Source organism: Coenobita brevimanus, chromosome 1 (genome assembly GCF_032717465.1).
Source record: "Coenobita brevimanus isolate Jiangsu-jjx chromosome 1, ASM3271746v2, whole genome shotgun sequence".
Lineage (NCBI taxonomy): Eukaryota > Metazoa > Arthropoda > Malacostraca > Decapoda > Coenobitidae > Coenobita > Coenobita brevimanus.
The window spans coordinates 62,674,146-62,746,234 of NC_136954.1; the positions used below are offsets into that span (position 1 = coordinate 62,674,146).

At 41.3% G+C, this 72,089-nt stretch overlaps 1 protein-coding gene across 1 annotated transcript; it reads left to right on the forward strand.

Moving 5' to 3' along the window:
- Nucleotides 1–13,237: 13,237 nt before the first annotated feature.
- LOC145406550 (RUS family member 1) lies at nucleotides 13,238–57,228 on the forward strand. The gene is made up of 13 exons (XM_080277665.1): nucleotides 13,238–13,308; nucleotides 13,766–13,805; nucleotides 16,954–17,082; nucleotides 17,569–17,692; nucleotides 19,217–19,377; nucleotides 21,568–21,760; nucleotides 25,630–25,748; nucleotides 33,149–33,351; nucleotides 36,806–36,942; nucleotides 37,661–37,786; nucleotides 43,266–43,398; nucleotides 44,575–44,671; nucleotides 57,113–57,228. The coding sequence occupies exons 3-12, from the start codon at nucleotides 16,961–16,963 to the stop codon at nucleotides 44,625–44,627; spliced, it is 1,371 nt and encodes a 456-aa protein (XP_080133791.1). The 5' UTR covers nucleotides 13,238–13,308; nucleotides 13,766–13,805; nucleotides 16,954–16,960; the 3' UTR covers nucleotides 44,628–44,671; nucleotides 57,113–57,228.
- Nucleotides 57,229–72,089: the final 14,861 nt, after the last annotated feature.

Sequence of the window (72,089 nt, forward strand, 5' to 3'; positions counted from 1 at the left end):
AAGTACCTGATGAAAAGCACAGACGTAGTGGATTTTCAAAACAATAATTACATGTACGACAGCCATTCTTGCTACAGCCAGACGATTTTATTCAGCTTGGGGCAGAGTTCTTGAGATGGAAGGGTTAACTGATCGTCATCGTCGTCGTCATCATCATCACCCTATTTCCCACTAAGATCCAGAAACAGGGGGAAAAATAGAACTATCACCAATGTGGCCAAAGGAAACAGGCCACACCTCCGTACCCTCATCATTCAAGCTGCAGAAGACTAAAAAGAAGCACCGGTATTAGCGCCTTTGTCTCAGTAAGCCAGTGGTTCTTAAACATTTTCGGCCATGATACCTCCAGCCTCAAATCTCTCTCTCTCTCTCTCTCTCTCTCTCTCTCTCTCTCTCTCTCTCGGAACACCTGAAATAAGCTACATGTTATTTTTATTCCCTACACCTCAAGGATGTCTCTCTGTTTTGTTCTGGCTGCCGTTGGACGATTTACTGAACTCAGGAAAGCTCTCTGGTACTGAAGGGGTTAGGGAAGACTACCCCAAACCTCCGCTATTCGAAAGGCCTCTACTAAACTGACTAACACGGCCTGAGGAGGGCAAAATAAAAATACACACAATCGTAACGAAGTGGCTGACCCCTTCACTCCCATGACGTAAACCATAATTACTGCCACCACCGCCACACCGATCTTTATGCATGTTAAGAAGGAGTTAATTAGAGCCCTCATTAAAACACACACACACACACGCGCACACACACACACACACACACACACACACACACACACACACACACACGAATAAAATAAGAAATACGTAATCGCGGTGAAGAGGCTAAAATTTGCACTACTATTGGACCCATTTTATTTCCTTCTGGCCGACAACCAGCCACTGTATTTAGGTCAAGGAAATCCCAAGCAGTCACTGGGGAAGGCATGTAACTGTGTGTGTGTGTGTGTGTGTGTGTGTGTGTGTGTGTGAGAGAGAGAGAGAGAGAGAGAGAGAGAGAGAGAGAGAGAGATTATGTGCTTGTGTAAATGTGTGTGCTAATGGTATGAAAATCTTGCAGTTTCACCATTACAGATCACACACACACACACACACACACACACACACACACACACACACACACACACACACACACATTCTCTCTCTCTCTCTCTCTCTCCTAAACACACACAGTAACCCCCCTAGCAACCACGATGACCCAATCACACCCACACAGTCATCCAGCTAACACCCCACCTATATCTCCTCTCAGAATCTCCATTACCCAAGAGATATACAGTCAGATTTTCCATGAATTGTCACGAAAGAATGTTGGAAGAAAGAGAAGAAGGAAGGTATGTTGCTATGAAGATGAGAATGGAAGAAGACAGAGCGATGAGGGTGGTATGTTGTCAGGAAATATATCGTAAGGAGGATGGTATGTTACTAAGACGATGAGAATGGAAGAAGAAAGAGAAAAAGGAAGAGGGGTTGTTGTTAAGCCTCTCATGGTCAAGCCAATTCTAGTATTCTAATCCAGCTAACGTCAGAGGACTATTCAGCTACGTGAGTCAGAGGAACATCTGTGTTAATAATGCCATCATGAACGAACTCATGGTCAGGATAAATATAGTATGGCAGGCTATTCAAGTTACCACCAGACGATTTTATTCAGCTGCTGAGTGAGTCACAGGAGCCAGAGTGTTTATGGAGAACGTTTCTAACCTCCTCATTAAGCTCTTCCTCCTCAATGTCAAGTGTAATCGTCTAGTGGTTAACAGAGTTAACGAAAGGGTCAAGAGACAATTACTAAGCTCCTTGGTGCTAGAGAGGGACGCCTTCACGTGGTGGAACCGTATAGCCAGGTGGCTGCTGGCAGGTTATACAACCATTATCTCCCTCCCTATCATCTGGAAGAAGGACGGTGGACTGTATTGAGGTGCTGAAGGGCAATATCAGTCTGCAGTCCACTGGGTTGACATAGATTAACCTGGGGCAACAAAGACAACCTCTCCATTTCGGAATGTCTAAGTTGAAAAATATTCGAGTGGGGATGGCAAGGGAAATATATACCGTACATATAAAAACAAATATGTCACAGTACTAACAAGATTAACCTCTTCAAACTGAGACTTTTTTTTTTCTTTCTATATGGAGACGATTTTTATTCAGAGTGGGGAGCCTTTTCGAATTACAGTGGTTGGGGAGTTCTCACCATCCCCGTAAATATCAGGTGGCTCTCCAAAGATTAGTAAAACCAACATTACGCTGCAAGAACAAGCTCGACATACACTCATAGTACTGAGGGTGTTAAGCAAGAGATACGACGCAACATTCCAAGAACCGTCACGAGAGAATGAGACGCCCAGAATGTTGTGAAAAGTTCTGACAGAGGATGGTGGGATGCTTCAGGTGTGTGTGTGTGTGTGTGTGTGTGTGTGTGTGTGTGTGTGTGTGTGTGTGTGTGTGTGTGTGTGTGTGTGTGTGTGGTGACAGGTGAGGGGAATGGGGTTGTGTGTGTTGGTAGGGTTCAGATTTACCATCATCTGATAAACGAAGGCTGCCGGAAGTTAGGTGCGTTGAGACGGTTCCAGGGAGTCAGAGGGATGTCCCCTTTGTTTTATTACGTTTTTATTGGAAAGCTGCTGCTACTGTGATAGAATTCGCTAAATAGTCAACCACAGTATAGCAGCCCATACAGAGATCCACAGATTTCCCTGTGTGTGTGTGTGTGTGTGTGTGTGTGTGTGTGTGTGTGTGTGTGTGTGTGTGTGTGGGTGTGGGTGTGTGTAGTGAGAAATTATTCTAATAGGTTTTACATCATCCGCTCTAAACATTTCATACTTCAAAGACTACAAGGGGTGTGCGGGGAAAAGAGGAGTGGCACTCCCTCCTGCGCAGAAAAGAACAAAAGACACGATGAGGAAATGGTTTTAAAATTTCATAACCGACCCTGATTTACCGACAGGCGTCCCAAACGCGCCCTGTGAAAGATGAACTGGAACGCACCTTCTTAGGTTGCCACATTTCGCTAGATTCGGTTACCTCATGAATTGCACTCACTAAACCCCACCTTTTGACTCTCCCATTGCCTTCCTATTATAAGGCAATATAATGCGATAGGTTAGACATCTGCTCCATCTTTTAAAATCCGGATACACCGAACTCACTGGCAATTACAAGAGGTGATGCAATGTTAGAGCCTACCATAGTTGATATCTCTGTTGTTAAATCTCTCCTCCCAACAATTAAAAGACGAAAGTCCCAATAAAAGGTTCCTGGCTAACTCTATTCTGGCCCTAAATATTCCAAACCTATTAGATATTCCACATGAAAAAAGGTTCAATAAGGCTGCATCTCTCAACCGGTAAAATCCCGCTTTTCAAAAATTCAAAAACATCGCCAGAAACAAGACAAGCGAGGCCAAAATTATGAGGGTGGGTTGTCCGGTTAGTCTGGCCACCACACCCGGCTATTACATCATCCGTATTTACAGTGATGAAGGCGTGTGGGGTAATGATATACAAGGAAGAGGACGCGATGAGGAAAGCGAGTTGACAGCGGGGGAAGGGGCGCCTGCTTTGAGCCCATACGAAGAATTAAAACGATCAATAATATTCTGTAAATACTACTAATATAAACTGCTCATGTAGTTGTGAATTAATCCGACTGCTCAACTTAGTGACATAATAAATAAATTTTAACTCTTTCCCAGCCGGAATAATAATTATGAAAAATAAAAATAATCTGGTCTTTTGTTTCTCAAAAGCGCCAGTTCTTCCTAGGGAATTCACTAGAGCTCTACACTAATTTCATTTTACGATTACAAGAACTGTGACATCACTTAAAAAAAAAAAAAAAAAATTAAATCCCATAACTGTCCGTCACACCTCCTCTCAAATCGTACTGTAACTTCTTGAAGAGTAAGGCTTTGGGCTGCCCCTTAAAAGATTCGACAGACATCAATTGTGTCATGAATAATGTCACTTTATTACATAACCTAGGGGATGTACAGGAGAAAGACTGACCTGAGAATGACTGATGAACAGCTGACAGTTCATCAAAACTCAACCACTATACTCCGTTTTTTAAGTTTCTGGGCACCGTCTGATTTTGTACATTAAAAACGGGCGGGTTCTTTGAAACTGGTCTCTTTTGTTAGCTCTTTTATGCACTCAAAATATTAGACAAAGTATGGGGTACCAATACATCATTTGAAAGCTTAGAAGCTGCTCTTTGCATAGAAGGAATACTGATCATGGGCAGACATAAAAAAATAAAAAAGTGCTACTGCTGGCCAAAAACGTCAAGAAAATACAACTTGTGTAATATGTGTACAGACATGAAACTTATTGGTGCTCGAAGTCATACAGGTGTGTAGATATTACTAGAAGACATACTGATTATTCCCTGAGCCTCTTGTGGTAGCTGGGGTAGCATTCTGGGTAAAATCCCTTGTTACACTTGGGGTACCGTACATGTGGCACGTCCATGCTCATTTATTTCCGTCAACAATGGTCCAATACAGCACTGTCATGTAATGTCATATGTCACAACTTGTGCCTGAAATACTCATTTACCGGTGGACATATATATACTGTACATTAGCTATTTCACTTATAAATTTGCTAAGATTTATAATATATAGCATGTACCCGATTTCTACTCACAGGCAAATGTGGCGGACATACTACTCTCTAATTGACTATAATAAAAGCTGGGACATGATTGGATAGCTGTAAAGAGAGTGGGAAACAATGGGCCACTCATAAGCCTCGATGTGTGACGTCTAGCCTCAACCAAGACACACTTCCCATTCTCACAACAGTGGGAGATTTGAAGGCTGCCACGATCGTGGCATGATGGAGTCTGCTGTATACGCCATGATCGTGCCTGATGGAGCATAGTGGTCAAGGAATCGTCTTTATTTCTTCATATTACACCTGGGCATGCCAACTGAAGTTTTAACAATTCAGCATGACATTTTGGTCTGCCAAACTTTGAAACAGCAGACTTTATACTCTTCGTCCACAATATTATTTTGCTATTTTCAGTTATCTAATTTTTTCAGAAGTAGATTTCTCTGAGAGTAATGAAACTGCCTGACATTAGCTGGAACACACTACAAACTTCGAACAGTACTTTGGAACCAGGGTTACCCATTTTACATTACAAATCATTATTTTACTTATACATTAGAAAAATTATTTAATTCATTCATGCATTCATAATAATAAGACAAAGATGAAGAAAAAGAAACAAAAGAAGGCCCAGCTTACAGTTGCACACACACAAAAAGGTTTAATTTCTTATCCTGAAAGAAGCCATAAATTCCAACCTTAATCCTCCAATGACAAAACTCAACATGAAAGTACCACATCAACCAAAAAGTTACAATACAATATCTTTCACCACCATCCTCACCTTTTTTCCCACCACAGAATGGGGTGAGGGAGGGTATATTGGCGGGCAAAGAGAAAGTCTGGTATGAAAGTGGAAGCAACTACCAACAGCGAACAATATAAGTAAAAGCTAATACAAGACGAAGCCAATCAAATTTCAATGCTCTTCTTGATGGACTACAGAGCACCGATACATTCCAAAAGGAACTCAAGAAAATGACTACGGTACTAATTTACTGAGTGTTTTAGCACTGCATTCTAGTATTACCTAAGTATAAATTTCAGTCACCCTGAGTAGCTACCACAAAATACTTTACCCAGTTAGAAACAAACCAAGACATAGTTTAAAATGTCTGTTATGAAAGACTCGGCATCTGTTTACGCAGTTTATATATATCGGAGAGAAAGAGAGATGGATGGATAGATATACTGTAGACAGATAGATAGATATCCGCAATGTATGGTGGTACCCCCATCTATGAGCGTAGAAAAGAATTCGGAATGATCATGTATGCACGCATGGCAAACTCGCACTTGTCCGCCATTGGAAGGCAGCCCTATTACACACACTTAAAATGCAAATGTGCGCAAACACAACATTTGCATGACTAACTTAAAAACAAGAACTTGACATAACTGACCTTGACCTCAGATTCTGACCCTATACCCTCTCGCCACCACAACCATCATCATCATTTAATCATCAGCCTAATCCAACTGCTTACTAGTATAGGTGATAACGATAATAATCATCTCTATTGCCCATCCTAGTTTCCTATCTCGACAAAAGGTGTGGTCATCATCATAATAACATAATTATCTATATATACTAGCTACTTCTCTTTTATCTCAATTCGGGACATGAATCAGAGAAGCTACACAGTCATCTGGTACGTCTTAACCCTTTGAGTACGATGAGTTTGTCAGTTGAAAAAAAAAAAAAAATCGTTCTACTTCGGCAGGAAAAAAAAATAAAAACGAAGGTCCTTATTCCTGGCCAAATACTACTCATGGTAATTTCATAACATTTGGGGTAAAAAATAATCATCTGTCGCTAGCCGAAAAAAAAAAAGTAAAGTCCTTATCAGCTACATGGTTAATTAGCTTCACCATTTCGATTAGGTCCTATCTTTATTTCATTCTTCCGACTCCAAGCGACTTCTCTTGTACTGGGCAAACCTCTCGCGGGGAAAGAGGGAAGTTGGAACAAATCAGCATTAAACTTCACTATGAATGTCCTCCCCAAAGTTAAGTAAGACCGTCAGGTGGCAACAACACACACACACTTTCTCTCTCCCCATATTCCTAGCCCCCATTATCTGCCCCCATTATCTTCACTTTTTTTTTTCTTTCTTTCTTTTTTTTTTTTGCAGAATAAGACAATACTATGGCTCTACATCCCTTCCACAGCACTTCTTCGTAACTAGCATCATATCCTAGTGTCAATCTTTTCTTATATATTAGTGCTTAAGTACTTTAAATGTCGTTCGCTTAGAATGGATGTAAAGAGAAGGCTGTATGAGGGTGTTGTGGTACCGACTGCGTTATATGGGGCTGAAACATGGAATATGGGTGTAGCAGAGAGGAAAAGTTTGAATGTAATGGAGATGAGATGTCTGAGGAGTATGTGTGGAGTGACGCGTATGGATCGAGTGCGAAATGATGAAGTGCGAAGGAGAACTGGAGTTGTTCGGGAGATGGCTGGTAGAGTTGAGCAGAGGGTGTTGCAATGGTTTGGGCATATGGAGAGAATGGATAATGAGCGATTGGTGAAAAAGATAACTAGATCTGATGTGAGAGGTGTAAGACTGAGAGGAAGACCACGAATAGGATGGATGGACAGTGTGAAGAGAGCGCTGGATGCGAGAGGGATGTCTGTTGAGCAAGGAAGAGTGACTGTGCGTGACAGAAATAAATGGAGAGAAATTGTGAATGAATAAGTGATGACGCAGCCCTGAGGGGATATTCTCCCGCATTTGGTCTGATCAGCTAGTCAGGTCAGGTGCGGGTAAGGGGATGGGTCTGTTATGATGTGGCAGGGGTAAACCAGTTCTGCTGTCGGGCCCTGCTGTGGATGTCACTGCTTGCATTGCGCAGTTGACCCTTGTGCGGTGTGATGCGGTGAGGATCTGTCCGTTCTCCCCTTTGGGGCTAAGATGCGAATGAATGTGTTTGAATGGATGAGTAAATGGAGAGTGAGTCGTCCTGTCTCGGCTACCTCCCTTTCCTTGGGGGAAGCAGCTTAGGTATATAGATAGATAGATAGACTTAAGATGGAGGGTGCAATTTTAGGCCAAGTTAGCGTAAAAAGGGTATAGCTTAGTATAGTCCTGCTCCTTCCAGGCGATTTTACGGAACTTGGGGAAAGGTCTCTTGTACGGAACGGGTTAATGGAGTGTATCAAATCCCTCCAGTGCAAAAGTTTCCCCATTGCTGAAGAAAATCGCCTGTGCAAAATAGGAATAAAGACGTAATCTGACGAGAGAGAGAGAGAGAGAGAGAGAGAGAGAGAGAGAGGGACGATTCCCCCAAAACTGACGAGGTTTCTCTTTACGTAATTAGCAGTTCTCAGGCAAGTAATTATAGCTTCCGGTAATCTCTCTCTCTCTCTCTCTCTCTCTCGTACTATTATCGCGCCTAACCTTCCTTACTCTCTCCCCTTCTCCCTCCATCTTTCCCCCTTTATCTCTTTCTCCCTTTCCTTCTCTCCTCCCTCCCTCTCCCTCCCCTCTTCCTCTTTCATCCCCCTCCCCTTTCTCCATCCCTCCCTCCCTCCCCTTCCCCTCCTCTCTCCAAACACTTCTGAAAGCCTGCCAACTTCCCCCCTCCATTCCTCCCTTCTTCCCTCTCCCCCTACCCCTACCCCTCCATCTCCTCCTTCTCCCCTGCCCCCTCCCCGTCAGATCCACTCCACCCCTGATCCTCTTACTCCCCTCCCCTCCTCTACTTTTCCTTCTCATCCCTCCTCCTCCTCCCCTCCTCTCTCTCTCTCTCTCTCTCTCTCTCTCTCTCCTCCCGCCATGTCTTTCTTCTCTGCCTTCTCCCTTTCCTACCTCTTCACCTTCTCACCCCAGTTAGCACCCCTCCCCTCTCTTCTCTTCCCTTCCAAACTCCCCTTCCTTTTCTCCACCCACCATCACTCTTCACCTCTCTCCTCACCCCTCTCCATTCCCTCTCCTTTTCTCCCTCTCTCCCCATTTGAACTCCCCTATCATTCTCTACAACAATAAGCCCCTCCCTTTCCTTTCTCCCCTCCCTCCCTACCCTTCACCTACCTCCTCTCTTTCCCTTTCTACCCATCTCATTCCTCTCTTCCTCCCCCCTCATTTCCCCCTTTCTCCCCACCACCTCCCTTAACCTCTCCACTCCTCCCCTTTTCTACTTATCTTCTTCCTTCCCCTCCTCACCAATTATTACCTATCTCTTCCATTTCCTCCCCACTCACTCCCCTCCTCTCCTCTGCCATCCCCTTCCCCCCTTTTCTCCCCATCTACTCACCTGCTACCCCTCACCGCTACCTCTCCCCCTCCCCCCTCCCCACCTCGTCAATCCACTTCTCCCCCTCTTCCCTCCCCAGCACTCTCGTAACAAGTCTCCCCTCGCACAGGCCTTCCTCTCCCTCCCCTCTCCCTATCCTATCCCTCTCACCCCTTCCCCTCCCCTCTCACTCTTCTCACAACTTCCCTCCCCCTCCCCCTCCGCCTCCCTATCATACCCCTCTCATCCCCTCCCCTTGCTCACAGCTTTTCCTCCCCCTCCCCTCCCTCTAATCTTCACTCATCCCCCTCCCTTCCCCCCTTCTCACAGTTCTTCCTCGTCCTCCTCCCGCTCCCTCTATCTCCCTACCTAATCCTCACTCCTTACCTCCCCCTCCTCCCCATCTTAAACTCCTCCTACCCTCACCATCCCTCCCTCTCCCCCTACCCTTCTCCTCTCATCCCTTCCCCTCCCCTCCCTCTCCCTATCCTACTCATCTCATCACTCCCCATCCCCTCCCTCTCCCATCCCTTCCTCCTCCACCGATTCTATTCTACACCTTCCTCCTCTTCCCCTCCCTTCCCACTCCTTCCACTTCTCCCCTAACCTTCCATTCCCTCCCCTCCTCACATCCCCCTCCTTAGTTCCCCACTCCCTTACTCTCCCTCCCTTCCCCTCCCCTTACCTGTCTTCCACTCTCCATCTCCCTCTCTTTACTCCCCCTCCCTCCACCCTCTCCTACACCACCATGCCCCTGTCCTGTATACCTCCACCCATACACCCTCTCCTCCCCTCCACTATCCCTCCTCCCATCTCCTCCCTCCCTCCACCCGCCTCCTCCCTCCTCCTCCGCCTCCACACGTCGGCGCCGAAGATAGTAATGACGTAACTCTTTAAGCTGCCACAGATTGCAAACCCCACTGTTCTAAACCACGATAGTACACCACTATCACGCCCTCTATCGCCCCATTATCTCCCAAATCTGTGGGGAGTGTGATTGTGGAGAGACAGGCAGGCAGAGTTTTGAGTCGTAACGGCCATTTTGAAAGACGTCACTGGGTTTAAAAATAGGCATGATGTCACCAGTCGGGCCCGCCACCACCACACCACGCGCCAGCTCTCTCTCTCTCTCTCTTACACACACTCAAGGTGCACATGAAACCACACGCACACGCCGTCATGGTGGCTACGCTATGTTATTCACCTGCACGCGCACACACACACACACACACACACACACACACACACACACACACATGATTCCTTTGTATACATGTAAGCAATCATCCGCACATACATACATGAAGAGCTATCGCCACCACACACACACACACACACACACACACACACGTTCATCGGCGCTAACACACGCACATACAAACATGATCACCAGTACTGTGAACACCGGTTACTAACACATACACAGACATGATCGCCTATACACGTACTGTACACACACAGTCAGGGCTGCTCTCTCTCTCTCTCTCTCTGCACTGTTTATGAAGTGTATTATCTCCACCCAGCCTCACATCTAACAAGGGGTTCATTACGGGCTACATTCCAAGGCTGTTCGGGATCCACTACGCATGCGCACTTAACCCCAAACACACTTGACACCCGCGAAGGAACACTATCCCTTGACACAAATGCTATTTTTGTTGGTGTAAATCCCAGGCGAGGATTTTCATGCTTTCTTTCTACCACTCACTTGTGAATATTTACTGTTCAATTTGCGAGGCGCTCTGTTGTCACACACACACACACACACACACACACACACACACACTTTAAAGAATGCAGAAAATAGGCACAATATTAAAAATAGTTTTAAATTTTGTGCCTTGTATTAAGCGAGTGCCCGGCCTAAACTTTAAAAAACTTGACTTCATGCCAGTGAATACATTTGGATATCAGCCTAAAAAACAAAGACTTTAAAACAGATAATACTCAAAACTGCTCTAAATTTATTCATGCCACCATTAAGAACACTACGGTACCAATCAGACACCACTTAACCAGTTTTTTTGTGGTCAATGTTCACCACAGCCTGATCACATTATACATGTGCATCATTCATTCAACAGGCCTCACATTAACTAGTCCGTACGATGACGTCTTATCCTGTTGCCGTCAGACGAGTTTATGCAGCCAGAGAGGCGACTGAAGGGGGGTAAAATATGCTAGAAAATCTGGGACAGTGAGACTCACATTGGAGATCAGGATGACAATGGTAGGATGAGGCAATTGTAGGGATGAAGGTCTTAATATGCTGCAAGACCACACACACACCACATACTGGCACCATCACGCACATACCACTACCACACCCACCCTATTGGCACTACATACCATACACTCACACCCACTCCACCGCCTGCCAGCATCCACATACAGGCAACACTGACAACTTTCACATGCACAACATGCTAACACCACCATACACACTGCATATTATTATCTATATTCTCATACAGAAGCACAAAGCACTCAGTTATCAAATACACATCATATTACTGCACCACACACACACACACACACACACACACACACACACACAACATAGACTAACTACACACATCTACTGTATATACCTCGCATATCTATCTATCTATACCTATCTATCTATCTATATATATATGTTATTTGTTAATATAATCAAACAAATCATTTTTACAATGCAAAGAAGAAGGAACCAAAGGCCAGGGGCCTGCAAACTGCTCTCTCCAAGAAAAATAGTAAAAAAACAACAACAACAACAACAAGCTAACAGGGCCAAATTCAAGATGCATTCCTTTCGAGATGTCTGGACACACTGCGTTTGAAAGACTGGATATCGTAGGCAGTTGGAAAAACGGACAGAGGGAGACAGTTCCACAGCTGATCTGTTGCATACGTGAGCGACTGGGAGTAGCGGTTAACTCTTGCATTGGAGAGCTGGACAAAAAGGGATGAGAGTTTGTTGCTGGACGGATGCTACATGCCCGCCTTAGTGGTGGAGGATACAAGCAGACATCTCAGAAGAGCAGTGACCACTGAAGTAGCGATAGAAAAGAGATAAAGATGCAATAGTGCGGCAAAGAGACAGAGGTTGAAGGCAGCCAGTAACAGGAGACTCCACCTTTGAGAAAAGCTGTATGTGGAGAGCCTCCCCACACATGACTGTACACTACACAGGGGTGAATAAAACCCCTATATAAAGTCAACAACTACGCTGAGGTAAAGAAGACACGGAGTCGGTTTCGCACACCTAATCTCTTGGAAGCAGATTTTACGAGGTATTACGAACTTTCTAAGATAAGTCCCGAGAATGAAACTATACCGTGCCGGTATGTACAGTATATATGAATATCCACTCCCTCTTCGTAACTCAGTTTACACACACTATACCCTATCAAAACAACATGTCCAGTATGAAGATAATAATATTCACCTTAGCTACTTATCATGAGAAGCAAATATGCTAACACTTCAAGATATCTATACCTTTAATTCTGATTACTTACGATACATTCCCGTTGCAACTGAAGCTAATACCTGTGTTTTCTTGTAAACGATCGATATCGGTACTCCATTGCCAGGTGATAATTAAAAGCTCTTACCACACAACCAACCGACAAATATAACATATAACTTGGGTTCATCATTAAGGAAATAATTAATCTACATCAACGGAGTTTGTTCTGAGTTCCGAAACTCATTAAAACAGAGAACGACCAGATATAATCTACGTAAACACGCTGCCATTTTCGGACACAGTATATCTTGGATCTCGATCAAGAGCGAAATTTAACTATGACAGGCGGAAAGGGTCCTTGCTAACTATAGTGACAAATGGGCTGTATCCAGTGAAGAGTGTGTGACAATAAGGAAGTGATGAGCACTTACGAATTCGGTGATTGTAATACGTTTAACTTGATCCGCAGGCCCGTCCACCTCATTCACGTTCGTAAAGGCAAACTAAATTCCTGAGACGCTACGCCGACACCATTTTAATAACTTTCATTTGTTGATATGAAGAATCTCATAAACATATTTAAGAAAAAAAAATTGTGTTGAATGTTGTGAGTTGATATACTGATTGCTGACTCAAGTTTTATATCAATAGAGATTTTAAATTATGAACGGCGATGTTAGGTAACTTTAGAAGCTCCTAGGTAAACAAACAATCCAAGGCATTGCGTAGTACTATCTTATATTTTGGCTAGATAAGTACATTTCTTAAATTTGCAACTTGGAAAAATTTTCAAGCTCAGCAAATGTAGTAGCAATAATGATTTTGAAATAAGTCAAATTATTTGACTGCTTTCTCTAAAGAATGTACATAAATCGTACCATATTCTCGAGAGATCAGCAGTAGTGGCATCGATGTGTCAGAGTACGTGGGCAGGTTTGATACGGCCGCATATTTCGAAGGATTACTACTTAAAGCAAGGACTATGGTACTAGAAGATACGTTCAAGTCAGAAAGTTTAAGAATTTTAAAATGGAAAAAATGTCATGCTAGTTTTGTTTAAATTGAAATATACATCACCGTCCTACCTTGTGATCGATTATTCTCAAGACCTTTAATCACCCAAGAAAGTTTAAGAAAAGTTCCTTGGTTGTACGGGCAGTAATGGGTCGTGGTACGTGTACTGTTACAATACGTCCACTTGTGAAGGATTACTACATAAAATAAGAACCACTTAAAAAATATTTGAAATGATATGTATGGTCAAATTCTGTTTTTCGGTAGTCATATTATGTGTAATTTAGGTTATCTTGAGGAGATATATCTCCTTCTGGGGAGTGGGGGAGGGAGAATACTTCCCCAGTATCCCTGCTTGTCATAAGAGGTGGCCAGAAGGAGCCTTTTTGTCCCGTCATTCTCCTTATTGTTCTTCTCTGCTTTTGTAGCACAGCAGCCCAGGAAGCTGAAGAAAGGGGAAGTGATAAGGTGTGTTATCATTGTTTGCCACAGAATCCTGCAGTAATGTGTTTAGACACAAGCTCGCCAACAGGTCACATAGGTGCATCCAAACCTAACCTATCATAACCTAACTGGAGACTGCATAATTTTAATCACCTAGGATTGCTACTAAGCATAACCTTGAAAATCTTTAGTATATATATCAGCCTGTGAAGGACTGCCACCCAGCATCATGCCTATATTGCCAAGAATTATTTTTGGTACAATAAAAACCACCATGCAAAGTGAAACTATTTCTGAAATGATCATTAGTCATCAGCAGTTAAGAAGAGGGGGGGGGGGAAAGATGAAATTGTCACCATGGAACAGAAACTATCAAATTTTTCCATGACAGGTCATACCGGTAACAGTAAACATCCATTAGATGATATTTGAAATAAGAGCAAGAACAGAAGCATACCGATAGTAATTGCGATGAATTATAACCAAAGAATGTGATGATGTGGAATGTCTGGCTTTCTGGACTAGGAAAGTAGTAGCAAGCCAAGATTTACCTTGTGATATAGACAGTAAAAGCTTGAGATAATGTATTTTTTTTGCACTGGGTTCCCATCCAGATGAGTCTGGTATTGAAACAACTATAACCAGTTTCTTTTTGTATGCATTCTCTCTGAAACTTTGATAATAACCTGCCTGGCTACCTACTAATCAGACTAATCAAATCTCCCAAATAGTTTTTCCAAATTTCAGTAGGAACTTTGAACATTCAATGTTATTAATAATTTACATTTCCTTAGGCAGATTACAAATCAGCTAGGGGATCTGGGCTGAGCACCACCTGTTACAGTCAGTTAGGTTGCACAACGTGGTGGCACCAATATGACTAAGTGGTGGGGTTGTCCAATTATGCAAACATCCCTCAGTCCCCTTGTATCCCCTAAAAGGAGGAGGAACAACTGTAAAAGAAAGGCATCTTCAGCCTGCAGTCCAGTGGGTTCACATTCAGATGAGCTTGAAGCTCCATATAATGCCAGCTTGGGGTTACATATGATGCCAACCTTGAATGTTTGTGATGCCAGACTGGGGTTCCATATGATGCCAGCCTGGATTACCTATGATGCCAGACTGAGGTTCCATATGATGCTAGTACAGTTCTGTAATTACGCTCAGAACCTAAAGTCCTCCTTGTCAGAGACTACCTGGATATGAGGGGCACACATTTCACTGCAGCAGCCTTTTTCAATACACAACACCCCTGTCATTACATGTCAGACACAAAATACCTAGGCACATAAAACATGCAACACAGAAACATTATCAAACATTCCACAAAAATATCCCACCTCCAGATATTTCAAATTAGCAATAAAAAAACACCTACATACTTACTTCATGCACAGAGCAGTACACCACCTCGATCACAACACCATACTACAAATCTCCCCCCTCCCATTCCTGACATCCAGTCATCGAAAGTGTCCTTAAATAAAGATAATTGAGTTCACATAGCTAGGCTAGGCTTAGAGCAGGATGTCATCCAGCCCTCCTCTATTATCAGCTTAGATCTGGATTGGGTAGAACCACAGACGACACATGCCCAGCATGTACATTAGACCCACAGAATATAACACACATAATAGAGCACTGTACAGCACATGCCACACTAAGACCAGACATAATATCAGCGATGTAGGGAACCTATGGGACAACCTCATAGGGGCAGTTGCTTACCTGCCGTTGGCAGGTCTGCTTGATTGGATGGACCAGGGTTGAGCAGCAACAACCACTGTAATTATTAGGATGCTAAAAGTAAACATGAAAACTGAAAAGCATAACAGAAGATGTTCTTCATGTTGTGAAAGCAGTCAGCTGTAAATAGTACAGTAGGTCCAGATACCTGTAGTATTATGCCACCATGGTTGACAGAGTGGGGATGGATAATAATGTCAACAGTGATTTATAAAATGGTGGTTAGTTTTGTAAATCTTTCATTATTTCACTGCACAGATAAGTTAAATGTTTTAACCTCAGGACACAGTTTGGTATATACTTCAAATAATTTGATGGAAATTAGAATAGGTTTTCCAGTTTTATTGAGAGTGGGATGTTTTTCATTTTATTGAGATTAGACTAGGTTTTTTAAACTGGAAGGGTCAGATACAGCCTTCACTACAAGGGAGGGTGGTAGGGTGGTACATGGGGGTACCCATCATCCTTTCACATGATTTAGTTCTCTCTACTTCTTCCATCATGTCTTCTTTTATTGAGAGTGGGATTTTTTTCATTTTATTGAGATTACAATACAGTAGTTCTTTTTTTTTTTTTTTTTACTGGAATGATTAGATACAGCCTTCACTCCAAGGGAGGGTGGTAGGGTGGTACATGGGGACACCCATCATCATTCACTTGATGTAGTACTGCCTGTGTCTTCCCTTATGTCTTGTTCTATTTCTGTGTCTGTCCTCCTTTCTTCCTATTTCTCCCTTCCTTTCTGTCACTATTTATTACTTCTCTTTCCACTTCAGGTGGCTTTGTGCCAAGTGGCAAGCCAAATGGTTTCCTGTAGCTCTGGAAGCCATTTAGAGCAGTGGGTGGTAACCATATAACCAAATAACAGAGTGACATGGAGCCTACTGTGGTGCGTCTGTTAACTGGATGGAGAGACACACATACAGCACCCATCCAGAAACCAAACCACACTACTACCCATGCCTCACTATGGCACTGCTGCTTGAACACATTGGTTCTTTACATACGATATCCTTGCCAGGATGATTACTTGCCTGCAGTTGATGGGTAAGCGTGATCAAACAGATTGGGATTACACAAGAACAACAACAACTAGGGGGTTCTCAGCTGAATAAAATCATGATAGGAAGAATAATGTAGCTTATACAAGACTTCCTTTGATTCAGGAAGTTAAATTTATTCAGTCCCCATTATAAGATTCCATTTTCAGCATATTTTTTCCTGTTTAGAACTACTGTATAATACAAAAAAAATTCCTATTAAGGCTCCATCACTATTAGTAAAGCTGATTTGAAAGATTTCCCCAATTTATGTCACTGGTAGTGTTGAAGAAGCTGTGATATTTTAGAACTGTTCTTGACTGTGTCTGTACTATGACTACTGGTACTTTATTATTTCACCACACTGATGAATGAAATATTTGCAGCTTGTGCATGATGGCTGGTGATATGGCCTTGATGTACCGGGAAAGGAAGGGTTATGTGGCCCAACCTGTGACTTACACCTACCATGAGACCTCCAAAGCTTTCATTGAGGTTGCCACTCAGAAGGAAAGGTTAGTGGTTCAAAGTGTTTGTTTCATCATCATTCTCATCATCCAGGTCCTTTCTCCAAGTAAGGAAAGAGAAAGGATGAAAGCAAGAGAACCATCAACAACATGCCTAATGCAGCAGGCCCCAAAATCATGCACATACCATACAGACTTTGATATTCTCCCTCTGCCTCACGAGCCTAACCACATATTTTTGGGTATTTTTTCTTCATAGGTGTGTATCATGTACACCTGCCAGATGGAGTCAGTTCATTGATTGTCATATTAAATAGGGAGTGTCAAACACGTCTCTGCTCCTTCTTACGTAATACATGCAGCCCGTGAATTCCCTTGCCTCATCATCTTCCATACAATACTCTTTCTTATACAGTACAGATTTTTTGTGTGTGTGTCTGGTAAAATTGCTCAAATTTTACATTGAGTGTTCTGTATCGTTACCATACTCTAGTTCAGTACATTTATTTGACTCTGTGTATTGCCTGACCCCAGACAAACAGTGTCTTGGCTGCAGACCCGTGCCAACAGATGGCTGAGGGACGTCTTCCTTCCTCTGGGCTACCCAGAGTCTGTATCATCAGATTATCTTCATTACCAGTTCTGGGACTGTATTCAGGTTGGTGCACCTGAACGCTGATTTTATGACTCTACAGTACTCAGGATATATAGTATTACTGGGTATCATCTGTATTGTAAAAAATATGCTTCATCACATATACTCGTACTGTATATAGCTTAAATGCATTCATCACATATAACTTAGCCACATCTCTTGTTTGCGGCTTGAATGTCATTAGTAACGCCTCCCAAAATTTGATAGTGAAAATGGCAAGACTTGAAGCAGTACTGTATTCTGTAGTTATCCGATTCCCTGTAAACATTGCTGTTCTCTTGGCCGAAGTTCTGATCAGTGAAAGGTTTGCTTCTGTCCATCAATTTATAGCCAGATGCTTTGATGCTGGAAAGGGTAGCCACAAATGAATTGGCTCCATGTCACCTTGTCCTCTGCTCTCTCTCTCTCTCTCTCTCTCTCTCTCTCTCTCTCTCTCTCTCTCTCTCATACAGTTCTCTACCTCATCCCTTCACTTCAGCCTTAGTCTCCTCCTTCCCCTCCATCTCTCCACCTCACTCACATACACTTGACTATAGTTGTGGTATGCGACTCTGAGGTTGTTATTATAGTGCCCTGACTACCTACCCCTCAACAGTGCGTCTGATTTCGTGTATAATATGAGACGCATGTAATTCGTATGTAATATGTCCATGTATAATAATAATCTATTTCTCCCATCTTTCCTGTCACTACTTATTGCTTTTCTTTCCATTACAGGTGGCTTTACATTGAGTGACAAGCCAAATGGTTTCCTGTAAGCCAAGAAACCATTTACAACACTGGGTGGTAGCCATATAACCAAACCATATGTGCTCCCTACATGTCAAGTGGGTTGGTGGAGGGTTGGTGCCCCTCCCTGTAAAACAAATAACTCAGAGTCAAATGGCCACCCCGTACTCGATTATGGTGTCTGGCAATAGATAGATAGATAGATAATAATAATCGTGTATAGTATATTCGTGCATAATAATATGATTTGTCAGTCTCTCATTCACCATTCTCTCCACATGGTCAGCATGATACTTCATCAGTTCATGCTGTTTTGTGAACAGGTATTCATTTTTTTTAGTTTCTTTGTAAGACCAAGTAAGGTTTTCAGTATTGCTGAGATCTGGTACAATATACAGTACAGTATAGTGAAAATCAGATCCAGTTCAGTTCCAGTTGCTACAGTTACCCAATACAGTATCTTGTTTTTGTGTGTGTGTGTGTTTTTTTTTATCATTCCTTATATTCAAAGCATACAGTTCTGTAGTCAGTCATCATAAAAATTCAGGGATGTTTTCCAAAACATCTTAAATTTTTCCATAAAACTGGTACTGTAATTTGCAAGAAATTGGCAAATTAGCTCAACAGACAGCAATGGAACTCAGATTTCAAATCTTCATGTAAATTACTGTGCACTGAATAGCAAAAAAGAACATTGATATATATTGAGTAGTAAGTGCATACTCTACCGGACTGCAGTGCCAGCACTGCCTACCATGCTACACTCAACTGAAATAATTTTTTCTGTCACCCGACCAGGCATACTGCAGCAATATTGCCGGAGCATTGAGTCTAAAGGCCACTCTGACAGGCCTGGGAGTTGGGGAGGGTACAGCCACCCCACTCGCAGCCACGCTCACATGGCTGCTCAAGGACGGGTCTGGAATGGTTGCCTCTATTGCCTTTGCCTACTGGAGGGGGTAAGTAGTATATTGTCCAGGTCGAGTTCATTAACTGTTTTACCCTACATTAACCCCTCATGGTTAGGACTTCTTTTTTTCTTTCTTTCTTTTTCTTTGTTAATGAGTCAGAGACGAGAGTTTTTTCTGTTAATGAGTCATAAACCAGACTTTTTTTTTTTTTTTTTTTAGCTGATATTGAGTCCTAGAAGCTAAGAGTGTTAATACTTTCACCATTAACCCTTCCATTGTCAGGACTTCTTAAATGTTTTATTCCAGGTAATGCCAGATTAATATAATTACTGTACTCAAATAATTATAGAACAATGAAAGTGCAAATAGTGATGCCATTAATTCTGTCATGGGCAGGACATCTCGGGTCATTGGTTCCAGGTAAAGGTAGATAATTTTATTCTGTTGATACTGAGTCATAAGAGCCTGTGTAGTAATTTACTTTTTTCAATGACACCCATTGCGTTCATTCAGAGTTTGTTGATAGACTGATAAGCTGTAAAACAGGCAGAATATTTGAAGCATGTCAGTAGATAGAAGAAAAAATTACTGGTAGTTAAAAACAATTAATTTTCCTTAATTCACTAGATCTTTAATCCCTTTCATTCTGAGGATTTCATATATTCAGTATTGTACAGTATTTCACACTGGCCACCATCAGATGAGCAATTATGTTCAACTTAGGAGAGACTTTTTAGGCTGAAGAGATCAGTCGCAAATACAATTATAGTCTACCCCTGCTATTTGGGGGGGTTACGTACTGGACCCCCTCGCGAATGGGTGAAATCCGCAAATAATCGGTACCTTTTGCAAAAATCTCTGGTTTCACTGAATTAACTACAGTAGTCCCATTATCCACAGACCCAGTATGGGACCTGTAAATGCATTTTGTGGCACATTAGTACATCCGAAAAAGACATTACAGGATGAATTGCCCTCTTATTTTTCTTGATGTACCTGTGCTCTTGTTCACACCAAAATGTCGTCCAACTGCTGCGAACAACTGTCCCTCATGCGTCTGTTCAGCAGTTTCACTTCATCTTCCAGCGACATTACATTCTTCTGCCGCTTAGGCTTCCTAGCAGCAGCAGATGCACCCTGAACAACATGCTTAGGACCCATTTTTCACAGGGATAAAGAATGGGGTTGATTAACAAAGCCATAACAACACGCAGAACACACGCAGATGCACAGCCCATAAGATGTACTGAGAGTGAAAGAATGTGCTGGCATATGATTGGGTCCTCTCTTTGAATGGCCAATAGAATAGGGAGAAAGAAGACAAGTAGGCAGATTATAAGGGATGCTACCCTTGGAGTCAATCACAAGCAAGTTTTCATTGTGCGAAAAGAGTGGGAGATTTGTGTTGTGGAATACTGAGTACTGTAGAGAGCTGATGCCCTATGCTAAACAGCACATACCTAAACTGTATAGGGCCGTATTTCTCAAGAAAACATGCAAAAAAAATCACTTATGAACCAATAGGAACAGCTGATGGTGTGGGAAAAGCAGGAAATATCTTCCTGTGAATTTTTGAAATACAGTAATTTCCCAGAAAAATCCACAAATATGCGAACCCACGAATAGCTGGGATTGACTGTAATTCCGTCAGGATCTCTCTCTCCCTTCAATGCATTCTTATTTTCTTTCTTTTTTCTGTGCAGTGCAGTTTTACTTAGCATAGGAAAGATTCCTCAGACTGAAAATTTTGTTTCTCAAAAATATATAGGCTATAATCTGTGTGTTTGGTATTATATTGTGTAGAAAATGTTGCAGGGCATTTCCATGGAGTTTCTTGCATCTCTGCATATGGAGAGTGTGGGGTTGCACATCTGTAGTCCTATGTCCTTTACGTCATTGATGCTGCAAACAGACAATTTAATTCAGCAAAAATTGGTGGTGGTGGTGGTGGAGGTGGTGGTAGCTATCCAGAGACAGCTTTCATTTGGGCAAGTGCTGTTCAGAAATGGCTTTCATCTGGACAAGTGCTAAGTGGCCCAGTAGGGCTGAAAGATCCATCCATCCATCCATTGCCAGACGCCATGTATCCCAAACAGGGTGGTCAAGGGCTTAGAGTTAATTGTTTTACAGGGAGGACTGAAAGATGCTTGTATTAATATTACTGCATATACGTAGTAGCTAATGGGTATTTATTTTATAGCAGTAGTTTCTAAATCTGTGCTTTTGATATTTCAACAGAAGCCAGCTAGACTGCAACAGTAAACAGTGGCGACTATTTGCTGATGTTGCCAATGACCTGCATCACTTTATACGTCTTCTGGGTCCAATCCTGCCAATACCGTTCATGACCATCATGTGTCTATCAGCTGTCATGTTGGCCTTGGTTGGGGTAGCAGGAGGTGCTACCAGGGCAGCATTTGCTCAGCATCAGGTATCATAAACACACAGCTTATTTCTTTATCTCTGTCATCATCATCATCATTGTCATCGTCTTCATGATCAGTGCCCTGATGACCTTCCCCCCCTCCCTCCCTAAGGATTGGGTGAGATACAATTTAAAAAACAAGGCATGAGAAAGTATTAATGTGGGACACGGCAGCTCAGTGGGAGAGTACCTGACCAGAGACCGAAGAGTTGTGAGTTCGCGCTGTGCCCAGGTAAGCTGCCTTGCTGGGAGAGGTAGCGCTCTCCTGTCACCGACCTGGTTGTAGCAGCCGTGGCTCAGTGGGTTAGAGCATTCTGATCAAAGAGTCCGAGGTTCAAGTTCACCCAAGGGTCGTTGGTAGACATCAGGAAGGGCATCCAGTCATAAAGTGCTACATGCTCCGAAACCAAAGTCCTGTACCCTGGGGCAACGCCTTAGTCCTTATTGAAAAGGGGGACACGACGTACAACCAAAAAAAATAATAATAATAATAATGCTTCTTACAGACATCTTGAGCAAGGACTGGAAAAACCTGGGGGGGGGGTCCATGGAAAAAAAAAAAAATGGCAAGGGCTGGTAACTGCACATGCATCCTCCTATGATGAGAGCTCCTTGAGGACTAAGTACTCTTGGTAGGCAGAGTATGAGGGTGAGTCTAGGAGTGTCACCAAGTACAGTCACACATCAGCTGGTGAATTTGAGTGGTAGGAAAATGAAAAACAGAGGTAATGGACCTTAAAGGTGGAGATGACACCTTGGTCCATGGGCTGGAGTAACGATGTGTTGGGGTGCAGGTACGCCATCTTAATATTGTCCACCCAGTTTTTCATGCCATCAGGATGGCTCGGGGCATTGTCCACCAAGAGGAGGAAGCAGTTTGCCAGATTGCTTAGGTTGGCATAGTCACACAGGCAGGGGGACAGATAACCTGCCATGTATGATCGGCAGTGTGGAGGTCGTCCGAGCCCTGGAGCTACTCTTCCAAATAACCCCAACGTTCGCATTCATGTACCCTGCCAGTGCCTGAGGTTTCCTCTCTGTGATAATGAGCAGAGGTTTCAGCTGTAGGTCCCCCTCTTCATACGCACCAAGGAGAAGGGTGAACCAGCCCTTGGCTGCCTTAAAGCCTGGTGCATGTACTTCTTCCTTGCTTATGTAAGTCTTATGGGAGATGTTTCTAAAACAGGACCATCTCATCAGAGTCCAGGACCTGTATCTGAGAGTATCCCCCTTCCTCTATGAGTACGTTCAGTTTCAGGGAAGAACTCAGTTCCCCCGTGGTCAACACTAACAGCCCTCCTGTGCATGATCACATGTCTAAGGTCAGCACAGGCCATAAACCATGCAGACTAACCCATGGTGACCTTGAACTTCTACTTGGTCTCCATTCTTTTCTTTTCAGTGAGATTCTTCCACAGATTGAGAACCTTTGAGCAGATAAAGCTACATTGCAGGGCTGCTTTATTCTGTAAGTTCATTAACCCCAAACGGTAGGAGATGCACCATCTCCACCATGATAAGTTTTGTCATTTTTGTTAGGTGCTTAGCAGTCGGGGTAGACATGTTCTGTGACATCGCTAAACAGTATCAGATTTTTAAATTACAGTAGAGACTGTGGACTGGGGCAGCTTTAGGGCCTTGGCAGTCTAATGGTGCTAAACCCAATAGGTGCTACGTGCTTTGTAAGATGGAAAATGTGTAGCTCCTGCATACATCATATGAGCACTTTTTTTTTTTTCTTTCTTTCTTTCTTTCTTTAATGGGTGCATTTCCAATGCTGTTTGGCATCGTAACTGAGCTATTTCCATCACCATCCATGAATTCTGCCACCACCCATTCTTCCTCAGTACTGTATTTCCCAATTATGAGTATGGAGATGCACAACTTCATTACTTTGCCACAGCTGAACTAAAATAAATAATGAACTCATATATGTTTTCCCTATATTTTCCCCTGCACTCTTTCATTTCATCTGAGTATTGAGGAAAAAAAAAAATCCTGTTTTCTTTGCACTTGGGGGGATAGACCAGGAAACCTAATACAGCAGTAATTGGGTTAATTATGTCCAATTTCACATCAAGAGAAAGACTAATCCTTACCCTTTTAAGTTTGTCCTCACTGACACCAGCAGTATGCTGCTTTCCATTATTTCCAAGTTTCAAGTTCCAGTATTTCACACACAAAAAATTACCTCTCCACTTATTACCACACACTGCATTATTCTTTGCTCACTTGCACCATTATTTGGCAAAAGCAGTAGTGTTTTGATGGCCTTGCATGCACAAGACAGTTATGTAACTCAAGGAACACAAGGGGGACAATCACAGCTGCGTGACATGTGAGTGAGTAGAAAAGCAAGATGGAGTCTTCAAAGGGATGGCGCAAAGGAGGCCACGTACACAAATGCCCAGGCTGGGATTTCTGCACATATAAACACTGAACAGCCATCTTGTGTCAAACATCTGACTGTTGGCTTGCATGCGTGGCCACATCCACACAGGTTTGTCACATACAGCCATCGCAATTATTGCATAAGCGAATTTTGCCATCGTTGTCATGATCTATCTCTCTCTCTATAGCCAGAAACCGTAATCCCATAAACTTGGTATAATTCTTAGTTCGCTGTTCTTTCAATATCTCACATACCAAACTGACATACTGTACATCAAGACCTGACTGTAAATATATGCAGTATATATATAAACAAATGGCCAAGGAAATGGAGCAGACAGTCATTCACACATTATTCAAGCCCTTGGAATCGTGGCTCCTGCCCATAGACCTAACCATGTGCGTTGATTGTAAGTACTGTATCAGGATGATCAGCACTGGATTCAGTATGGAACCTTGATACACCCCTACACTGACCAAATATTGCTTGCTTAACTCACCGCTTTCACAGACGTTGTTGATTGCAACAGGGACAACCACAGGTTCCTGTCTTGACCTATTGCAATACATTACACACTGCTAAATTGTTTTCTTACCTAAATAGCATCATAGAACTTTGTGGCTCATTAGTTGCTGCCAGTGCATGTAGCAGTATTATACAGTAATACATTGCATCCAATTTATCTGACCATGACCCTTCCAGAATCTTTTATTTTATGTGTTATAAGGAGATACCATATATTTATGTGTAATATCATACAACTTGCCATCCATCCATCCATCATCCAATCTTACATTGCCCTATGAGGAGCGTAGGAGTCTGGGGCTAGGCAAGTTGGTCCTGACATTTAAGATGAGAGTGACCAGCCTCACTCGTCCCTGAGTGGCATTACGTGAGCAATGAACCCCAACCATCCCTTGGAGCAAAACCTTCACCAGCTTAGTTCGATTGGAGCACCATAATTACCCACTAAACCATGAGGCGCCATTATTTAATTATATGGTTGCCACCCAGCAGAGTAAATGGTTTCCTGGTGTACAGGAAACCATTTGGCTTGTCACTCAGTGCAGTCACCCATAGGCAAAAGGAAGAGGAAAGAAGGAAAGACAGAAGAGGGAGTGTAAATTCACCCATAGGCTGAAAGATGAGGAAAAAATGAAGTAAAGAAAGACAGAAGAGGAAGGAAGGAGAAGATGAAAGGGCAGACACCCGAGAGCAACACTACTTGTACATCGAGTGAGTGGATTGTGAGTGCCCCCATCTACCACCTATACAACTTGCAATGAAAATTACTGAAGCTCAAAGAAAAGTACAGTAAAAAAAAGACATTTGTTATTGGATGTGGTAAACAGTATCTCATAACAGTCATTCAGTATTTAAATGTTTGAATTATCATCCCAGTCAGGAGGGAAATGAATGAGCCACATTGAATTGTACAGAACAATACTGTTATCAAGATGGTAATGTCAGACATCTCCTACAGGCCCGTGGTGAGAACATGGCAGATGTGTCGGCCAAGGATGGTAGCCAGGAGACCATGGTGAATCTGGCAGCACTCATCACATCTCTCACCCTGCTGCCTACTATCACAGCCAACCTCATGTGTGTACGCTGCAAATTTAGTTAAGCTTTTTCATGCTGCATATGGAGCTTGTCCTTTTGGGTGCTGACAAGTTAAAGCATGTATGTAGAGTCAGAGAGTACGTTTTACGTGTTTTGTTTGTTGTGTCATATTGAAAGACACTTTAAACTGAGTATATAATGCAGTATCTTTTGCAGAATTTAAACTCATGATTCAGAGTCTCATTACTCCAATATTTCATAGCATGTTTAGGTTAGCAGTAAACTTCCTTCATGGGTTCATGTGCTTTGACTAGTCTGTCGTATGCCAGGTGGAAAAATGTAACCTGGAATGCCATGTGGGGTCTTGAAAGACCCCAACTTAATTTTTGGATTTCTGCCATATGCACAAAGTTACAAATGTTAAATTTTGTACATATGTTGTCCAGGACACAGCACATGTAGCCAATCCACCATGTGTGCCGTTTGTTCTTTATTTTTGTGTTTTTTAATGAAAGTAAAATTTTTATGATTTTCTTCAAAAGTTTTGTAAGTTTGCACATGTAATGAATAATGTGACATATATTTTCAGGTTACAGCATTCTTATTCATTCAGCATACTCATAACATAATAAAATAAATGTATTATGAGTTGTAATACCATAGAAAAGAAAACTATCATGAAAATAAAGTGACACAAAAAATTTTGCTTGAATATATGTTCAGGACATAAACAAGACTGGCATTTATATTCAGAAAACTGGCATTTATATTCAGAAAACCCTTAATGATTCACAAATCAAGTAAAAATAAACATAAAAACATCAGATAAATCATGGCAGGTGTCATTATCAGCATCAGAAATGGGAGGATCATCTATGCTGATTAGAACATCTCAGCATTCATTTACATCGGACAATAATATATAGATTTTAGTGGGGGGGGGAGGTAACATGAAATGCTAGATGGGTTACCAGACAACCCCAAATGAAGTTTGTGCTCTCCTAACTCTTGGGCTATAAGAGTCTTTCCACCCAGATGTTGTGTGCTTATACACTGGCCAAAATTAAACAAAGTCATGCTTCGCCAGATTCCCAAAACATTAAGTGGCTGAATGGCATCATTTTAAAAGTGTGCTGGGGTCAATCTGACCCCACATGGCGTACGAAGAGCTAGTTTTCATGGTGGAATGTGAACTCCCCCATTGTAGTGCCTGATTGTAACATAACTTCAGCCCTGACTTACAGTCATTTTCACAGCTCTGGCAGTGATATTGGTGAGAGCTGAAACCATGATCATATTGTAATGTTTACATGGTTATCTTTAATGAAAACCCATATCTCATCAGTGAAGCTTACCATGTTGGGGATTCTTTTTGATGAGATGCAAACAAATAAACCATGAAAGTGATCCATAGACTTCCTCACAGCCAGGATGGGCACTGAGGCTTTTGATCATTGGTGTACAGTACAGTTGTTGAATTTGTTGTTGATCCTGATGTTATTGCTTTTGTTACTTTGATGTAAGCCTACAGGACTGCATGAATGTAACTACTTTAGATGAGTGTTCCCAGAGATCTTTTGTAGATGTTCTTGTTGATCGAATGTTCCTTTTGAGAAGGTGAGGTGCATGAGCTGGATAATGGTGTTTTATTTAGTCATTGTACCATAGGTCCGTGTTTTAAGCTACATTTTTTTGATATTTCGTTTTGCCAGTTAGTCCCTAATATATTACAGAAGTTGGCTTATGAAAGTTCAGTTGACATCTGTAAAGCTGATTTGCCAGTTTCACCGTCTGTACAGTACCAGTTGTGTAGCAGAAACTGTGAAAATTATATGAGGACTCTTTGCTGTTATTGTGGATGCAGTATAGAATGTGTGCTGTGTTTGTGTTGGTATTGCTGTAGATAAGGGCAATAGCCACTTTGTAGTCTTTCATGCTGTTCTCTTGTCTTCCTGAAATATGAAGTCTCTATGGAATGTGTTTCTAGAAGTTATTTACAAAAATAGATGGGTAGACATCTAAGATGGAGACAGGATTCTGGGGTCTTGAATGATGATTATGTAGTCCATTTTTGTGGGCATAATATTGATAGTTGTCCCACTCTTGCACACTCATTCTTTTTCTAGGTCTACCTTTGCCCAGTATTTACTGTATCTCAGCGACAGAAGGATAAGAGTAAAAGTAGATGATGTATATTCCAATTTCCACTCAATTGAATTCTGGCATGCCACAAGGGTCAGTTCTGGCTCCAACCATATTCCTATCTATCTGTCTATTGCCAGACTCCATAATCCCGTAAGGGGTGGCCATTTGACTTTGAGTAATTTGTTTTGCGGGGAGGGGCACTAACCTTCCATCAACCCACTTGTTGACACGTAGGGAGCACGTATGGTTTGGTTATATGGTTACCACCCAACATTGTAAATGGTTTCTTGGCTTACAGGAAACCATTTGGCTTGTCACTCAATGTAAAGCCACCTGTAAAGGAAAGAAAAGCAATAAGAAGTGACAGGAAAGATGGGAGAAATAGAAAGAGAGGAGGGCAGGCATAGAAAAAGAATGATAAAGGCAAAGGAAGAAGTAGGCAGCACTACATCAAGTGAGTGGATGATGGTCACCACCACCTACCAATACCCTGTTCCTAATTCATATTAATGATCTCTTGTCTGTCACCCATAATCCCATCCATTTACGTGCAGATGACTCAACATTTTACAGTTCATTCACACTTAAACACCCATTCACAAAGTTTAATACAATATCTCTAACTCACAGCTCAGTACAGCCATCTCCATAAATCAAGACTTATCTAGGATCACTGAATGGGGAGAAAATGACCTTGTCTCATTTAATGCTGGTAAAACCAAATTATTTACTAATAGACAGATATTGCCAGATTCCCGTATCACCTTCAGTACTACGAATATTTCTATCTCCAGTAGTACTGCAGTTCTTGGTTTCACTTAACAGTGCCCTCTGCTGGACCTCTCATGTCAGGTCACTTGCTAAAACTGCCTCAAAGAAACTTGGATCATTGTACAGAGTTTGTAGGTTCTTCACTGACGAGCAATTAGCTATAGCGTATAAGAGTCATGTGCACTCTCAGCTGGAATATTGCTCACCCACATGGAATGGATGTGGAGAGGTTGCACTAAAACAACTAGACAAAATTCAGACCAAAACTGTTAGAATTATTAATAACCCTGCTATTACAAATAAATTACTCCCCTACAAGTAGGAAGGAATGTTGCCTTCCTTGCATTATTTTACAGATACTTTTATGGCAAATGCTCATACGAAGTTGGATCCATTGTGCTACCTCTCCATTCCTTCCCCTGTGCTGCACAGACATCTGGTAGCACTCATGACTGGAATGTCACACTGCCATAATGCAGAACTTCCACCTATCAGAAATCTTTTATTCCATGAACTGCATCACTTTGGAACTCACTTCCCCAGAGTTGTTCCCCCCCAAACTTCAAACAGCAGCTGTTCAAGTCCAACTGTTACTGATTTTTTATTAATGGAGGACACCAGTCATCTGGTGTATGAATTACAGTAGAAGTCCTATTTTTCGGCATCTATGGGACCAGGCAAGTGCCGAAATATCAAAATTGCCGAATTATCAAAAACGATACCTACTCAGTACCTTATATGTTTCAGTGAACATTGTCATCACTACTCATATCATGTTTGGAGAGAGTACTGTATACTGTTTGATACTGTACAGTACTGTAATGAATACAGTACTATACATGAATATGAAAAATAAAGAAATTAATGAACATACTGTATATAAATGTAATGATACAGTAGGCCTACAAGTTCACATGCACTTACCTAAACTTATAGTAGGTTCGTTATTTACATATGTACAATAGAAGGGGTTGATTGGACTCTGCTACTGCTGGAAGAAGTCCCCAGCAGTAGAGGGGACGAAAAAAATCGGAAAATCTGCCGAACAATCAGAGATTTTCGTAAATGGGACTATTTCTCAAAACTGCCGAAATGTCAGATTTGCCGGGGAATTGGATGCCGAAGAATTGGACTTTTACTGTATTAATTTATTCATCTGTTTTTCCTTCCTCTGTTCTGTTATTTTAAAAAATAAGTAAAATAATAAGAAAAAGGTGGGTAAATAGGTCAGGATGAGGATGGTCATGACTAAAATGACATATCAGCATACCCAGCTGATAACACTGGTGTTAAGCAAAGCAACTTTACTACCAACAAAACTTAGTTCCTTGATGAACTGCTTAGAGAATTGTGCCAATGTGATGCTAACCATACCTTGAACAACACATGACTCCATCCTTCATCATCTCCAAGCATCCTTAATGTGTCTTTCTCAAGCTACATCTTGGCAACATCACAGTACATCTTTTGCAAAAATCAGCTGCTCAGTGGTTGGGTATGCTAAACCAGTTGCTGACTCTGTATAGCAGCCTTATTTGGTGGTGTATGAAGTACTGTACAGCTCTCATGTGTGGGGAGGGCTCATCAAATGCAGAATTTCTTAGTATTGGAGTCAAGGATGTTTTGCCTTTCATTCCCTCAAGTCTTTTCAGCAGCTGTTTTAAGAGTCACTGACCTTCTGAACTCTGCTTGAATCTTTCACCAATTCAGGCAGGCATGCAGTATCCATCCTGCAGCATTCTTTTCTTTCTTTTTTTTTCTGTCCAAGTCGAATGCAAGAGTTAATCAAAATTCTCAGCCCTTCTTGTGTACAGTGAGCAACAGTAGTCGTGTCGCGGTTTTGTCCGAAGATTAAATGTAACTCGTGAAACATTATGAACCGCCCGTATGACAGACGGCGGAATGTACCAGACGCTTAGCCCGTTAGCTCATGTTTTCACCAAATTTCACGACACGATTATTGTTGCTTACTGTACAGCTGATCAACTCTAGAACTATTCTCCTCCAGCCATCATTTGCTCTGCCTATGATTTCCGGTCTTTTAAATTCAGTGTTTCCAGGGATCTCAAAATGAGTCAGTCTTGATTTTGACTTTCCTTTTAAACTTTCTTCAGATAGTGCTGCTTTGCAGGCTCCTAGCCTAAAGTTCTTTTTCTTCATTAAACATGCTGATAATGCATGTTATGCTACCATTTGTATGCCATGAGTATATTAAGTAGTCACAAGATAAGGAATTGTTTGTATTTAATACCTTCTCCCAGATGAAGTATTTTCTTTTATATTCAGGCTACCTTTAGATTATTTAATTTACCATAGAAAAGATTTTTTTGAACTGGCGATGCTACAGTAGATATACCCTTTCTTTATCCCCATCACCACTATAGGTATTCCTTTAGTTGAATAAAATTGTCTGGGGATGGCATGATTGAAGTGAAAAATACAGCTTATTCTGAAGGATTAAAGTGCCATTCTCATGCAAGGGATAATACGGTACTGTCCATTAACAACTTAAACTTACTTTTTTTTCCAAGATCCATTCCATCCATGTAACATTTTGTTGCATCACCTAAACAAAACAAAAAAAGAAGAAGAAGAAGACTTCCTCACCAACATCCCTCCACCAACTGCCACTGCTATTCATAAACACAGTCACTACAGCCATCCAAAACTTCCCACTAAACAGCATCCTTCATGAACCACTAGTAAACATCTACTTCTCAGAAACTACATTACCCAGGGAGACATAGGTACACCTAGCCAGACTGCAATGTGGCTGTCACCATTCCTTGCTGCAGTACCAACACCAAACACAATTCACAAACAATCAACCATATCTACACTGCAGTACAACCCCCCACACACAGCACACTCACCTCATGCCCTACATTATTGCCATCCATCCATCCATCATCTAATCCTACATTGCCCCATGAGAAGCGTAGTAGCCCAGGGCTAGGAAAGTTGGTCCTGGCATTTAAGATGAGAGTGACCAGCCTCACGCATCCCTGATTGGCATTACGTGAGCAATAAACCCAACCATCCCTTGGATATAAACCTTCACCGGCTCAATCCGACTGGATCACCTTTATTACCCACTAAACCACCAGGAGCCAAAATTTGGTTATATGGTTACCACCCAGCATAGTAGATGGTTTCCTGGTGTACAGGAAACCATTTGGCTTGTCACTCAATGTAGAGTCACCCACAGGCAGAAGGATGAGGAAAGAATGAAGGACAATACAGGTAATTCTTAAACCTAACCTCAACAAAAGATATCTAGGAGTGACTGGTATTAGTGATTGGTTTACTGTGGTCCACTGGATTCATGCCAAGATGAGCCAGCAGTTGTAACAACAACATCATCAACAACAACAACAGCAACTCATATATACTGTACTGAGAAAGCAGATAGCCCCTGAAATTTAGCATCCATTCACCCCTTGTTTCAGAGTGAGCTGGGTAGAATTCATGATCTGGATGCCACTGCACTTGTTTATTTTGTACTATAATATACAGTATTATGTAGACACAAGGTATGTCTTTGTGTACTAAGCATTACAATATAATTCTTTTGAAAGTAGTAATGTGGAATTATCCATTACCAGTTGTTACTTTTGTATATCCATGAATGAAATGTTGTGGGTTGGATGTTATTTTATTTATACTCTTTATTATTATTTTTTTTTTTACAACTTAGAAAGGCCTCCCCTCCCCTGAAATGTAGCCTTTATTCCTCTTTTTAGAGCAACTTGGGAAACATTTTTGGGCTATGTGTCATCCTACTTGTTTGTTTTGTATTATATCATGTAGATGGGTAATATGAATTTTAACCCTACCATTTCATTTATTTATTTTTACAACCAGGAAAGAAGGTTGACCACTGTGTGGAAGAGTTTTGTTATATGGGAGACATGTTATGTGCTGGAGTTGGGGCTGGAATGAGGACTGGTTGGAGGAAGTTCGGGGAGCTATTGCCTCTCCTGACATTGAGAGGGCTCTCCCTCTGTGCTAAGGGATCTCTGTATGCAGTATGTGTTAGGAGTGTCATGCAGTATTGGAAAAGGAAATTTGCAGGCTCAAACATATAGAAACAACAATGATGTGGGTGTGCAGTGCATCCTTGAATGCAAGGCCTGGGAGGGGCTAGGTTTATGATGGAAGAGTTAAGAGTAAGGATGGGGCTAGGGTGTGTTGGTGTGGTGAGGAGAGGTAGATTGAGATGGTTTGGGTTTGTGGAGAGGATGGGGATGACAGTTGGGTGCAGAAAGTCAGAAGTGTTAACGTTGGGGGTAGGGTTGCTAGAGACAGATTGTAAAAGATCTGGGACGACATCATGGAGTGTGATCTCAGGGATAAGGGACTGAGTAGGGAGGCTGCCAGAGGACGGGCAATGTGGAGAGCCGCCAGTAGGTGACCAAGGCCGATGCATGCAAGCATGTTGGAGCCTTTATAAATGAAACAAAACAAATCAAGAAAGAACTCACAGCCACTGAACTTTAACCTTTATTCCTCCCATGTTACAGAGTGACCTGGGTAGCCTTCATGATCTGTGTGTCTCTCCACTTGTACACCAACTACCGTGCAGTGCGAGCAGTGAAGATGGAGAGCCTTAACCGTCCCCGCCTGCTCTCCACCCTCCACACCTGGTTCTCCACGGCCTCCATGCTCAGTGTGGAGGAGGCGAACATCACAGAGCCGCTGCTGTTTGGTCCTGCTTTCAACTCATGTTAGTTCTGCCAAGAATCATGATTATTTCCCATTGATGGTATTTCTGTTTTTCATTGGAGGAAGGAAAGTAATGAAAGAAAGAAATTAAACTGTAGATCTGTTTGGCTGTTCACTCAAAGCCGCTGCTGCTTAGTCCTAGTTTGTTTAGTTCTGTGGAGTGGCCATGGCTATTTTCTGGGATTTTTATTTATTTTTTTTCCATATTTCGAAGGGGGAAATGGAATCATATTGTTGGTTCAACAGGTGACCTTTTTCTCATCAGAGGAGAGATGTAAAATTGCTGATATATTTAGCTGCTGCTTGAGTTATCATCATCATCTCCTTCTCCTCCACCCTCCAGGCCTGGATCTCCATAGCCATCATGCCCAGTGTAGAAGTCATTATCATACTCATTGGTATTTGGTCCGACCTTCAACACATGTTAGGGGTCATGATAATTTTTCTGTCAGTAATTTTTCCATATTCAAGGTGGGGGAGAAGAATGTATATCTACTTAGTGGGTAGCTAATGTCACAGAGCCTCTCATGTTTGGCTGTCAACCCACATTAGCCGAGCCAAGGAGTCCTGGTTATTTTTTATTTTATTATTTATTTATTTATTTATATACTTATTTATTTTTGTGTGCTGATGATAGTTCCATCACTTTTGTACATTTACTTCCTTGTTTTCTGAATCCAACTCATGCCAGCCTTGGGTGGGAAGAAAGTGACAAGATGATATGGTGGTGGTGATGATTTTTTTTTTTTCTTCATGGGGGGTGTGAGTTGGGAGCAGGGCAGTGAAATGGCGGGGGACAGGGCGACTTGGAGGCGATTTATTTGTGGCCACCCCAAACGGGATTGAGGCGTCTGGCAATAGATAGATAGATAGATAGATTTCAGTAGGAGAGGGGAAGGTTAACATATTAATGTTCCAGTAAATCTCCCTTTGTCATCAGCAGTAGAATTCATGTGTGGCTATGCTGCAGTAATAGAATTCACGTGTAGCTATACTGCATTTAGCGGTGCACAGTGCCACTGTGGTTTTATCTACATCAAGTGTTGAGTGTGTTGCAGACACACTCAGCACTTCATTTAGATTTATTAGTGTGCATAAGAGACAGACAGACAGACAGAAGTAGAGAAAGTGAGTGAGTTTTGCCATTTAGCACTTGCGTCAACTTTGCCATCACCAGTGGCAGTCCCCACCTTCAGCCAGTCAAGCACCTGCAAGTAAAGTTGTTTGTTCTAGCTAATGTGTGACAGTTTTATTCAGCTAAGAATGAGTCAGCAGAACATGAGAGTATTAACACTGGTGCCATTAACATCTAATATAGTGGTTCTCAACTTTTTTGGTTTTGTGGCCTCCCACATTAGATAACCTCTGTGGACTCCCATCCATATCTTCCTCTGCAGAAATAAACAGTGCATTATGGTCTGAATGGGCATCTGTTAGATGTGAGATTATAATAAAGGAGGTCATACATACATAATCTAATCCTGTATTGCCCCATGAGGAGCTTAGGATCCCAGGGCATGGCAAGTTGGTCCTGATGTTGAAGATGAAAGTGACCATCCTTGCTCATCCCTGAGTGGTATTGCGTGAGCAATAAACCACAACCACCTCAGGGATATAAACCTACACAGGCTCAATCAGGCTGAAGTGCCTAACTACCCTCTAAGCCACCAGGCACCATAGTTTGGTTATATGGTTACCACCCAGCATAATAAATGGTTTACTGGAGTACAGAAAACCATTTGGCTTGTCACTCAGTGTAGAATCATCCACAGACAGAGGGAAGAGAAAATAAAAAAGAAGAGAAAGACAGGAGAGGAAGGAAGGAAGAAAGGAAAGGGCAGTTATCCGAGAGCAGCATTACATCGAGTGAGTGGATGGTGAGAGCCTCCACCTACTACTACAGGAGCTACTGTGATTAAAATTATGCAGTGCATGCAGGTAAAGGAACAGTAAAAAAGTAAATGCCTTAGTGTTAAGGTTGAAACTGCATTTGTGCCACCAGTTTGAGTACCAGTATCAATGGATGAGTCAGAGTTGAATCACAACAGATATATATAATTTGTCATGTGCATATCATTAAGATGCTGTGATCTCGTGCTCAGCACCTTGGAAAACACCTTTGCAGTGATGTAGACAAGAATAATAGGACCAACCAGGCTGCCAGCTGCAGATGACAGGATAACAACCTATTCACACCCATATATCCACCATGCTTTTTTCTTCAGTTACAGTAATTCCTGGTGGTTTAGTGGGTAATTATTGCTCTCCAATCAGATTGAGCCGGTGAAGGTTTATATCCAAGGGATGGTTGGGGTTGATTGTTCATGTAATGCTGCTCAGGGATGAGTGAGGCTGGTCACTCTCATCTTAAATGTCGGGACCAACTGCCTAACCCCGAGCTCCTACACTCCTCATGGGGCAATGTAGGATTGGATGATGGATGCCTGGATGGATAAAGTAATTCCCCAATATCCATCATAATTCAGCCAAAGCCATGTCAGATAATGCATTTTTTTGGATAATGTTATACAACCACTCCCAGCCCCTCTGTGGGGGGAATAACCCTTAAAAAAAAAAAAAAAAAAAAAAAAAAAAAAAAAAATTGTACTGTACAACTTCCAACACAGAAAAACAACCCCAAGTAGAATTTTCCTGATAAACTACAGTATTTTGCTGTGAAATATACAGCTTCTATATACTGCACACACCATACTGTAGTACAGCAAAAGATTTTGTTGATTATTCTTGTGTGGTTTGTGGTGCACTTTTAGTTAATACAGAAAAAAATTGATATTGCTTTAATTCAGCCACATTTTTGCCTGTCTGATAATGATGTTTGTTGGGTAATGTGACATCAGATAATCAGGTGATTACTGTATGTTTTTGCCAAATTATTCACATCAAAATATCTGGAATTCATATTGCACGGATACAGTGAAGGCTTTCTGCAAGGAAGGTAAAAGAATATGGATACTTTGAAACTTTCTCCCTGATAAATGAATATGATATTCTCTTTCCAGTTTCTTCAGATGCATAAGATTACCCAATGGCTCCATAAGAAGCACATTGGCCCCCAGTTTGGGAACCTGTGCTCAGATAGCTAGGACAACTTTGGTATTTTGGTTCGGCTAATACCAAAAGATAATAATCATACGAGTGAATGGAGGAGCCTGAGAGTGTACAGTTACTTGTAACGTATCACGGTATTTGCAGGCTTCAGAGTATTTACTTCAAGGTTTTAGCACATCCTGTGGGTGCTGGTGAGGTGTCAGGTCAGTGAGTAGTGAATTATGCTAGTCATCCATTTTCCCAATATTCAGGCTTGCAAAAATAAAAAATAAACTTTTTTTTTTTTTTTTTTTTTTTTACATATCCATTCTTTCACCATTCAGACCTACTCCATACTGAGCTCCATTCATTCATTCATTTAATATGCTCATATTTTCTTGCTTCAGATTACTTCCCACATGGCTTCAGCACGTCCGTGGGTTGCTCACTACACTGGGCCCTTGAGAAGTGTCAGAGTAGTGGCAGCGATGTGAAGGAGATGTACACTGCAGCCAGGCGCACATTTGAAAAGGACAGCTATCTGGTATGGATAAGCCTGTTTGCACCTAGTATCAAAAGAGAGACTTGGATTGTATATTTAACAGTTGCATGTGTTGGTACTGAGGAATGTTTAGATGCTTTCCTTGTCATAAACATGCATGTTAAGGGGCCTGTGGAAGAGGGAGGAATGTGTTATGACCAACTGCCCTAAATACTGTTAACCTACTTTGATGTTTACATCTGATCATCATTTAACCCCTTCATTCTGATGACATCTTAATAATTTATTTTTACTACAATCAGACTCTGTTCAGCTAAGGATAGAATTTTCAAACAACAGCATGTCTCCAAGTTGACTGAAATACAGTAATCTGGAAACAGTAAGAATAAACCATTGGATTCAAGAGGTCAGAATTGGTTCTTTATGAAGCTGTTGATGAACTGCCACCTTTTCTTCACATCACGTTGCCTCGATTCATCTTGAAGTTATCATAAAGTGAACAGTGAGTTTTTTGTCCTTTACCCCCTCAGTCAAAAATGAGAAACCTCACTTAAAGCTGTTTTCTTTAAATTGGCATATTGCCTGCAGTTCAAATGAGGACTGACTGTACGTGGCAGTGGCTAGGATATCATAGTCCAAAATATTTTAAAGTAGTTTGAAATTGCCTGCTCTGTTGTTTTGTCTGTCAAGGAAGGTCTTACGGTACCGGGTTTTTGAGATGGATGTATATCTTGGCTGATACTATACCATATTTTCTCAGATGTGTGGGAACCTAAAGCAGAGGCAGCTACATATTGTATACCATTCCAACATAACAACACAAGAAGAGCTCCTGGCATTTTTTACAGCTTACCTTTGTGTCCTTAATTATTTTCATGTTACTCAGGTAAGGAACTGTGTACTGTACAATACAGTACATTAATTCATAGTTTAGCATGCATTGACTGAACACATGTTTCACTTTATAGCTGGTAATTAATTTATTATTTTTCACCTAACATGGGATTGATACAGTAATAATCATTAAGCAGTCAGGACTGATACAGGATCGTACAACCCACACTAGCAGTTATCCCAGTACAATATATCACCTATTTCTTTAAATTGCTTAGTTAATTCACCCAGACAGATCCAGTTACAGCATTACATACATTTTGACAAATGCAGGCATGAATATGAGTTTGTAAAATAAAGCATTTGAGAATATAACCTTTGCTGAAGGAAGATAGCCCCTCATTTCAAGCAATTTTCTCTTAACAGTTTTAAGGAACACATTTAGTGTGCAGTGTCAGGTTAAAGAATTACTGTACTGTATTGCAAGGATACCTGTGCTGTAAACATAGTAGCAAAAACGGCATTTTTTTTTTTTTTTTTTTTTTTTTTTTTTTTTTCTGTTGGTTGTACAAGCAACATTTGAGGAATTTTTGTGATGTTCAGTATTTGGTTAGTTTTACAGGTATATATTTTTAGACTGCTCTCACCTTTCTTCATACAGAGTTCTGCATATTCTGTTTGAATCCATTGAAAAATCACTGTCCTCTGATTGTGGATGGTAGTGTGCTGGAAGATGAGGATGATGTAGTTGAAAAATGTTGTTGTTGTTGTTGTTACCCCAGACTTTACATGAGTGTGACCCTGGTGGACCACTGATTGAAAACTTACTCTTCTCCTATTGTCCATTAATGTTCTTTTAGGTGAGAGAGGGTTGAGAGATATTTGTATGAACAGGTAGTATCCAGTTATACTGGTGCCACCTAAGGAGGCATTACTCTCCAGCACACCATTTGAGAGGTGGAGAGAATATTTGAGTTCTGTAAAAGTAGCAGGTAAAAAAAAAAAAAAAAAAAAAAAAAAAAAAAAAAGTACAGTACTGTACTAGTTTGGGGCATGAAAAAGGGAGATGGGAGACCAGTGGGACCAGTTGGTGAAAGGGAAATACATACAGGAATTAATAAACTGAAGTTATGTAAGGAACCAGGAGCAGATGGCATTAGTGAAGGAATGTTTGAGGTTTGGTGGTGACCAGGCAGTCATTATATGTGCAGATTGGCATAGGACAGAGGGACAGTATGGTACCAAAAGACATGAAATAGGCAGTTTTAGCTCCATTGTACAAAGGAAAAGGTCTTAAGGAAAAGTGTCAGAATCAGTGAGAGATTAACTTAATGGTCATGCTAGGGAAGTTGTATGGTAGGGTACATACAGGAGAGCCTAACATAATATAGGTGAAGAACAGGGTGGGTTTAGAAAGGGTAGGGAGTGAAGAAATCAGATATTATCTTGAGGACATTAGTTGAGATCATCATCATCATCCAGACCTCCTTTCCCACCCAAGGGCAGAGTCAGGAATAGCAATGTCCAGACAGCACAAACTTGCCCAATCCAAGTAGGCCACACTTCCATTCACTCATCATTCAAGCCCCCGGAATCCTGGCTCTACCAGATACGCCAAAAACATTCACCACATTCAGCAGCTTCACACAGCGTATCCAATTGAGTCAATCCGGACGCTACCATGCTCACAAGGGGTGCCAAAATCCCTGATCACGCACTTCACCTCACAAAATTCATGCAGCCAGCTCTTGTCAGTTCCTTAGCCTCACCAACTTCCAAACTTCTCTTCCTCACACACTCATACACCATATTTTTCCTTCTTCTTGGCCTACCTCACCTCCTCCCTCCTTCAAATTCGCTGAGGTATGCCTTTTTTACTACTCTATTGTTATCCATTCTTTCCATATGACCATACCAGCTCAGGACACTTTCTTCGATTCTGGTGTCCACCGACTTCCTCACTCCACACCTTTCATGAATCACATTATTTCGTATCCTATCCACCCTCTGAACTCCACATACATTCCTCAGCAGTCCCATCTCCACTGCACTTACTCTTGACTTTTCATTTTCATGCCACACCATAGTCTCACACCTATATGTTAGAGTTGGCACTAACACTCCCTCATGTAAGCCTCGTGCAGCTGCAACATTTAAGCCTTTGTTTCTTATCAAGGCCTTCATTGCACCAGCCACTTTTCTTCCTTGTGTCACTCTACTTTCAACTTCCATTGCACATTTTCCTCTCTTTTTTTTAATCACTGTACCCAAGTATTTGAACTCTCTCACCAATTCCAGTCTCTCTCCATTCACTGTGACATCACATTGGGAGTTCCCTTCTCTCCCAGTAACCATCACTTTACTCTTCTTTACATTTACTCTCAAGGCACGATACTCACAGACATCAGCAAAACTCTGCACCAGCCTACCAAGTTCTTGTCCGGTACTTGCAAGCAGTACTGTATTATCAGCATACAACAATTTTGAGATATTCCATCTATTACCATTCATTACCAGTGCCATCCCTCTCTCCATTACTTGTGTTTTTACTTCTCTTATCACCCCATCCATATATATATTGAACAGCCAAGGGGACATCACACAACCTTGTCACATGCCCACACTGATCATGAACCACTCACATAGATGCCCATTAACCTTACACATGCTTCGCTACCATCATAAAAACTCTTGACAGCTCCTAAGAGCTTACCATCTTTACCATACATGCACAAAACTTTCCACAATCCCTCTCTGTCTACTTTGTTGTATGCTTTTTCCAGATCCATGAATGCCATAAACACCTTATGGTCCTTCTTACAAGCTTTCTCTGTTACCTGTCTCATTGCAAATACTTGATCCACACATCCTCTGCCACTCCTAAAGCCACCCTGTTCATCACTCACAAGGACTTATGATGTCTGTCTTACTTTCTCTATAATAATTCTTCCATATACCTTCCCTACCACACTCAATAAACTTATGCCACGATAATTCTTGCACTCACTTCGCTCACCTTTATTTTCATACAGGGGTACAGTCATAGCCTTTTTCCACTCTGCAGGCACAATTTCACTCATCCATGCCTTCTTACATATTTCCAACAAGCACTTCATTCCACTCTCTCCACTACACTTAAGCATCTCTGCATACACATCAACCCCATTTTATGGTCTTGGAGACGACGTATGAGAGGATAGATTGAGAGGACTTGTGGAGTGCAATAGACATATTTGGTGTGGGTGGGAGTTTACTGAGGGCAACAATGTCTTTTTCATAAGAGAGGCTGCGTGTGTGAAACTTGGGATGAAACTTAGTCATCCCATCCCATGTAGGTGTAAGATGGAGATGTGATGTCACCTTGATTGGTAATTGAGTAGTAAAGCATTTGAACATGAAGATAGCAGGTGTAGGAGTAAATATGATGCTGAATGGTAATGTATAGAAGCTACCAGCTTACAGGTGTTATACTGTTTTCATGTCAAGAATGAAAGTGATTTGCACAAGATAATGGCTGGGTTTGATTGACTTTGGACAAGAAAACTGGAAGTGAATGCGTACAAGAGCAAGATAATGGTATCTGAAAGGAAGGCACATGACAGTAGATTTAGGCAGATATTGTAGGGTGGAGGAAGGATAGTGATTTTTGTGTGTGTGTGTGTGTGTGTGTGTGTGTGTGTGTCCGACTCTTGGCATAGGCTTCACAGCCTGCTCCCAAGGCCCAGTAGTCCTCCTACATACCATACACTTCTACATGTCACCACTTTGGCGCTAACATCCACCGTCCATAATGAATACATGCTAGGGTTGTCTCATACAGGACCAGTGTATTGATATTAGCGGGGGTATTTTTATGACATGTCGGCGGGTCTTCTTGTAGATCAGTAAAGTCTGTTTTTATTAAATTCAAATCCTTAAACTGTTCCCTGCCCGTGGGGATTTGAACCTGGGTCCAGTAGGACTGCAGGTCAGCTCTCTACCAACTGAATAGGTTGATTGCTTTAAATAGTTATCTGGGAGCTATATGACATAAATATGGCAAATTGGAGTGCAAGGTTAAGGAAAGATTGCTTCAGGGAAGAATAACTTGATAACTTGGTTGTATTTTGAAGGGTAGGAGGGTTGGCATGGAAGTCAAGTCAACCCTGTGTGAATGACCTTTATTGCTTATACTTTTATGGGAGTTTGGAGGATGAAGTGCTCAAAAGGGTACAACATGGAAGAACGGTTGCTGGTTCTTTGAAAGCAGTGATAAGAAATAGGGAAGTGAGCATGGAAGTAAAAAAGTCTCTGCATGATAGTACTGTATTGTGATACCAACTCTAGTGTATGCAAGTGAAGCATGGACCTTGTTAGAAGGACACAAGTCAAGAGTGAGGGCAATGGAAATGAGTTATTTAAGAAGAGCATGTGGAGTTACATGGAGAAACAGACTGACACATGAGGAAGTGAAGGAGTGTTGTTGTGTAGATGTGGATCTGCTAGAAAGCATTAGGAGGTGGTTTGGCCATTTGGAGAGGATGGAGAGCAAGAGACTAGTGAGGAGAGTGTATGTGAGCAAGGTGGAGGGGAGGAGAAGGAAGGGGAGGCTGAGGATGGGATGGAGGGATGGAGTGGAGAGGTATATGAGAGAGGGGGGTGTGAGCTGGGGGGAGGCCAGTGAAATGGCAGGGGACTGTAAGACATGGAGGTAATTTGTTTGTGACCATCCCATACAGGATTAAGGCATCTGGCAATAGATAGAGAAATAGACTTTTACAGGAGTGAAACCTGGGCAGTACCATGACAGGGAACTTTCTAGGTGACAGACTATAGAAGTGACATTTTTTTCAGAACAGCTGCAGATGTAAATAGGATGGACAGCTTAAGTAACAGAGAAATTTATGAGTATTCTGGAGTGGAAGAAAGGACAATAGAAGTGAGATGTGGAAATACTGAATGGACAAAAAGTAATTCACTGAGATGTACGGATATACTGGAAAAAAAAAAAATGGACGTAGAAAGAGTGCTAAAGATAGTCTTTAAAAGTGAGACTGAAGGTAATGTTGGAAGAGACACACCGCAATAGGGTTGAGCAGTTTATCAATAAAGTACCTTATGTGTTGTATATGAGCGATATTAAAGGTCCTGTAATTGTAAAGGTGTAAACGCGTTTGAGTGCTAGCGAATTCGTTAGGAAGAACTGGGGCTTTTGAGAAACAAGACCAGAGGATGATAATGATGACGATTGTTAGTAGTAGTACTATTATGGAAGAAAGATGAAAAGGATTTCCAGGAAGGAATAAGACATCAGAGGTGATGGTGATGATGATGATGATGATGGTAATATAACCATAAGGATATCACAGTGCATACTGTACAGCCCCATCTCAGTCAAGTACTAATACACTATTGACCCACTCATCAGTATTTTCATACATTTAAATATTATTTCGGTAGCCTGCCATTTCAAAAACTATTAATAGCATTAGTAGCTGTGTGTGAGTACATACCAGTATGTGTGAAGTGACAATTTTATATTTTGTCTACAGGGTAGTGTGTTGTCAGCTGAGTACATTGCTGATGGTATATCTGCTGACAGCCCTGACTGGCATATCATCTCTGCTGTCAGACAGCATGCCAACACACTCTTCCCTGCATTCCTAAAGGCTCTCAGAGATAAAGGTAGTTTATCAAAAGTACTAATCTAAGTTGTTAATATACCTTATACAGTTTTTAACACATATTCAAGTGAGTAGTAGATGCATGGCTACCATTTGAGAGGTACAATCATGAGAGTGAAATGTGGCTGCAATCTTGGTAGTTGGCAACACAATCATCACCCTCTGGCAGGGAATATTCATTCACAAGTACAATCACCCTGTGATCCATTTTCTGAGTGAAAGCACATAGAATCAGAGTCCAAGCTGAGACTCTCACATTGTTGCAAAACTTATTGCACATTTAAGATTTGTTTTTCTCAACACCTTCCATCAACTACTGGGAAGTAATTAGCTGGTTTGGACACTTGGTGTAGCTTCCGGTCCATAGAAAGCATCAGCTGTACCATGGCCAACCCAGTATGAGATTCCTCAAGAGGAAACATGTTGTCATTTTTCCTTTAACGTGGGTGATGGATGGAGAGTGAAATGAACATGTTTGGAAGAGCATAGGGCCATGAATTAGCTTGTAGTGAAATAAATAACAAACTGCCATATTCTTCTGTCAAAGTTTCCTTGGAAATTTTCCAAGAAATGACATCAATTAGTTATGTATAGGTAGACAAATTGTAAAGTGTTGTATTGTGGTTTACTTACAAATGGATCATAACTAAAAGACAGCAGTTTTTATTGATGAAGACGGTAGCTGTGGTGCCAGATTATGTTACCTTATTGCACTTTGTATGCTACATCATATCTCTGTATGTAGGGTATCATATGCACACATATACCATAGTGTCGCTCATCCTCCACCCCAATCACTGACTGAAAGGAATTCATAGCCAGGGTTTCATTCCAAACAGAAACCTGGTAATGGTAGATTGAAGCTTTTATGGACTGCTCTGATACCAGTATCATCAAGAACTATCTTCATACAGTTTAGCAAAGCTTTGAACTATCATCTTAGCACTGGACAACAAGTCTGTTCATTGTGAAACCCTGTTTATGATCTTCCAGGGAGAGGTAGGATTAGAGAGTGAGCAACGTTGGCTCATCAGTGTACCTTAATTTCTACAGTAGCCATGTATTGTGTGCCTGATGTGATGTGTTGGCTTATGTTTGACACTGCTCATTCTTACAGGGTCATGGTAGGCTATATATGTTTTTTTTTTGTTTTTCATCATGTCTTGTTTATTCCCAGGTTGGCATGTGAACAAACTACAGCTTGCTGCTGATGAGTGGAGACTGACATGAGCAGAAGAGGGACCAACAAGCTTCAGTTTTGTATACTATATTTTGTAAGACGGGAGTCAGTTTAAACCTTTCAGCCTGTGCACATCTTTTCCATATTATTCTTTGTATCTCCAGACAACATTATTCTGCTTAGCACAGACTTTTCAAACCTAAGGAATTAGTTACAGCCCTCGTTAACCCTTTTACTACCAGAAGGCTCTCCAAACTGAAACATCCACTGGTAACAGCAAAAACAACCCACAAATGTATGTAACCATATTGAAGAGGTTTTCTTCAGCCCAAAGACATCATGTGTATTTTATTCTTGCTGTTGACAAATGACCTTACTCATTCTAGTAGAGCTTCCTTGTAGTGAGGGTTAATCCAACCCACCACTTTGAAGTCTCTTTTGAGTTTAATAATATCATCTGGAGATGGGAAAAATAAAATGAAAATTATATAATCATGCCGAAAGAGATCATACTTTATGCATGAGCTACTTTAGGTGTATCACAACACTGTTTTTACTCCAGTAAGCTGCATATAGTTATGCATTACCACAATCTTTCCAAACATTTCATTAGTGTGCATTGACAGCTGTGTGCAGTTAGTTTTCATCTTCAAAAACATATTGTTACACCATAGGATTCGTTCCACTTCTGGCACCAATTGTTACAACCTCAACGGTTTGTTGATATGTCGAGAACAACACGTAGACAGGCCCAGCCAGTAATCAAAGGCAGATGAACAATTGTGTGTTTTATTCCTTCTAAGCACAGCCGAGGTACACTTGCAAAACAACTCACTCATGTTAACTCTGTCCTTCACTCACTACTACTCATTCATTGGCTGACTACCATAACTCACTCACTGACTCCCTGTTTTAACTGCTCTTCCCTTCACTGATTATTCTCACTGTCTGAGTAACTGTCACCAATTCACTGACTGTTTACTGGCAATAAACACAACTCACTCTGCCTGTCACTTATGGCTAACTGACTAAAACCCCACTCTGGCATACTGCCAGCAAACCAGGTGGTTCCCTTAATATACCTCCCAGGCTCCCCCTGCTAGTGCAGTCAAGAATATTGTAGTAAAGAAGTCACATTTTTTGATGCAATAATGCTTTCCAGATCCGAGGACAGAACTCACATTTTTTCACACAATAATACACTGAACAATATACATTACCAGTAATGACAGTTGAGAAGATTAGAAATACATTGAGGTGATTTGGACATGTGGAGAGAATGGAGAATGAAAGACTGACTAAGAGGGTGTACATAGATGAGGTGGAGGGAGAGAGAGGGAGGGGAAGACCAAGGATGAGGTGGAGGGATGTAGTTGAGAGGTATATGAGGGAGGGGGGAGTGAGTTGGGGGGAAGGTAGTCAAATGGTGGGTGACAGAGTGACTTGGAGGCATTTTTTCTGTGTCCACCCTTCGTGGGATTAGGGCGTCGGGCTATAGATAGATAGATTAATTCCTACCGAAAGACAGAAAGAAACCCAAACAAATGCCAAAATTTCCAGAATGATCCTCACATCTCCAGATACAAACACTACCCTGATCTTACTGGCATAACAGTAGATTTCCTGGTAAATATTATTACCATTTGACCAACCTTGTACAGTATATTGATGATGGGCACCATTGTATTTGTAATAAAATATTTCTCATTGTATAGCATGACAGTTTGTTTTATGTTCACAGAATCTTTATTAAAAACTTATCAAAAATACTCTTAGTCTTTAGTGCTATTACATTTTTTAGTAGCTACCTATAGTCGTTCTATTTTATCAAGGCAGTTTGGGTCGGGCTCTCTGGGACCTCACACTGTTAGCTCTGTTGTCACCGCCGCCGACACACGTGTAATTATTTGTGTTCACCTCTCTCTCTCTCTCTCCTATTTTAAGCTAGTAACTACTTATACATGAATTTTAAACACTCTGTATAGATGTAATTCAATAAAAAAGCTGTAGTATAGTATAAATCTCATAAGACTTGTCAGTGTTGCCTTTGAGACGTTGTCAGGTGGTGACACGAGGGACAGCCCTGTTTGAGTGGGTCATACTCGGTCAGTCTCCCGCCATGGAAGCTATTTAAAAGAAAAAAAGAAAAAAAATGCACCTATAGACTTTTACCTCAGGGGTGGTGTGGAAAAAAAGTCGAAAACAAGAGAAAAAATTAAGAAAATACAATTAGTAGTAGTTAATATATAATATGAGAGACAGAGAGAGAGAGAGAGAGTGCACGTGTGTGGCGACGATGTGGCAACAGAGCTAACAGAGTGAGGTCCCAGAGAGCCCGACCCAAACTGCCTTGATAAAATAGAACGACTGTAGGTAATTCTTGACAGCAACAGTGGTACAAATATTTAGCATCACATGGATATGAAAAGCAGCACGATTCAGTACTTGTATTCATATATGGCACCATTGCATTATCACACTGACGCTTGTTTCAAAAGCTGAGCTTGTCCTGTCGGATCAACTTTTATTTTCTGATATATTTTCTGGTGTTACACAATTCGTGTTTTTGAAATACCTACATTTTCAATGTAAAGAGTATATTTTGAGGTAACTGTGGGTTGAGCTTTGTATAGGGCAGCCCTCCTCTAACCCAGTTGCATGGGGGAGGGATATATACCCCCATCCCTCCAAGAATCTAAGTCCATGTTTATTTGCCATTCAGTACAATACCCAAACCCCCAACTCTCTGGGGAATGTTGTCGCTGATGACCAAGCGAGGAAGGTAAACAAAGCAAGGGGGTACAGTGATGTATGCATTTGGCAAAAATTATTAGCCTGAATACAGTTACAAACAAGGTAAGGATACACAGTTCATGAGAAATAAAACAAATACAACCGAAAAACACACAAAACAAATAAGCATTTTTGGTAGTAGATTGTAGCACCAGTCGAACAGGGCAATATTCCCGAGGTGGATGGAAAGCTAATGACAGGGAGAGCTGGAGCTCCCTGTTTCATCAGCCCATGGGATTAACTTCTGACCATCCCCCTTTGCTGAACTTTTCTAGTGTTCCAGTAACAACTTCCTCCAACTGTCAGCACTAAATTACACACACACACACACACACCGCTCGCTGGTGCAGTGGTAACGTTCTCGCTTGCCAACTGGTGGACGGGAGTTCACGCCTCGCTCAGGTTGCGAAAAGTTTCACTGATGAAGTGGGTGGTTACTCTCCCCCTTGAGCAAGGGGATGGGTGTGTGCATGTGTGAAGGTCACAGCCTTGCCCTTAGATCGGACTATATGAGCTCTCAGCTCCCTTCCGGGAGGGTAAAAGCTGACGATCACAACCATCAAGTGATCCTGACCGACCCTGTGAATTACACACACACACACACACACACACACACACACACACACACACACACACCGCTCGCTGGTGCAGTGGTAACGCTCTCGCTTGCCATCTGGTACAGTAGACGGGAGTTCACGCCTCGCTCAGGTTGTGAAAAGTTTCACTGACGAAGTGGGTGGTTACTGTCCCCCTTGAGCAAGGGGACGGGTGTGTGCGTGTGTGAAGGTCACAGCCTTGCCCTTAGATCGGACTATATGAGCTCTCAGCTCCCTTCCGGGAGGGTACAGTAAAAGCTGACAATCACAATCATCAAGTGATCCTGACCGAGCCGGTGAATTACACACACACACACACACACACACACACACTGGGAGTCCTGGGAAGAAGGGGGGCCATAAAAGTACCCACTGTCTGCCGCTCTCCTGATGTCCAAGAGAGATGCTTGGAAGCATTGTTTGACTTCTTCATTTCGCAGCAACAGTGGTCTTTCTGGTAATTTTCTGTCTGTTGAACACGACCTCTCTTCCTCACCTTCTGTTCCTTAATGATACTCAGCTGTTTTAAGGCAACTGATAGCATACCCTTCTCTGTATCCTCCTACTCTCTCTGTACTCACTTCAGTGCCAAAGGTGGCTGTTGTGTATATGTACGCAGCAGCATATCTTGGTCTTGTGTTTCTCAACTTGAATCTTCTGAATTCTCTACTCTCTGGCTTTGGTTATCCAATCATTCTCTGACTGAATATATCAATCCTGTGTACTTATCCCCTAATTCTGCTGACTATGTAAAATTCATTGACTATCTTACATCCAAGATTGAATACATCCTATCAGTTTCTCCATTCACTGAAATCTCCAGTCTAGATTATTTCAATGTTCACCACCACCTTTGGCACTCCTGTCCTTTCACTTATTTGCCTGGTGAACAGGCCTCCATCTTTTCTATCCTTAATGACCTAGTGCAGCTTGTACAACACCCTACCCGTATCCCTGACCGCCATGGACAGGGTTCCAATATCTTTGACCTTTTCCTTACAACTAATCCTTCTGCTTACACTGGTAATTTTTTCTCTTTGTTGGGCTCCTCCAATCAAAAACTTACCACCTTAACCTGTCCTATCGCTCCAGCAAGGCCTGTGGACCCTTCCAAGAAGTGCCAGCTGTGGCATTTTGGAGCTGCTGATTGGGAGGCCCTCAGGCAGTACTTTTTTTATTTTCCCATGGCTGAAAGCCATCTGGGAGTGCCTCGCGCAATACGGAAGTTATTCTCTCGGACATGGAAGCATACATTCCTTTCCCACATTCCGTGACTGATGCAAAAAAAATTGATTTAATCACACCTGTTCTAATGCTGTTCACAACAAGGAGAGAGCCTACAACAGGTACCAGAGCCGACCCATCCCTGAGTCTTATCTTTTCTATGTTTCTACCTGGAATCGTGATTTTTTTTTTTTTCTGTGCTAAAAATAATTTCATTCGTATTAAATGTTCTGAACCCTCCAACCCAAATTCTTCCCAGTTCTTTTAGAACCTTGCCAAAAAACCTTTCTAACAACTTCACCTCATCATCCTTTCCTCCTCTTTCCACTCTGATGGCTCTGTAACTATTTCTTGTACTGATAAAGCAGAACTTTTCACTCAGACTTTCTCCTCCACTTCCACCACAGACAGTTCTGATGCTGTTCCTCAGTTACTTCCCCCCTCTGACTTCCTCATGGCCGACATTAAAATTTCTTCAGTTGATGTGTTTTATGCCATTACTGGCCCCAGTACAAACAATTAAGGCATATGGGCCTGATGGGGTCCCTCCTGTTGTCCTCAAGAACTGTGCTTCTCTGCTTACACCCTGCCTAGGTAAACTCTTTCGCCTTTGTTTGTTAACTTGTACCTTTCCTTCTTACTGGAGGTTTGCTCTCATTCAGCCTGTCCCAAAGAAGGGGGACCATTGCCAGCTCTCTAAGTATTCCCTAGTTGCTGTAACGTCCTGCATTTCTAAAGTTTATGAATCCATTCTTAACAAAACAAAATGAAGCACTTTTCCTATCACAACCCTCTTTCCGATCGTCAGTATGAGTTCCGTCTGGGACGTTCTACTAATGGTCTTCTCACCTTACTTTCAGATTCCTGGTCACCCTCCTTTCGGGACTTTAGCGAAGGCTTTGCTATTGCACCTGACATCAGAAAGGTTTTCAATCAAGTCTGGCATAAATATTTGATTTTCGAAGTGCCCCCTTACGGTTTCTATCCTTTTATCTGTGTCTTCATCTCTAGCCTCCTTTATGGTCATTCTATAGCTGCTGTTGTAGACAGCCATCATTCTCCTCCTAGAGCTATCAATAGTGGTGTTCCTCAGGGCTCTGTCCTATCACCAACTCTCTTCCTTCTATTCATCATTGACCTTCTAAACTGTACATCTAACTCTATCCACTCACACTGATCACTCCACCTTTCACCTTTCCATCCACTTCCTGCTGCGTCCATCTCAGCAGTTATTCCAAGAAACAAGAGATGAAGCTATGGCACACCTAATGTCTGACTTGGTTCATATCTCTGCTTGGGGTAAAATTATTCTTGTTGTTAGTGCATCGAAAACTCACTTCTCACATCTTTCGACCTGTCAGAATCTGCAACAGGACTATCCCCTAATTTTCAACAGTAACCAAGCAGTAAGGGATGCCTTCTACAGGGAGATGAGGAGAGTAGTGACTGAACAGGGAGACACTGACCAAAGTGATAATGAACAGTACAGAGCCCTCAACAGCAACCTCTTGAGAGTCACTGATTCAGTACATGGATGGACAAGAGGCCCACCAAGACATAAAGTGACTTGGTGGTGGGATGGGTGTAGAAGTTGCAGTTAAGAAGAAAAGTTTTTTTTTTTTTTTTTTTGGAAATGGAAGAAGGGTGGTAACAGTGAGGAATACTTGGCTGCCAAGCACAGGGCTAGAAAAGAGGTGTACAGGGCAAAGTCATGAATCACAGAGACTTTTACTTGATAATGAAAATCGTGTGGAAAGGAAGAATATGATGTTTAACCCGCCATGTGCCAGCGCCGTTTTAAAACGTTCTGACATAATGCCACGGCCAGTGCCAATGCCGTTTTAAAACGTTCTAAAATAAAGAACTTCACTGTGACCGCATTTTTCAAGATTCGCAGGTAAAAATTGGCAGGCATGTAAGGTAACTGTTCCTCTACCATCCCCAAGGCTGTCAAGGCCATACACTCACTCGCTTCCCCCCTCACGCTTGCTCTGCTTCACTCTGCCTGTGTGCCTCACCCAGTGCTGTACATAGTGAAGGCATTTTGTAAATATTTTCATGTAAGTGTAAGTTGTAAATATTTTCTTGTAAATGTAAGGACTATATAGTGAAGTCAAGTTGTAAATACCTTCTTGTAAGTGCCAGGACTGTATGTAATGAAGTCAGGTTGTACCTATCTTCAAGTAAGTGTAGGATAATGCATTCACAGTGAGAAAGACACGCAAATTGTGATAGATGTTGAAGTAATAAGTAATCAGAAAAGTGTACTGAACATTGCTATACCTTCCCAGCATAAATACCTGAGAATACCTTCCATAGAAAGTGGCTTTCTCTCACGTACTTGGCGAGCGTGAGAGAGCGGCTATACCTGTAAACAAGTATGCAGGACTCAATAAAACTGATTTCCGAGCCTCGGTGAGCATTTTAATGGTGAAATTCGTTGCTTCCACATCAAAATCTATCATTTTAGCCAAAAAAAGAAAAGGTCGAAAAATGGCCGGCACTGGGGTGACCCATAGGGTTAAAAATAGCCAGCATGCGGCAGGTTAAGGTGGGAAATCAGATGAAGAGGGAGAACAAAGATATCACAGGTGTGTGTAGAATGGTGAAGGAAGGGTTGTGGTGAACAGTGGGGATATTAAAGACTCATGGAGAGAGCATTACAGCGGGTTGTTGAATGAGGAGTTTGACTGGGACAGGGAAGGTTTGGATTATGCAGATCCAGTGTTTGGCCCTTGGCCTTTGATTGATGCTGCTACTGTGAGTGAGGCAATATGCAGGATGCAGGTGGGGAAGGTAGCAGGTGTGTCTGGGTTGATTGCTGAAACACTGAAAGCCCCAGGAGATACAGGAGTGAGTTTAGTCACTGACCTGATATATACGATTATATATGAGTGTGTTCCATCCATCCATCCATCATCCAATCCTACATTGCCCCATGAGAAGCATAGAAGCCCGGGGCTAGGCAGTTGGTCCCGACATCCCTGAGTGGCATTACATGAGCAATCAACCCCAACCATCCCTTGGACATAAACCCTCACCGGCTTATATACTCATTTATGTCTATTTTCTCTTTCCCCAAGACACATTTATATAGCATAATCATGTCTCCTCTTTTCCTTCTTTCCTGTAGTGTTGGCAGATTTAATTTTTCTAGTCTTTGTTCGTAGCTTAGATCCCTTAAGCTTGATACCCATCTTGTAGCGGCCCTTTGAACTTTGTCAATCTTATCTACATGTTTTTTGAAATGAGGATTCCAGACTACTGATGCATACTCCAGGGTTGGTCTGATGAATGATGTTATCTTTCTCAGTCTTCATTTATGTATGTGAATGCTATTTTCATATCAGCAACCAGTGTATACATGTTCCGTACCTTCTCACTGATGTGGTCAGCCGGAGATAGTCTGTTATTGATAATCACTCCTAGGTCCTGCTCTCTTTCTGATATGTGTAGGGTTTTACTCCAAGACTTATAGTCCCAATCTGGTCTTTTTCCACTTTTACCAAAGTTAATTACATGACACTTGTCCACATTGAATTCCATTTGCCATTTATCGCTCCATTCATGAAGTTTGTTTAATTCTTCTTGTAGCTCTCTACAAGAGTCTGTGTTAGTAATTCTCCTTTGTATTTTTGCATCATCAGCAAACATATTTAGATAGCTTTCATTTCCAATCATCATCATCTTCGTTTAGCGTCCTTCTCTTCCCAGTGCCGAGGTTGGACGTGGTATGAGTCGTCTCCATCTATCTCTGTCCTCCGCGTCTTTTTTTCTTATATTTAAACGTCTCATAGCTTTCATTACCAGTGTTACTAAGTCATTTATATACACTATAAACATAATTGGTGCCAGCACTGAGCCCTGTGGAACTCCGCCGGTCACTTCCCTCCATGATGAGTAATTTTCCCTTAGTACCGTTCTCATTTCCCTTTTTCTGAGGAAATCTTCTATCCAACGGTACAGGTTGTCTTGGTGTCCTCCATGATGGTACAGTTTCCATAAAAATCTTTGGTGCGGTACTCTGTCAAATGCTTTCATGAAATCCAGATAGGTACTGTCCACCCATCCTTCTCTTTTCTGTACGATAATTATTCTGCAACTCTATCATAGTAGCCTAATAGGTTAGTAATTAGGGTATGAGTCCGGGTCAAGGCTGATAGGCATCCCTACCCTACATAGTCACTGGTCATCCCTGAGCAAGGTGTAGCACCCGTTAACACACCAAAAAGGTAGTATGTGGATGGCTACTATCACAACACACACCCTTCCCGGGAACTCAACCACAGCTACCAAGTAATTAAGTCCTATACACGGCTCATCCTCTTGGAGGCTATGCCTTCATTTTCCCTGCACCTCCCCATAAGGAAGGACCCTTCTCCCACCCTAGCGAGGAGCTGTTTGCCACAGGAAGGCGGCTCCTTGCCTGTAGTTGATGGGTCTACACGGCCAGACAGATCTGGATAGGGGAGCAACAACAACAACAGCGATTCTTTTCCTGTATTACCCTTTTCCGACCGTATTATTAAAAATGAGTGAGGGAAGGTGTGTACGCAAGCCCCTGATTTCTTAGTCATTTCTGGAACACCTGTAATTGTTAGATGCGATTAATCTACTTCTAGTATTACTGAGTGTATAAAGCAACGACACAGAAAGATCAGGCAGGTTATTATCACCATCACATGCTTCAGGAATTATCGTAAAACTATGGGGGCTATTCCACACATTTGTTCCCTCGGCTCTAGGGGCGTATTCTTAGTACATGTGGAAATTTCGTAACCCCTACTTCCAAGCAATTTATTCTGCAGGTTACACTTCAGTATCCTCTTGTATGATACTGATGCAAACTATGTCGATGTTAATACGGTATACATAACACAGATGAATTTTTAGATGTAGTGTGCAAAATAAATCGCTCAAGAAAAGGCGCCTTCTGTCGCCTAAAACACAACCGTGCATGATACGGGCCTTATTATTTTTTTCTCTACCTTTCAAGTGGTTTTCTGTCCTTCAGTTTTCCTGTGACATAGTGATATTAATCTGATTTTTAAAAAGAGAAGCAAGATAAACGATACAATAAATTCGTGAAATGTCACACACACACACACACACACACACACACACACACACACACACACACACACACACACACAACTTAACCCTTACCACTAAACTTTACAAACAGCGACATTAGTACAGTAATACAATAGAATAATAGGTCCAGCGAAAAACTCAGTAGGGCGCATACCCCCGTCACACTGAACAATTCGTACAAGGTGTTTAGGTCTATTTAACTCCTTTAGTCAGATGTCAGCCTATTTATTTTATTATTGATACTTCCAGACTACTTTCTTCTTCTTCTTCTTCTTCTTCTTATTATTATTATTATTATTATTATCATTATTATTATTATTACTTTCGGGTTTCTTCTGTCAGTAAAGGACTGGACCTTCATTACCCTCTTCTGCTAATACAGGTCGGTGCCATAGAGGGACGCCTTCACGTGGTGGCATCAACAACCGAGCGGCTCCACTTCCCGGTTATACAAACGTCCCTAAACTTCAGTTTACAGGTCATTTGGGCTGACGTTCAGATGAGCCTTGGGCAACAACAACAGCAACAGTAAGAAAACAATAACAATAACAACAACGACATCAAAAACAACCGAGCAGCAACAGCAACATAACAATAACGACAATAGTAATAATAATAACTACAACGATAATAACAATAATAACAACAATAATAAGCACAACTACAACGATGGCAACAACAGAAAAACAACAAAACAATAACAGCAACAATAAAGGGATTTCACTCTACTGTTAAGCGAAAGAAAACAGTCAAGTGAGAGAACAAATAATGAAAAAGAAAATGACATCCTCTTATAGATGTGGTACGTATTATTTTCATTCCGATCACATTCTTATTTCGTTCTGCTCACCCTAGATTTCTACATTTCGAACTAGAGGGGTTAGATACAGCCTTCATTAACACGTTCACCGTTAGAGGGCTGTCCTGAGCTGAATAAAATCGTCTGGAAGTGTAGAAATAGACTTAACGCAATACTCTCTTTCTGACTGACGATTTTAGAAACTCTACGGAAGTCGGTCTCCATATTTCAAGGTCGACTTTAGGCCTCTCTCTCTCTCTCTCTCTCTCTCTCTCTCTCTCTCTCTCTCTCTCTCTCTCTCTCTCTCTCTCTCCTTTAAGTTCCACTGTCTCTGTACTCTAGTGTACTTGGACCACTGTTTTTCTTTTCTTTTCTGGGTGAGTAAAAAAAAAATAACAAAACTTAAGCTCAACGGTATTAGTTTTTCCTGCTGTGTTGTGCAGAGAGAGAGAGAGACAGACAGACAGAGACCGAGACAGAGAGAGAAGTATTGTCACATACAAGGTTATATTGCACGTGGCTTTGCTGGTTTCATAACGTTTCTTCCCCAGCGATTTATTCTTCACATTGCACCTCGGTATTTGTTCATGCTTCTGACGCAAAGTGTGCCAGTATAATATATATATATATATATATATATATATATATATATATATATATATATATATATATATAACAAAGAAGACAACATTAAACTGCAATAAGGAAAATAAACCGCTTATGGGGTAGTGTTACGAAGCCTCCACTACCACGTGCGCCCTTAAATTACAAAACTCTTAAGTTTCATTACTGTATGTATATGAGACTGCATATACTGTATATACTGTATATACTTTTGTCTTAACCCCTCCCCCCACACACACACACTTCACAGTGAAATCAGAGTAAACATTTTGATAACAAAATACAAGAAACAAATGTCTGTCATACCAGTTAACTCATAAAAACCCTTGTATCTTAGGAAATGGTTGAAGGCGACCTGGCATCTCACATTTGAACTAAACATTAACGAGGGCAAAATACTAGAAACAATACCATAGGCAATAAAAGTTCCAAAATACAAGAAACAAAACTGTCTGTAATAATAAAAACTGTTCGAAGACAATGTTTATCGTAGACACTGGCTACCATTAATCAAGGAGAGAAGTTACTGGACACCTGCTGGGAACTGTGTTGTTGGACATAATTGTTACGGTATACACAGGTCTTATGGTCTGGACAACACCCAGGTCCTTAGCGCAAGCAAGTTAGTGCACGTTAGTTAAGCAGGCAAGTTAGTACTCAGCAAGTTAAACAAGTTAGTCTCTGTGCAAGTTAAAATTCATATAATCTCCATTTTAGATGTTCAGCTAATCTTTTCCTGAAATTTAATAAATATTAAGAGATAACACGATCGCTGAAGGCAAACTACTCCAGAGACCAGTCACTGTGACCGAGAATCTCCTGCGCATCTCACTCTCAGCATGACGTTGGAATATCTTAAGTGGATGTCCTCGGGCCCTTACAGCAACCTGAAGCTCAAAAACATCACAGGGCTGGATAGGTGAAAATCCATTGAAGATCTTCCACACCTTGATAAGATCAGCCCTGGGCAACCTTCCACGCTCTGAATATAAACCAAGAGTGGTAAGACGAGTACCATAGTCCAAACTGCATAATCCAGCAATCTGTTTTGTCCACCGACGTTGCATTCCCTCCAAGAAGCTGATATCCCCCTTCATATCCACTCACCCAGTATGTCACACAGCTGTAAGATACAGTGGGAACATTCTAGGTTTACCGTACTTCTTAGTAAGTTGGATGCAATACCACCAGCTTTGTTGACAGTTGTAAGAATGTGTTGGTGGAACTTCAGTGAGAAATTGGCCAACAGTCCCATGTCGAAGCAGATTCAACAGCCTGTACTGGGTGTCCATTCATGCGGTAATCGGAGTAAGCTTCCTGGGCTGGGAATGCGCCATGTCATATCTTTAATGGATGGTGGTGCGAGAGCGGGACGCAGCGTAATCATTTTTTTTTTTTCCCCCAGGACAATCGAGGCAAGTGTAAAATTTTCCCGTGTGCTTGGTCCTTCTGCAGGAAAGGCAGGGCCGGGTAGCACAGGAACATCCCATGCCTCTAGCTCTTCCTGCAAGCGAAAATCTTGAGTGAAAATTGGCCGTAAGTTGGTTTGTGAATTCGGTCTTGTAGCCTAGGTCAGTGCTCCTCAATCGTTTTAACTTCACGGCCCATTATTCAATTTGCTGAACTCTTGTGGTACACTTAATAAATATTTGTCACAATAAGTGTCAGAACTGCATCGTTGTTTTTCTTTTTCCTAAGAAAATGAGAACTGAATCCACAGTTGCTAGGTGTACATTACCGTTTATTTAAAGCATCGTATTGAACTGTTTAATGTTTAAGGAATTTAAAGAATTATGAAATAAAGATTATTATGAGGCCATGCAGTGATAGCTATTTACCTGCTACACATGGGTAGTTTCCCAAAATAATATTTTTCCCTGGAAGATAAATTCAGCCAGTTCTACAGAGAAAGGTTATGAACTGAACAGATATAACAACATTCGTATGTCGAGTGCCAAGTGAAATAAAAGTTTTCATTGAAACTTTCTGCAGTAAATTTAAATCTAAACGTTTTTCCCAGAAAATAAATATATGTCGTATTCACCGAAAATTAACAAGAAACGTGCCTGTTTTGAGGAACACAGGTTCTTAATGTCTGGTTCTGTTATAGAAAGACCCATACGAAGCTCCTCTTCATGTGACTTCAAATTTGATCTTTTTTTGTTCTTTTTACCGTAATTGTTAATGATGGAAGCTTAATTAGCACAAATATGCTGTTGCAAATCACAACAATACGTCAAGAAAACACTCGGAGATAGTTGGGTACTCTCATTTCGGCTCCACCCAAAATGTCTAAAGTTACTTCACTGAATTATGTTTGAGGTTACAATCACTCTTTATATCCCAAGTTCCTCTCCTGCCTTCCGGGAGAGAGAACAGATTGACGCTGCTGAAGCTGGTGCAAAAGAATCACAAATCCAGTTACACTGTTTTGTACAACACAGGAGTTTTCTACTACGATATTCCTTCTAAGTGAACGCTTCAACGTCAGGATAAACGCTTGTAACAATAGCGCTATAACACATCAGCAGCCAATGTTCCTACATGTGCAAGAGTTGGGGCCGAGGCGCATCACGCTGAATGGGTCAAGCATGCCCTTCAAAGTGTTTTACTCATGTCCGAATGAGACATCCTGGCAACGGATTACAGGAATATACGAAAATGAAGAGTGAACTCTGATACATCGGTTTATTTATTTTCATTATTAGTTCATATCTAGTATGCTCATTTATATATCATTTATTTCCCGTAACTGTTGTTGAGGGGGAGGTTAATGTGCCACGGCTCACCAGGAAGCTTTTGGCGGCATACCTGTGTGCCATAGCACTCAGGTTGCAGAACATTGCTCTGGGTGACATTGGAGACTGCAACACCTTCATCACTTACCTCCGATGATGCTCTGTCCATTCAATTTATTTACTTATTCATTCATTTTTTGCTGCCTTCAGACTATTCAGCTTGGAAGAGACTTTTCAAACTGGAGGGGATGTATGCAGCCTTTATTAATCAGTTCAGTACGAGAACTCTTTCTTAATTTGAATGAAATCTACAGGAAGTTGCAAAAATAAAATGTAGAAAAGAATACCGTATTGAAGGGGTTAACAACGATTTATTAATGCATATTTAATCTTTGACAGCCATGGTCATGTGGAGAGGATGGAGAATGAGAGACTGACTAGGAGAATGTATGTGACTGAGGCAAAGCAGGAGGGGGAGAGGGAGGAGGAGACCGAGGATGAGATGAAGGCATGGAAAGAAGTGTGTGTGTGTATATATATATATATATATATATATATATATATATATATATATATATATATATATATGAGATACATTGTTTTACTCTTACTTGGCTCAAATTTTCGTCCTTTTGCAGCTTATTTCACGTAGATCAGTGACAGAAAAAAACACTTCAGCAGTTCTACAGCCTTTCCATAGTACTTCTTCGTGACTAACATCATATTCTAGAGTTAATATATATATATATATATATATATATATATATATATATATATATATATATATATATATATATATATATATATATATATATATTTTTAGCTCGGAATTCAAGATGGAGTGATGGCAATTTTAGGCCAAGTTGAGTGAAAAGGGTAAAGGAGCCAGTGGACAGAGGACAGGGTGACGTGGAGGCAGTGATGGGCAGGGAGACACTAACTCGGAAAGCCTTTAGTCAGTTTAGTGTGATAGTGATCCATCGATATTTTGATTTTTTGTACAGAAGATGAGCAGGGAAGGGAAAAGCAAACTGAATACAGAAAACAATCCATACACCAGCCTACAGGTGTCCTCCATTCATAAATAATCTAACAGTTGGACTTGAATTGATGTGAGTTGAAGTTTGAAGGGAAATTTAATATAGGAAAGCGATTTCCAAAGAGAAGACAATATGATCAAAGCGATTCCAATACCTATAATAATAATAATCATCATCATCATCATCATAGTCATAATAATAACAATAATAATAATCTATAATTCACTATAATAATAAATCCCTAGTTTACCTAGTTTTACTTACTGTTCGACTACGGTAATTTTAAGTGTCGACGAACCCCGTGATATTTTATATACTAAATAAAAGGAAAGCAATCCAAGGCATACTTACCAAAATGTGAGTCTTCAGGTTACAGCAGGATAATGGATCAGAAAAAAAAAGGAAAAAAGAATTCATGTCTCTCTGGGCATGAAAGACAGAAACATGGCATGAGTTTTAATTTTTCATCACATATTGCAAAATTTCCCACTGTCATCAGGACTGACGTGGACCAAGTCGAATCTTTAAGTTTCTTGAAATGATCTTAAGCTTAGCCGCCATAACATTCAGTTCCTTCTACATCACTTGCAGTTTGTGTATCAGTAACTTACTTGACATGAAACAGCCATTTGTTCACTTACTGACATTATGAATCACTTAGTTTCGTGAATGCCCATTAATTCATCAAAAATATAATAATCAGGTGAGAAGAGTCACAATTTCGACGCTGTTTAGTAGCAATAATTATGCTGTAGAAGTTACAGTAAACACAGCTGTGGAGCTGTGCCCATCAACACACAGGTGTAGTGTGCTTGCTTGACCCCGTATGCAGAAATGCCTGACTGGCAGTGATTTCTTGATCTGTAACTAGTCTTGTGCTGTCATGCAGTCAACAGGCGGCAGCATTCTACAGTAATACGTGTTCAGTTTAACCGCCGTGGCGTTGTACTTTTTAGGAGGATATGATATATTCACTGGCTTTCAAGGGGTAGATTATGTTACTTTAAAAACAAATAATGAATGATGCACTTAGGTATTTTTTACTTTATTGCATTAATACAGTAAATACTGTTACTATATTTAATGCTACCCCTTTCACTGAGAGTTTCAAGCATAGGCTAGATAAGTATATGACAAATAAAGGGTGGATATAGAACAAAATCTTCTTATAACCAGTACTAATTCATTCTTTTTCCTTTTCAGGTTACACAATGATAGTCTCCTTTTCTCCTTTCACACTTGCCTATAAAATGTCCACACCAGTTTTTCTATACTGCGTGGTGTTCCTTCTAACTTTTTCCTGCCGGCTTCGGGTGGAGGGTGTGGAGGGCGGGGGACAGCCTTCTTTGCTATCCTGATCTCATTCTAGTAGTTCAGAGTCTCTTTTAGGAGTGCCAAGCACGGGCCAAATGGCCTTCTGTTATGCGCTCTTTTTACATTCTTAATTCCAAGGCGACATACATTATGACCAACAGTCTATCATTTTCCTTTAACCCAATGATTTTTTTCCCTCCTTTTCTGGTTTATTCACGCAATTGCCAGTGTTTTCATTAGATTTTAAGAATTCGAGCCGGGGGGAGTGGATGTAGGCTTCTTTAACTTTCAGTATGAGAGGGCTTTCCTAACCAATAAAACGATCGAGAGGCACCCAAAATAGATTAGCTATGACGTCATGGTACTGAAAGAGCTAACCGTTTAAGTACGATGTTTTGTTCATTTACTCTCCCTGCTGTCCGACGATTTTATTTACCATAGGAAATTATCATAAGTATTTTGTATGTAGCTTAGGAAAAGTCCTTAAATATTGTAGGGTGTTAATCAAGGCTATTTAACTCCTTTTCGAAAAAATTCTCCTAAACCTTGTAATTTATTTGGCGGTGGCAAGAATAAAATTCAAAGATCGGATTGAAGGGGTTCGCGTTCTAAGTGGCTTTGGAGATTACGTAACACCTATTTCTTAGCAATTTATTCTGCACATTCCACCTTGGTATGCTTTTGTATATTACTGATGCAATGACCATAATACAGAAGAGAACGTTAAGGTGAGATATGCAAAACAAACAGCTAAGAAAGATGTCCTTGCCACCTAATCTGCTCACCGTTGTTGCCGAAGGTGACATTTTATTACTGGGAAATTGATTTGCATGTATACAAACATCGAATTTACCATGTGTTTTCAATAATCTTAGTTACATCTTTAGCCTCTCATTACTATAGCATATAATGCTAGTTTATACATGCTACTTCAAGACGATTTTTAATAAACTTCTAAATGATATTAATTTGCGAAGGTGTTAACGAAGGTTGTAACTGATCGAAAAGTCACTTCTTACGAGAAAAACTGTAGCAACAAGAATGATATATAAAATACGTCAGCCGGTAAAAGGAGCCTATAAAATTTTGTAGTTTCAAAGTATGGAAAAAAAAAATCACGGAAGCCTCTTCCACATCAGTGCAACTTTTGTTTTACACAACAATCAATCAATCAATCATTTCCTGTGGCACCCTCGGGGATGCATAGGGCCTCGATGAACTCACACCACCACATCCTATCTTGTGCTAACTCCTCAAGATCTCCCCAACACTCATCTCCAGCTTCCCGTCTCATTGTCCTCACCCACGTCTCTTTTGGCCTTCCTCTACCTCTCCTACCAGGTGCCACCCACCCTGGTGTACCTCGTACTATTCCCTGTCTCCTATACACATGTCCTAGCCACTTCCATCGTGAGAATCTAACATATTCATCGATCGGCTGCACTCCCGTTATTTCTCTAATTCTACTATTTGGTATCCTTTCCCACCACTTAACTCCTAATATTCTTCTAAGTGCTTTATTTTCAAACACCAAGAATTTATTTTCCATAGTCACTGTGCTGTACCAAGACTCGTGTCCATAAATTAAGATACTCCTAACCATTACCTTATAAAGTTTGATTTTTGTATGCACAGAGAAATTGTTGTTATTCCAAATATTTTTAAGCATTCCCATTGCCTGATTAGCCTTCTTTAACCTTTCCTCGAATTCAAAGTTCAAAGAACCATCCTTGGCTAAATAAGTACCTAAATATTTAAACCTATCAACTTGCTTTACAACCATACCTCCAATTACACATTCCTGCGCATTTGCCATATTCATATTGATTATCTCAGTTTTTCCACAATTAATAACCAAACCCACCTTGCGACCTTCACTCACCAAACAGTCCAACACTCTCTGCATCTCTTCTGGCCCATCACAAATCAAAACTATATCATCTGCATAATCTAAATCCAAAAGTTTCCTGTTCTCTCCCCAAAGTATACCTGCACCGGTTTCTGTTCCAACACGTTTCATAATGTAATCAATGACCAATATAAATAGTAAAGGCGATAGAACACCACCTTGAATTACTCCGGACTTGACTTCAAACGAATCACTCAGACAACCATCAACCATCACTTTACAAAATGTGTCCTCATGCATGTTCATAATGACCCTCACAAACTCCTCTGGTATTCCATAATGTCTCATGATCTTCCCCATAGACTCTCTCGAAACACTATCAAAAGCCTTTTCAAAATCAACAAAACAAAGACTTAACGGTACTCTCATTTCATTTTACACAACACACAAACAAAATTCCGCAGTAAAATCGCCGAAGTTGTGAATGAACCGCGAAGACCGTGAGTGTTAGTGGCGTAGGATGCCCGCCGCCAGGACCGTGAGAGTCAGGGCATCTGGAGCGGGTTGGTCCCTGGGATGAGGATGAAGCTAATAACTATAGTCAGTCATTCGTTAACGCTCGCAAGGGTAAGACGTTCCTAAGTGACCCTAAAACCATTCTCCTAGTCAAAAAGATGATATAAACTGAGTGTACTTTCATATCAGTGGCCGTTGAATTGACGCTACGCCGTAAAGTGAACCAAAAGTGTCCCCGATGAACACTCAGCGGAAGTATGGTGAACAAGAGATAATGTCCATAGTTTTGGCGACTTAGGAGGACAATTCGGGTGAGTTTTGGAGGACATGGAGATGAGTAGGATCGTCATCATCGTCTGCGTGGTCCTAGCGGCCTGCCCATGGTCCTGTCTCGCCCATATTACGGTCAACTGTACGGACGTATGCAAGGAGGTAAGTTGCTGTAATACATGTGCTTATGCATTAAGCAATGAGAACTACGCCATTAACATACGGTAGTTACAAATGGAATACTGTTACCTGCACGTTTACTGATGGCAGTTGTATATAATATCGATGTATGTCGTAAGCGTATGATTATTAAGGAACACATTAGGATAGGTCTTATGGATGAATTTGGTTAATGGGGAAGGAAGAACCATATATATAAAATATATAATTTCACTAACTGCGCAATTAAGATACGCATGTGGGGTTACTAACGTAAATAAACAGGCTATTAAGTATATTCAATTAATGATCTGTGGAAACTACGTATTTTGACTATCGGGTGAATTTAAAGGGAACACAGGTAAGTGTGCTTCTGGCGTCTGGTTTTCATGCATTAAAAAGGTAATATTTAACAGTATGTATGGAACTATACCATCTTCACTTTATCTTGGCCTAAAATTGCCAAGTTGTAACAACATTGTATTGAATATGGTGCCTTTTCTGCTTAGAGTTACGTGTAATTAGCTAGAGAGGAAAATCTGGGCCAGTTTAAGGTGAATGAACTAGTATTATTTTGAAATGAAAATTATATACCATGCGTCATTGGGATGAAAACGGTAATTACAGTGTATCTGTTAACTTATTAACTGGTACGGGTTTCCCGTAGCGTACAGCGGGTATCACACGGGGACCCGTGAACGTTTTGTGCAGCACAGAATGGACGTCCAAACTCAGGTTGGACGTCTGGTCCTCTGGTCCATACCTTATCACACGGTGGACGTCGACGGCCACCTTCTTCTTCTTTATCGAGTTCACCCCACGCGACTGGGAGGTCACTTCCAACTCCCTAGCAGATGACGTGTTTATCAACAACAACAATGGACGTGAACCTAGATTGTGACTTTTGCAGTGGGTGCTGCAGTCCTAACCTTGCAGGAAGAGGAAGAAGCCTCTGCAAGAAGACCAAGGAGGGGGGGGAGAAGGAGCGCACTGTGGATGAGAATGGCTCCCACGGAGAGAAGAAAGCAGCCAGTACAGAAATCTGCACAGTAGTGTTTTCTTCCCGATTATGCCTTTCCAACGTGTGCGGGCCTCTCTTGTAGCCTAAACAATCAATCCACATTCCATCATATTTACCACATTTTGGTATATATGAAAAGTTTCTGTGACAAACAGAAATATTAAAAGTACAAAGTTTACTGACGGTTTTGAGTTAATCATAATATAACATACCACCTCAACTGACTACAGAGTTCAAGATAGCAGACGACACACACTTCATGTAAACTCCATAGAGAAGAAGGAGACTACCAAGTCGTGGACGTCCATGACCCTCCCGCGGGGACAAATTCGGGCGTCCACGGGTCTCCCGTGTGATAGCCCCTTAAACCTTCACTGTAATGACGCCTTTTGTTTTATTTGTGGCTGCCTTCAAAGGATTTTATTTATCTTTTGAGGAGAACTTGTCAGACTGAAGGGGGTATTCCTTTGAATCCTGTGACATTTTGCTACCCAGATATCACATTCCTTTTAGGACAGATACTCAAACGATCCTGATAGGTGAAAATATAACATTCAGTAGCCCCATGAATACGAGGGGTTTGTTCTAAGTTGAATAAAACCGTTTGAAGGCAGCAATAATAGATTATAGAAAACGTCATCATATTCAGAGGGTTAATAACCTTCAGAAACCCTGTGACTATTTTCTGTTCAGGAAAATCGTCTTGTAGTGAAGGGGTTGATACTGTCGTTTGACGTTAACTTCATTCCTTAGTGTACCTCATTCACTAAGAGGTTTAAAATGATAACTTGTAAGGTAGGTGTCGCGTGCTGAGATGCTGGAGAGGACGCCTTCACGTGGAGGCACTGATGTAACCTGACTACAAACGTTCTTCAGCTGCCTGTCCCCCTCCCCCTCAAAGGAAGTACGTGGACCACAGAAGAGCAGTTTCAGTCTAGTGCACCGGGTACACGTCCATACTGAGCCTTGGTAACAACAGCAGCAGTGGAAATTCCAAACTACGCAGTTTCAGTAACAGAATGGAACGCATAAACTTATATCGTATTTCATACGGTAAGTATTAAGGCCACTTAATCTTATGGTTAGGAGGTTTTCTAGTAACTTTTTGATTGTGATTTGCATGTACACTTTAATACTCGTACCCGGTATATTAATCTTTTACCGGTATCTCCGGTATTTTCCGTACGCCGTCCTGGATTGCATAAATACAAGGAAGTATTTACTTGCCAAATAAGTTACAAAAATAAACTGATTACGAAGATGGGTTACCACCCGCAGGCAAGCGATGATGCGTGACAATCTTGGCATGAGTAGTACGGTACCGTATAGAAATTGAAATTGCGGTAAGGATAATTTGTTGATTATAGGTGACGGACTCTAATTAGACTTGACATGTAACCAGGAGAAACTAATAGCTAGAATAATAATACTACCTGTAAGTGTAAATTATATATTTACCTGTATATTAGGACTGGGACAAAATAAGTCTTCTGAAACTCAAGGGCATCTGGAGCTCGACTTCGTGGTTGTAATCTACATACCGGTATCGTTGGACAGAATGGATGTGGAAAAATTTGGGGGCTGTGGAGGTAGGTGATTCCTGTGACTCACGCTCAACTGAACAAAACCGTTTGGTGTCAGCTGAATCAATAAGCCTACGAGAGTTTTTCTGACCGTGAGAGGTTTATAGGTAACAGCATTAACGTCCAGGAACCTACGGCAGTTGAACAATCGTCAGGCGTAATGTTGAATAGTATAGAAGAGGATTGGGACGATAAGAGAGTTGATTAATACAGTTGTTGATCTCATGGGGGTTGAAGGACAGAATACGGCTGTGAAGGTACGATAAATGAAAAAAAAAAAAAAAAAAGGTGGCGGTAGGTGGGGAGAATGGGCTTTGTGAAGGTGTTGGTCAGAATGTGGGTTTGGAGGTACCGCAAACGTAGACAGTGATTTTGGAGATGCTGGTAGGAGGACGAAATGGGGGATGTGGAGGTAAGTGGACAAAATGGGCAATATGTGGTAATGGATAAAATGGGAATTGTGGAGATATATGAACAAAATTAGAGGTGGGGAGTAGTTGAATATGATGAATGTCGAGGTAATGGACAGAATGAGGGTTGTAGAGCTTGTGGACAATTTGGGAGTTAGGAGTGGACAAAATGGGGGTTGTGGTAGCTAAAGGGCAAAATGGGAGTTATGGGGACAGTGGAAAAGTTGACAAATGAGAGTTGGGAAAAGTTGACAGAATGAGAGTTGGGGTGACGGACAAAACGGGGGTTATAACTATTGGAGTGTAACAGAAGGTACGGTAAGTGGACAAAACTCTCTCTCTCTGTCTCTCTCTCTCTCTCTCTCTCTCACACACACACACACACACACACACAGTTTGAATAGATAGCCATAATTAGCTTAATAGGCGAAGAAACTACAATATTTTATTTGTGCGTACACGATAATGTTAAATTATTCGTTGTTAGTTTGATAAAAATTCAGTAACTGTAATAATCAGCTTCTATAACAATGGTCTCTCTCTCTCTCTCTCTCTATCTCTCTCAAGCTAATTTGAACAGATAGTAATTGTAATTAGCGTCTGATTAAAATCTCTCTCTCTCTCTCTCTCTCTCTCTCTCTCTCTCTCTCTCTCTCTCTCTCTCTCAAGTTAATTTGAACAGATATTCAGTAATTGTAATTAGCGTCTGATTAAAATTCTCTCTCTCTCTCTCTCTCTCAGGCTAATTTAAGCAGTGATCCTGTAATTAACTTGCAATTAGCCTCTGATTTATTCTCTCTCTCTCTCTCTCTGTCTCTCTCTCTCTCTCTCTCTCTCTCTCTCTCACACACACACACACGCACGTATGTGGGGAATGGAGTTGATATGCGCAGTTAAAATGAAATAACGTGGACGACAGTGGTGATTGGTGGTTTGTTTTGCATTTTGATAAGAGATTTAGGTGGATAGGCAGATGGGTTTGTTTTTTTATTAGGTAAGTAGGATTGTGTATCAAAACTATTAGGTCAGGTCGCATGATAGGTGAGCTTCATAACAGTTTCATTCAGTTTTTGAAAAGTTATCTCGTGTTGAAAGGTCTGCTGAAGGCCATATCCAACTCAGTTCGAAAAATCTCGCGTTATATAAACTGATCTTTTGTTAGCAAGTACAAAATATAAAATTCCCGGCACGTCGGGTTTAATATCGTCACTGTCCGGTACTCTGTGTCAGGATGTTCAGTTGTTAAAAAGACATATTCTAGACTTTATGCATTAATGGGCACAACGGTATGTAAAAAATTGCCAGGGTTATGCATTTAAGACAGTATTCTAGATTGTTATAGGCTTTGTAATCACCACGGTATTAAAGAATTGCCCAGATTGTCCCCCCCCCCCTCACGTTGAAAACAAGAGCATCGGGGACATTTGAAATTTGGCGCCGTATTTACAAATGTTTATAAGTGACTTTTGTCTGCTCGCCCTGTGGTGTGCCTTGGGATCTGTTTGCTTGTTTTGCCCTCCTGTGTGCTTGTGTGGTTGGTTTTTGCTCATATTTTTCTGAGTATTGTTTGAATTTTGCATTTGTTTTGTTAGTTTTTGGTTTAGCGTAGAGCCTAAATGTGCTTGTAATTTGTTAGTTTTTATTTGCTTATTGTCTAAATGTGCTTGTAATTTGGTAGTATAGATTGTTCTTTGCATAGCTATGCTGTTAGATTAATTTTTTCGTGTTTTTGGAGCTTAATTGTGCGATTAGACATTTGGTTAATGTTGACTTTTGTTAACTTTGCTGGTTTTGCGTGTAACTGGCGATTAATAGTGCGTGATTTTTACTTAGTAGTAGCTAATTTGTGTATTTGGTAGTAGTGTCTAATTTTACATGCATTGTTAGTATTTCTTGATTATGACTTAAGTTCATGGCTGAGTTTGCATGTAGGCTGTTTGTATTGCCTAATATTGCATGTTCATTGGTAATATTGCTTGATTTGGTTGTATTTTTTCTTTTGCATGTATTTGTTACCGATGTGAAGTGCTGGAGAGGGACGCCTGCACGCGGTGGCACCAAGGTAACCGTAAAACTCCACTGCCGGGTTATACTGATAGTGATCCCCCTGAAAGAAGGATGGTGTAGTGTGGAAGATCAGCTTCAGCTGAGCTAATGATCAGTTTAACCTGGGGCAACAGCTGCTACAAGTACTCTCCATTTGTTTTTTTACTGTTGCTTGCTTTTTCATGTAATTTGTTACTATTGGTTTTTGGATATTTGTTGGTGGAGTTGCTTGCATTGACCCAGTTGACTGAAATTACGTTTTTATTTGTCACTGCTGCACGATATTGCACGTATTGGAATTAGTGTTGTGGTGTTTGTATGTATAAATTAGTATATTTTGTTCTTGTTGCTTAGTTTTGTTCTGATTTAGTCCGTGTGTTTTGACCGTGTGTGTGTCAGGGGAGTAATGGGATGGGATTCTGATTTCCGTCATTTGTGTTGTCGGTTTTTGCGTCATTTTACCGTTGTTGCTTTGCTTTGCTTGTTTGTATCGACTTCCTTCCTGTTCTTGCTGGTTGTATTTTTTTTTTTCTTTGCTTGTTATTCGATTGCTGTATGCCTGTTATTTGCACCGGGGTTTTGTTTTGCATGTCTGATCTGATGTGTTTTGGGTATAGGGTAGATGTTGATGCTGCTTTGTTTGAACTCTGTATACTGACGTTACGCCCTTTTACCTCTTATTTATGTGCCGCTTTCTTCTGCTTATTGGAACTGATGTATCTCAGCTTTGTTTTGGATACTCTGGGAAGTTTGTGGCGAGACTTCATTTTGTAACGATACTGCCATCGGAAGTAGTTTGTGGCGAGACTTCATTTTGTAACGATACTGCCATCGGAAGTATAAAATTCGTTGTTTGTAGAATTAGGCTATTTGAATTTAAGTCCATAATTATTGTTTTGGACATGATCCTCTCTCTCGGTTATTATTTGCGACTGAAGCGTTATTAAAAAGAAAGAAAAAGTTTGGAATGAAAAAAGTTGTAGAATACATCAGAATGAGGGGTATTATGGATCTAAATTTTTACCATGTGTGCTGTCGCTCTTAAACAGTGGGTGTCAAAGACATTATTTTGCTTTGTATTAAGTATATGGCTTTGTTGCAGCACATAATGCAGAACTTGTCGATAATAACCAGGTCACCCCCCTCTGCTCATTCGTGGGTGTGATGACTTAAAACGAATAACGCAAAGCAAGCTTGCAATTGTTGACGAAAAAATTGAAACGTGACGAATGGTGTATCCTTCCTCCACATCTTTGCTATCTGTTCTTCCTAGTACCCCATCCATGCCAGTTTAAACCATTTGAGACAGTAACGTTCACACTTGCTTTATTTATGTCAGCTGAGTCGATATTAAAAATAAATGGTATTAAGGAGAAGATTGCCGTGAAATAGGCGATAGATATCGCCCTAAAAGATGCGGCAGAGTCTCATAATCCGACAAGAGTAGCCTACTGTGCACTTTTTGGTTGTCAGCCGGGTTGACGATCGTATGTTTATGATTGAATCTGCAAGAGATGCATGGGAGATTTTTGATCATGTAAGGGCATCAGCGGCGTTGGCTAGTCGTAATACCTCAACTGGACAGTATTAGCCTTGCCCCGCGCTTCTGTTATTTGAAGGGATGATATGGGAATGAGTGTTATTCGTATTATAATTATTATTTATTTTTTTAATGCATGGTAGAAGGTACCAAAGACCAGGAGCCTGCAAGATTGTTTCTTCCAAGAAAAAAAATAATGCCAAATTCAAGATTCGTACATTTCGAGATCCCTGGACACACTGCGTTTGAAAGACTGGAGATCATAGGCAGTAGGAAATAGAGATGGAAAAGAGATAAAGATGCAACAGCACAGCGAAGAGACAGAGGTTGAAGGAAACCAGTAAGAGGAGAGTTCATCCATCCAACCATCGTCTAATCATATGTTGCCCCATGAGGAGCGAAGGAGCCCGGGGTTAGGCAAGTTGGTGCTGACGTTTAAGATGAGTGACCAGCCTCACTCATCCCTGAGTGGCATTACGTGAGCAATAAACCCCAACCATCCCTTGGATATAAACCTACGTAGGTTCAATCCGATTGGAGGGCCTTAATTACCCACTAAATCACCAGGCGCCATAATTTGGTTATATGGTTACCACCCAGCGTAGTAAATGGTTTCCTGGTGTACAGGAAACCATTTGGCGTGTCGCTTTGTGTAGAGACCCATAGACAAAAGGAAGAGGAAAGAATGAAGAAAGACAGAAGAGGGAGTGTAAAGTCTCCCATTGGCAGGAGGAAGAGAAAAGAATGAAGGAAAGACGGAAGAGGGAGAGAGGAAAGGGCAGACACCCAAAGCAGCACTACATTGAGTGGATGGTGAGCGCCCCCTCCCTCCCCTTCACTAGGAGGAGAGTTAATGACAAAAAGCCTTTGACTCCACCTGGTTGAGAAGAGCTGTAGCCTGTGTGGAGGACCTCCCCACGCATTAGAGTTTTACTTCATACAAGGGCGAATAAAACCCCTGTATAAAGTCAACAACTGGGTAGGGGTAAAGAAGGCACGGAGTCGGCTTAGCACACCTAATCCCTTAGAAGCAGATTTTACAGGAGGCAATATGATCTTTCCAGGATAAATCCCGGGAGAATGAAACCCCGAGTATGTTTAAGGATGATGCAGGATTGAGCTGGATATTGTTAAAAATTAGAGAATACTCATGCGAAAGATTTTGTTGGGTTAATAAATGTAAGAACTGAGTTTTTGATGCATTAAAAACAACAGGATTACGGTACGTTTACCCCAGTCATGGATATGAGCCAACTCAGACATTAGGTGTGCCATAGCCTCATCCCATGTTTGTTGAAGTAACTGCTGAGTTGGACGCTGTGGGAAGCGAATGGAAAGGTGAAGGGTGGAAACATCAGCTTATGAGTGGATAGGGTGAGATGCACAGCTTAGAAGGTCATTGATGAATAAAAGGAAGAGAGTTGGTGATATGACAAAGCTCTGTGGAACACCATTATTATGGCCGTCTACAACAGCAGCTATAGAACCACTGGAAAGGAAGCTATAAGGCACAGATAGAACGATAGAAACCGTAAGAGGACAGTTTGCAAATTAAAGATTTATGACATTCGATCGAAAGCCTTAGATATATCAAGTGCAATGGCAAAACTTCCGCCTAAGTCCCGAAAGGAGGATGACGGATTCTGAAAAATAGGTGAGAGATCGCCAGCGAGGCGTCCGTGGCGGAACCCATACTGACAGAAAGAGGGCTGTGATAGGAAAGATTTTTTTTTTTTTCCCGTTAAGAATAGACTCGTACGGTAAACTTTTGAAATACAGGATGTTAAAGGAATTGAGCGATAGTTAGAGGGCTGGGAATGCCATGGTCGCCCTTCTTTGGGACAGGCTGAATGAGAGCAAACTTCCAACAAGAAGGAAAGGTGCAAGTTGATAGAC

Bases quoted from the DNA above. Each gene is read 5' to 3' on its own strand.
- LOC145406550 (XM_080277665.1), top strand. From the start codon at position 16,961: ATGATGGCTGGTGATATGGCCTTGATGTACCGGGAAAGGAAGGGTTAT. The intron at 33,352-36,805 runs GTTAGTTCTGCC...TTCTTGCTTCAG, and splicing joins TGGTCCTGCTTTCAACTCAT to ATTACTTCCCACATGGCTTC. The intron at 43,399-44,574 runs GTAGTTTATCAA...GTTTATTCCCAG, and splicing joins AAAGGCTCTCAGAGATAAAG to GTTGGCATGTGAACAAACTA.